The 60,948-nt window shown below is 37.2% G+C and overlaps 2 protein-coding genes and 2 long non-coding RNA genes across 4 annotated transcripts; 1 reads left to right on the top strand and 3 right to left on the bottom strand.

Moving 5' to 3' along the window:
• Positions 1 to 12,091: 12,091 nt before the first annotated feature.
• Positions 12,092 to 13,878, bottom strand: LOC141633958 (uncharacterized). Its single transcript, XR_012538723.1, has 2 exons — positions 13,604 to 13,878; positions 12,092 to 12,546 (listed from the first exon to the last, which is right to left on the bottom strand). It is a non-coding gene; the product is annotated as an uncharacterized LOC141633958 (long non-coding RNA).
• Positions 13,879 to 14,352: 474 nt separating this feature from the next.
• LOC141629472 (uncharacterized) lies at positions 14,353 to 15,306 on the bottom strand. The gene has a single exon (XM_074442467.1). It carries the CDS (start codon positions 15,304 to 15,306, stop codon positions 14,353 to 14,355), a length of 954 nt encoding a protein of 317 aa, XP_074298568.1.
• Positions 15,307 to 46,297: 30,991 nt separating this feature from the next.
• Positions 46,298 to 47,134, bottom strand: LOC141633208 (uncharacterized). Its single transcript, XR_012538017.1, has 2 exons — positions 46,700 to 47,134; positions 46,298 to 46,529 (listed from the first exon to the last, which is right to left on the bottom strand). It is a non-coding gene; the product is annotated as an uncharacterized LOC141633208 (long non-coding RNA).
• A 5,456-nt stretch (positions 47,135 to 52,590) lies between these two features.
• On the top strand, positions 52,591 to 53,598 carry LOC141629469 (protein FAR1-RELATED SEQUENCE 5-like). The gene has a single exon (XM_074442466.1). It carries the CDS (start codon positions 52,591 to 52,593, stop codon positions 53,596 to 53,598), a length of 1,008 nt encoding a protein of 335 aa, XP_074298567.1.
• Positions 53,599 to 60,948: the final 7,350 nt, after the last annotated feature.

Below are 60,948 nucleotides of genomic sequence, written 5' to 3'. Positions count from 1 at the left end.
GATAAGCAAGATATTACCAGATGAACAGTGGTTATTAGGTCAATTTGTGGATCCTTTCCTCAATGAAGGTTGAGGAGTATTTATAGGCTTTTACCTTTTGTCACGTAGTGGCCAAGTGGCTATCAGGTGAAAAGACTGTTATACCCTCGGCCGATGGACCTGTGGCAGACTCGCCGAGGGTCTTGGATATGAGTACGCGGATTTGTGTCCCGGGCTGGCCGCTTGTCCGGCCGAGACCCAGGTGACAGGCCGATGGGCTTCACCGGCTAGACTGTCTAAGTCGTTGACTTTGCTGTGAATACCCTTGACCTTGCTCAATGTGTTGACTTGGTCAGCGGTGCAGAATATGCCCCATCAAATTTATCTATCAAATACTTACAAAAAAAATAATATATGAGATTTTTCAAGATCTCCTGACCTTCCTCATATCTATTAATTATTTCTTGATGTTTTTCCAGCCAATGTTTACTTGTTTTTTACCCTATTGTTAGGAGTTGATCTCAGTTTATTTTTTAATTTTATAATCTCCATTATAGATATTGGTTCAAATAAATATTAACAATTAGGCATTGTAACACAAGGTACATATATACTCTAAAATCACGAGGAATATAATAAATAAGTAATTGGTTTAAAATAAATATTAGCTTTCCGCATAAGAATAAAATTATTGTTAGCTCCAAAATAAAATAAGCAAATTAATTTGATCAAAAAGGAAAATCTATCAGAAGTGTTCAACTATAGCGCATTTGTCTTGGATGTAGCGAATAATAACAAAATTTTGAGAAAGGTATAGAATAGACGAGTATATGACCTTTAAATGGAACGAAACTATTTTAAGATCTTCCCAAGTTGAAATGGTTATGGTTTTGAAAAATTGTACCTGCGACAAGTAGGAGCATGTCATTTTTCTATCATATACGGGTATGAGAAGGCCTACATCCGTCATGTCTTATCCCTCATATGGCATCCTTACTTTTAGGAGTCGTTTTTTGTTTTCATTATGCGAGATTATTTGGTAGAGTATTTTAGTTGGTGTAGACTTTTGGAGCAAGATTCATTATCTTTTAGGAATTTCACACTAAATGTATTTCATCCTCTTCGCAATGACCTTCCGCATTGCTTCTATACAATTGTCAATGCGGAAGTCTGACCATGATTTTCGACATATTAATGGTCAAGGTTATCAAAATTTGACCTCTAAGAAGTAAGGTGGAAGATGTTTAAGAAGGGAAAGGAGTATACATGATGAATTTTTTAATATAACCCATAATGGTATGCTCTACTAAGTGTGGTATGCCGGTTATGTTATTGAGGAACATTAATTCCGTAAGAGGATTATCTATCGGGATCTGTCTTATTATCAATCGCTATGGAAAATTCATAGTAGAAGGGAAGATACTTACGGTTTCCAAAGTCATCAAAAGATATTGAACCCGAGGATAATAATGACTTACTCGGATACAAAGATTCTTTTCGTTCTTAAGCAGAGACAATAACGTTGAGGCTATGCTATGTAGACGTGACAAACAGATCTAGTCGTGTCGGGTTCAGGTGTCACATTTAAATGGATCTTGAACTCTTCAACCCAAACCCTACCCAATTAAATCTCGTGCCGTGTTCGTGTCGATCCAGTTACATTAATAGGTAATCAAGCCTAAACTCTAACCCGTTAATTTCGTGTCATGTCAATAGTTAAAAAGTGTAAGTATATTTATGTGAGGATCAAGAAAAGTTGAGATTAATTTAGTAAATAAGTTATTCGTGTCAGGTTCGTGTATAGAGTGCTCGACCCAAACCTCGCCTGATTAAATCTCGTGCCATGTTTGTGTTGACTCACTTGCATAAATGGATCGTTAAATGTAAACCCAAACCCGTTATTTTCGTGTCGGAATCGTGTCGTGTTTTCGTGTCGTGTCATTGTTTGCTATTGTAACACCCCCATTTATTTAAGGACCTGATCTAGGACTCCTCAGATAAATGATGGTGTTACCATCTCGGAAACCCGAGGCAGTAGATAACAAAGGAAAGAAACACAGTACTTTATTATAATGTTAATAGTGAAATAACAACTGAAAGTAAAACAAAGTCTCCAAATACGATCAAAACATAAGTCTGATAAAACTACTAAAAGACTAAGGTGGGCTAGGCACTAAGTCAGTCATCCAAGCTCTCTTCCCGGCCAGCTCCCATCAGTCTCTGAATACTGTCAATCGCTCCCAATAATTGGATCATCACAGGCGTACACGAATACACGGGTCGCCACGAAGGCCGAGTAGGTAACACATTAATAAGTAACATAAAACACATACTCCTCCATCATCAACACCGCCATCACAACTCACAACCCGGACAACCCGACCATACCGATCCCGGTAGACTATAAATATCGACCGTAGCCGATCTGCCACTCGCTTGTGAGGACACCAGGGGCAAGTCCCCGAGAACCCGCCTGGGCCTTATCACAATGTCATCGTCACCACCTCCACCAACTCCAATGTAATAATAAAACAGCAGTTCAACAATAGTACTTAACGAAAAGAAATCAGGCAATCATATTATAACATGTAAATCACCGATTTAGTCAATCCAGTCACATAGTATTATATCAAGTCCAGTGTATTCCCCTACCTCAAATAGCGGTAAAAGCTAACTGAAGCTCAGAAGTACTCCACCCGAAACTCGCCACCTAAACATATACATAACATAATTAATTCAATTAACTATTCCCGTTCCCATACTCAAGAGCTACTATAAGTAGAAACTTTCCCAATTTAGAAGTTACTAAAAATATAAGTTACCCAAAATAGAAAGTTTCCTAAAATGGGAAGTTTCCCAAGTAGCAATTACCAAAAATAGCAAGTTACTAAAAATAGTAACCTTCCCGAAATAAAATTGATGGGGCATATTCTGCACCGCTGACCAAAGTCAACACACTGAGCAAGGTCAAAGATATCCACAGCAAGTCAACGACTTAGACTGTCTAGCTGATGCATCCCATCGGCCCTAGGCTTGCGTCTCGGCCGACAACTCGCCCGGGACACATACCCGCGTACTCATATCCAAGACCCTCTGCCGGCCTGCCATAGGTCCATCGGCCGAGGGTAGAACGGTCTTTCCACCTGATAAGCCACTTGGCCACTTGGCCACTACGTGACAAAAGGTGAAAGCCTATAAATACTCCTCAACCTTCTTTGAGGAAAGGATCTCACAACTAAACCTAGATACACTATTCATCTGGTAACATCTCTCTTATCTCTCTACAATACATTCCTAGCCAATTAGCATACAACTTATACCTCTAAGTTCACTGACTTGGGCGTCGGAGTGGGTACGCTTGGCACAAAGCCAAGCCCTCAGTTCGTTCATTGTTGCAGGGGAGGCCGAGGGAGACGATAGAAGCACGAAGGGTCTAACCCAAGACATTATTCTACAAGCCACGGGTGGTAACGATACTTGCTCTGGAATTATACCCGGAACAATTGGCGCCGTCTGTGGGGAAGAGACACTAGAAGCTAGTCACATTCATTCCCAAACAAAAAAAAAACACAAAACAAAAACCCACCCAAAAAGCTAAGAAAATGTCGAAACAACAAGATGCAGTCGTAACCGACGAAACCACATTTTACCAAGATGATACTTTCAACAATTCTGGAGTCGTACAGCCCTCCACCGGCGGTGTAATCCAACCGGAGTTCGGGATGCCATCAATACCCGACACGCATTGCCCGAGCCCAACCAGGTCACCATCATGGGACATGTGGTTGACGTAGCAAGGTCAAGATGCTCCTAGACCTAATTAGTAATACGCCCGCTCACACTGTCACGACGACAAGAGCGGCAGAATCGTCCGGGAGACCGGGGCCCAAAATATGACTCCGAGAAATTTGAACGGAGCACTAGGAGAAGCCGACCCAGTCAAGACGCCGGGGGAGCCCAAAGTGGGCGCGGTAGACCTAAGTCCTTCCCGCACTCGGGGGAGGACAGCGTCCCCGCCACACGAACGAGGCTCACCCCGAAGAAGCCAGAGGAGTCCGACTCAGCAGAGTTGGAGAAGAAGCCCGAGTCGAAGAAGGAGCCCCTCCCGTCACGGAGGAAGGAGCCAGGTTAGGGACGCAAGAAGCCGATCGCCGCGTGTCGTTCGACACATGGTTAGGCGACCCCTAAACGCCTACGTCTTAGAAGTCCGGTGCCGAACAAGCTCAAGCTACCACCTACGTCGTACAAGGGAGATGGTGATCCGTCGACCACGCCGAGGCTTTCGAGTCTTACATGTCGGTATGGGAGCAGCCCGATGAGGTCAGTGCCGAATTTTCCCAACAACTTTGCATGGGATGGCTCGAGTCGGTACAAAGGACTTCCGACGGCTCGGTGTATTATTACGCCGACTTGAAGGGCGCTTTCCTAGCCCAAGACTCGCAACAAGAGAAGGGCCGTAGAGACATCCGACCTCCCGACTATCGACGAGGGGGCGAGTCTCTCCGGAGCTACGTGAAGAGGTTCGATGGAAAAGTCCAGCAGATTCGAGAAATTAATCCCGAGCTGGCAGCCTTCGCACTGATGAAGGGCCTCCCACGGGGAGCCTTAAAGAACGAGCTCATCAAGAGCGGAGGCCAGGCCCGGACGCCGCGAGAAAGTTGGCCGACCAGGCCATCAAGGTGGAAGACTACCACAAAACCTGGGAAGATCCCCGCGAAGCCGAGCACTCCGAAAAGAAGAGTCACAGGCAGGACAGCCAGGACGAAGGACGCCGTGGCGACAACAGGTCACGGTCCGACGAAAGACGCCGTAAGAATGATAGGTCGCGGTCAGGCAAGCCTGCCTGGAAACAAAGCCCGGCGGATACGGGGAGCTCGGGAACGTACTACAAAAAACAAGACGAAAATCACACCCTCCGGTTATATCACCCGCCAAGTTTTCGCTTTAAGCAAGAACGAAGGCCTTTAAATGGGAAAGACCCCTAGGCCGAGGAGTGACGGTGACACGAGCCAGTACTGCAAGTACCACGGCCACACCGGACACCTTACCAACGATTGCCGACACCTGAAGGATGCCATTGAGGAACTAATCCGAAAGGGGAGCCTCGGCAAATATGTTGCCAAGGGCCGAAAACCAGATACCGGCGGACCGAACAGCAAGTCCACCGCTGAGCGTTTAGGAGTAGTCAATGTCGTCATCAGGGACAACAGAAGCAGTGGGTCCGCTCATGGGCACAAACGGCCCCAGGATGAGCCTCATCCGGCCATCAACTTTGTGCCCAACACAGCAACCCCCGCTCCCAAAGATCCCGGCACATGACCATTGGACAAGAAGACTACGATGGAGTCGTCGCTTTTCATAGCAGCCCACTTACGATCCGCCTGGACATAGCCAACCACTTGGTGAAGCGATGCCTGATTGACACGGGCGCCTACACAAACGTTATGTACAGAGAATGCTTTCTCGGCCTCGGACTGAAGATCGAAGATCTGAACCCCTGCACCGACCCATTGTACAGCTTTTCTGGGGACGGCCTGGTACCCCTGGGGTCGGTTAGATTGCCGGTGAAGTTTGGCGAGGGGAATACAGCCAAAAGCGTTATGTCTGAATTCATAGTCGTCGACGGCGTGTCCGCCCACAACGTTCTCGTAGGCCGGGTCACTTTGAGCGAGATCGACGCCGTGGTATCCATCAGGACCCTGACACTGATATATGTCTCGGACCGGGGGGAGGCGCAGAAGCTCACCTCGAAAGACGAAGACCCCGATTACCTCGGTCAAAACCGAGAGCGACGGGGAACACGACGGCCGATACGCTAAAAGAAAAACGTATACTCAGCGCAATTGAGACGCCAATCTAGCGGTCAATATGCCTACACGATTCGGACGCTATCGAAGCCGCAACCCCGATTACCTCGGTCAAAGCCGAGAGCGACGGGGAACACGACGGCCGATACGCTAAAAGAAAAACGTATACTCGGCCGCAATTGAGACGCCAATCTAGCGGTCAATATGCCTACACGATTCGGACGCTATCGAAGCCGCAACCCCGATTACCTCGGTCAAAGCCGAGAGCGACGGGGAACACGACGGCCGATACGCTAAAAGAAAAACGTATACTCAGCGCAATTGAGACGCCAATCTAGCGGTCAATATGCCTACACAGTTACGGACGCTTATCGAAGCCGCAACCCCGATTACCTCGGTCAAAGCCGAGAGCGACGGGGAACACGACGGCCGATACGCTAAAAGAAAAACGTATACTCAGCGCAATTGAGACGCCAATCTAGCGGTCAATATGCCTACACAGTTACGGACGCTATCGAAGCCGCAACCCCGATTACCTCGGTCAAAGCCGAGAGCGACGGGGAACACGACGGCCGATACGCTAAAAGAAAAACGTATACTCAGCGCAATTGAGACGCCAATCTAGCGGTCAATATGCCTACACGACGGGACGCTATCGGCCGCAACCCCGATTACCTCGGTCAAAGCCGAGAGCGACGGGGAACACGACGGCCGATACGCTAAAAGAAAAACGTATACTCAGTGCAATTGAGACGCCCATCTAGCGGTCAATATGCCTACACAGTTACGGACGCTAAAGACGTTGGACACAGTTGAGACGTACATTCAAACTGCCTCGGCCAGCGTCATGTTCCTTTTCCACATCGGATACCCTTTACGCATCCATGTGGAGGGGGGATATGGTATATGGTGCGGCCTAACAAGAGCCACGCCGGTACACAAGAAGACACCGATACAGGAAATTTGCGGAAGTTTGTGCAGAATATATGCTCAGCATACATCGGAGCCCATACCCACGGCATAGACTACGCGGGGCAAATTGATGGGGCATATTCGCACCGCCGACCAAAGTCAACACACCGAGCAAGGTCAAAGATATCCACAAAGAAGTCAACGACTTAGACTGTCTAGCCGATGCATCCCATCGGCCGGCTAGCGCCGTCTCGGCTCGACAACTGCCGGTAGGGACACATACCCGCGTACTCATATCCAAGACCCTCTGCCGGCCTGCCATAGGTCCATCGGCCGAGGGTAGAACGGTCTTTCCACCTGATAAGCCACTTGGCCACTTGGCCACTACGTGACAAAAGGTGAAAGCCTATAAATACTCCTCAACCTTCTTTGAGGAAAGGATCTCACAACTAAACCTAGATACACTATTCATCTGGTAACATCTCTCTTATCTCTCTACAATACATTCCTAGCCAATTAGCATACAACTTATACCTCTAAGTTCACTGACTTGGGCGTCGGAGTGGGTACGCTTGGCACAAAGCCAAGCCCTCAGTTCGTTCATTGTTGCAGGGGAGGCCGAGGGAGACGATAGAAGCACGAAGGGTCTAACCCAAGACATTATTCTACAAGCCACGGGTGGTAACGATACTTGCTCTGGAATTATACCCGGAACAAAAATCCCGACTCAAAACTTAAATACATTATTCCGTCACCGCAACTTAATATTAACTCAATAATTAAACTAATAATGTACATAATGGAAATATACATATTCCCGACTCATTAAAATAAAAAAATCGCAACAAAAGACCCAAAATACAAGAATCCAACCCGACTTCCAAACACCCCCTCTTCAACTCGCCTCAACTCTCCCCGTCAGCCACCAACCCTCACCGCCGACCACCAGGCCTGACACCAGGTCTGGCCTGGTCACCTCCCACCACCACCAACGTGGTCGACCCACGCCGGCGGTCAGAGCCACCACCACCAACACCCCCTGTTCACACCCAGCCGCAACCAAAACGCCCTGAACAGTCCCCTTTTTAACCCGACAGCCACCACGACACTCCCCTGCCACCTCACCAACCACCACCATTGCCACCACCGTCGCACGGCGACTCTGACACACGTGGCACCACCGATTCGACCTCCCCCGAGTCCACGGTGGTGCCACCCCTTTACCCTATGTCTGAAACACAAACAAAAACCCCCAACCAACCCCGACACCTAAACACCACCACTGCAACCACCACCAGCAACGACCACCACTCTAACCACCACCACCCGACTCGACTCCACACCAACAACACATCCCACAACCCCACGACAGCCACAACAGTCCCTAAAAGACACATAACACAATTCAAAACAGCGGGACAGAAATGAAAACGGGAAATCTTACCTATGACGGCCGTCGACCTGTGCTTTTCCGGCCAGCACAACCACCCTCGACCCCTAGCAAAGGCTCCCCTGGACTCTTGGCAGACCCTACTCCCTCCACACTCACCGGCGTGCTCTCTTTGGCCGTGTATAATGCTTGAACGTGAATGGAAAGAGGGGTTGATGTATGTGATGTCAAAATGACGGTAGGGAGGGGAATAGGGTTTTAAAGGTGTATTAGGGTTTGTTTTTAGGGTTTGGTGAGGTAAAAAGGTAGGTGGGTAAATGGGTAACAAGTGGGTAAATGGGTTATGACCCCTCGACCCAAAATGCCACTCAATTATAAACCCGACTCATCTCGCGATATAAATTAAACAATTATTTTTACGCTTTTATCATTACCTTTACGCCACCATTAAATAATAAAACTCGCCCAAACGATAATAAAATACGGGGTATTACAGTCTTCCCCCCTTAAAAAGAACTTCGTCCCGAAGTTCGCTCCCATACCAAACATGACATACGAAAATATAAAAGACATCTCGTATAACTAACACGGTCAAACACACTACTAGACTACATAAACACGAAATGTTACAGCTATCTCTAATGCTGCGCCATGACAATAAACAATAGTTAGTGACAATCACTAAATCACATTGAAATTTATCTACCGAAACCAGTTTTTGTTAATGGTCAGGTTTATGTAGAAGCGTCAAACAACGTCATCCGAGAAATTAAGGTTCTACATCGATGATAGAGACAAAATTTATCAAGGCCACAAAAAGGACATTGTTTACAATGAAGTTTTCACAATTTACCAAATTAAGATGTCGTATGATATATTTTGCATGAAGTTTTTAAGGAAAAGCAGTCAAAGACTATTTCGGTTAAAAACTGATAGTGTTGAGACAATAAGAACGGTAACTCTATAATCCAACTATATATCTGAATGTTAGTATACAACTGATATAGTTAAATGCCAAAACGCATTCGTTGAGACAATAATGTTTTCAGATGACATAAAATATATAAAATATATACTACCAACTGACATTATTATACTAACTTGGTAACCCAACTGTTTTAAAAAATGACATAAACTACTAACTGATGTTATCACATACTCCCTCCATACCAGACCAATTGTAACATGGTAAAAAATGGGTTTTAAAGAAAAAAAAAGGTAAAAGCAGGGGCAAATATGGAAAGTAAACTGAATATAATAAGGATTAATGTTAGGTTGGTGAGAGGTCCACTACTTGGTATTTGTGTAAATATAAGGATATAAGGATATTATTGGAAAAAAAATAGCCCATTTATAGTATGTTATTATTGGTGTGGTACGACCGTATTAGGTAAGTGTTACCATTGGTCTGGTATGGAGGGAGTATGATACTATTAGGTGCCCGTGCATTCCATGTAATAAAATGAGATATGTTTTATTTGATGTGTTTAAAGACTACTAATTCTATTGGTATTCAGTTTGGATTTGAATATACGAGATATTTATAAGGAGCAAATACTCTTAATTGTAAATAATCAGGGTAAAATTATGTTGTAAGAGATCTAACATTTTCTCTAAATGTACTAAATATATATAATTATGATACCTGCCCGTTTTTTCTGTAACATCATTCAGTTTTACGTAGTTGTAGGATAATTTGCAAAACTCATAAAGACATATCTCCGTTATTAGGGTTTATATTGGTGAGCTTCACCATGTTTATAGATAGAGCGTTTTGTATTTAATTAAAAATCGGTTGTGTGTAACAATGAAAAAGCTAGCTACATACTATAACTATGTCACTTCATCTTATACTAATCGTTGACTAAACTTTTATGCTAAAGGCACTAATAATTAATCGGTTATCATCTACACCAATCACAATTTTTTTATCAACTTAAGAATATTTTTTTGCAGATAATCCTAATAGGAGCCCCGTGCATCGCACGAGCTTTCCAACTAGTATATAATAATTTAGAAGCAAATAATGCGAATGACGACACTAACAATGTATGGATATGAGATAAAAACATATATAATTATGGGCTTATCACATTGATTAGCCATTTACATTATAACATGATATTGGTTAAGATGATTGGATGAATCGGTAATTGGCATATTGTGTAGTATCTGCATTTATTATACTTGTCATGTATATTGGATAGTGTGATGGTTGTGACTGTTGGTTGTTGAGGAGGAGACGGAAGGCAATTGGGAGACCGTCTTCCGCTTGGGTTGGCTCTTGGAGCTTTCTCACTCCAAGAAGGGTGTGCACATTAATTACTTGAGTTTGGAGGGATTCTTGTGGTTGAGACACGACGTCTGGCAGGGGATTCGGTTGGCTTTCGGACCCGGTATATTTGGGCGTGTCCCGGTACCTGTTTGTGGTTATCGGTATGTCTGGGCGTGTCCCAGTACCAGTGTGGTTGACGGTATGTCTGGGCGTGTCCCGGTACGAGTGAGGTTGTCGGGTCGGTATGCCTGGGCGTGTCCCGGTACCATGGTGGCGGTTGTTGGATATCATGTTATTCATATCATAGTCATGTTGTATGTTCACACACTCAAGTCGTGTCATACTTTATTTATCTGTTGAAACTGGCTGTTGTGTCTGTGTCTTTGTCACCTATCTCTTTTGGGGTGGCCAGTGTCGATCCATATGATATCCCTTTGGTCATATGGGGAGCAGGTTATATTCTGGTTCTTTGGATAGTACGCGGGAGACGGGACGAGCTTGATGATATCACGAGACGAGTCTAGTTGACTAGAAGAGTATAGATGTCACGAGTTGTATTTTATTTATTCATTTGTTTACGTTTATGTAATTCACTAAATATTTACATTAATAAAATGTTCTTTGATTGGAGTTTTGAAACCCTACCTCAGAAAACCGAGATGGTAACGCTCCAATTATCTTGGCCGGATAGTTGGGGTATTACAAAACGAGCCAGCCATAATGAAAAAGGAAAATCCTTCAAGTTCTGAAAACCTGACTATGTACAAGATATACCCATTTAAGATGATTATACATATTGATATAGGTACAAGAATCCAACATAAATGTGTGCATATAGGTAAGTACCTGTATAGTGTGTTAAACTTTGGCCCGTCTTCTTTTGACAAAGCTATATTATTCAAAAAACCACATCGACCAGCCTATACACCAGCCTATACACGGTAGAATTCCACTTAGTGATTCATCAACAGGTAAAAGCTACAGCAAGAAAATCATGGTTATTCTTGTGGGATTCATTTTTCTTTTGCTAGGTCTCATGATTAATCTATTACCGAAGATTAGCCATTACAGGTACCTGACAAAACCAAATAACATTAAACCCATGCAAACTGACTCCATTTGACTCCTTTGTTAGAGCTAAAAGGATAAAACAAAAGCTTACTAATTAGGGATCAAATCATACGTACAAATTACCTTTTTTGCCAAATTTAGCAATGGTAAATGCTCAATTTCTTCTCATTTGGTCTGAATCTCTTCGTCAACCTGCCCACATTATACATTTACACAACATAAACTCCACAATAACACAAATTGATTGTAATCTGTCATGAGTACTCTGCCAGTGTGACCATTTATTGTGACCATTTATTAAGCTGTAGAAATTACTTATCAACATAGGAAACTCGAGTTAGTAAACGAAGTATACGGCTTGGATTGAACTTAATTTGCCTTACAAGCCATGATTCTATCATATTGAAAACTGGCATTGCATATATCTACACAGTACACAAAAACAGAAATGGTTCTTTCTTTTTTCAAGCCCTTACTAACTGTATTATTTTTTAAAACTTTGTGGCGTCCTGTGACCCCAGTTGGTTGTACGTACGTCCGCAACAGGGTAACGCGTCACTTATGAGAATTTGAGAAGAGGAGCGTGCGTTTAAATTTGGGTCTAAGAGAGTTTGAAGATGCGACGTATACTGGAATTAGCTCACATGCAGCACAATATGTTTAATAGTCACTATTCTTTAACGCAAATGGTCAATTATACTTAATTTGAGTAGGCAACTCACTTTCTAGTTGGACCTTGGACGACGTAAGGGATTACAAGGTACGACCGACCAAAGTTGCATACTTATGACATACAGCATTGAAAGAATGCAATCAAAATGTAATCAAACTTGTACATGTAGTTGAGTTATTGTCGCCCATAGCATATGACCACTACTCCAATAGGCCACTTCCTACAGGTCCACACCCTGAAGCTAGGATTCCTGATTATTCATTCCATATGACTTGATTTCAGATGCTAATACATGGGTTTACAAGAGTTTAATGCAATAGCTCACAAGAGCGCCAAATGAGATGATAACCATGATATGCAAAGACACATGAGTAGCTCGATTTACGACAAACAAACGGACATGTTCAACGCCAGACAGTCAGTATTGACTTGGGACATTCTGAAATTTGAAATGAATAGAAATTCAATAAATGGTAACAATGTACCGCACTTAAATATGGGTTACATGGTCAGATGTTGAATGCTTAACTAATAGGGATGTAGCACAAAACACTTGCTTGCCAGCAAGCATATGATCCAAGGAATCCAAGTAATCAAATCATGAAAAGGTCAAAGCACATGTGTGATTCACATTCTATTAATAGTCAATCTTGTGATACAAAGACGACATTCACTTGTAAGTAACTTAGAAATGATGAATTAGTATATTGAGTGTATGAAGTATATCTGCACAAAATGTGGTCAGGGATCTCCCATTGTTGCTCAGCAATTATACCAAATAATAAACAAATTGCAAATTATCACAAGTCCCAAAGCAGAAAGGCAAATGAATCAAGATATGTAATAGTACCTTGAAAGAGTCAAAGAACAGAGTGGTGATAGTAGCAGCGAAGACCCGTGATACATTAAGATGATCAAAATGACGTTACAAGTACTCTCTAGGACGGAGACCATTGGCGTCAGTATAAATCATATATTTTGAATCACAGATTGTGAGATCAACAATTAGAACACAAAAGGACGATTGATAAAAGCCGAAACTTTCTAAGATTAATCTCCCGATTATTACAGGAAGTAATTAATCGGTTTCACCAGCTGAAATAAAAACCCAACCTTAAAATTATATACTGCTAAATTAACAAATATGGTGGGTAAATAGAAACAAGATGTACCCTTTCCGTCTCAATCACTTGATAGGTTTAATACAAATTTTGGGCTTGACGCACTCAACGAAAACACGGATCACAAAGACAACAAAAATATATCCGCTTACCATAATCAGCCTCTTCGTTGACGAAGAATGTGCGGTCTACTGTCATCCAAACCCTAACTCAAATCAAAGCTTACCCAATGTGATAAAATTAAGATCAAACAATAAACCCATCAAATTCAATACTTACCTTAATTAGATCGCGATCAAACAAGATAAATAAAACCCAAAGATCAAACAACAAACCCATAAATTAAATCATCAAACATGGGTGTTAAAAAATAACCTCGATTAGGTTGCAATCAGGTTGAGGAGCCAGAAGAAGTGAGACGGGGAGAAAAAAGGAGAATGAAACAGAAAAGGTATAAGTGAGCTTGAGATGAAAACAATGGAGGAGAATGATCCGTGAAGTTTGTGAGCTGGAGATGAAAACGAATGGAGGAGAATGATACGAGAAGTTTGTAAAAAGGAGTAGGTGTTAATCCTATTTATTAAACGAATAACCGAGCTGAAGAAGTGTCGCTCTGTGGTTGAAAGACAATTTTTCAAGGAGTAACTTGGTTGTCCGACTTGTCCCCACGTTCATGGTTTTATTTTGGGATATTTTCACTTTGGGTGCCTGAGGTTTCGCGAAATTCCAGTTTGGGTACCTCACATTTACATAATTCCACTTTGGGTGCCCAAGGTTTATAACCAAATGTATTTTGGGTGCCCAAAATTTGACTTACTCTATTTTAGGTGCCTAATTATCATGTTTGTGTTATTTTGCTAAGTTAACATGATTAATTACACTAATAATAGAAATTAACATTATAAAAATACTACTGAAGATGTCATTCATTTACAAAAAAATGGTCTAGCATACCATTTCGAAGCATTGTGGCCCACATACAAAGAGATCGATACTTATAGAAAATAATCACCGACCCATAAATAACATCACTACGAAAGTATCGAGTATTCGTTTACAAAAAAAGGTCTAACATACCATTTGACAAGACGATTAAGCACTCCAATATTACTACTACGAAAATATCAAGTAGCTCGTATAGTCTTCCTTGATTCTCCATTTTGCATTCTTGTTCCAGATGCCCTTTTACTTTTTCTCGTCTCCCCACCTTGACAACCTCTTTTGTTATGCCCAAGAGTCCCGCATACTGAACACTTAACAACTGTGCTTCTCTTCATTTTAGCTGATTCTCCCTTTTCTCTACGCCTTTGAGTCTTAGGTCTTCCGGGCCTCCTTGTTACCTCAGGAGGGTTTAATTTTGGCTCCTCATCTTCAAGCCACTTGGTAAAGTCAGGAATCGGAGGGATTGTACCTTGATAAACTTGGGCATACCTATGTGCGGAGTAATAAGAATGCACATATTGTTCCATCTTGCCTCTTGTATGCCTAACGACTGACGCTGCATGCTTACAGGGAATACCCAAATTTTGCCAACTTTGACAATCGCAAGTCCATTTCCTAAGATTCACATTGTAGTAATGATTACCATCTTTCACATCATACAATCCTTCCCCCGCTGATATTGGAATGCAATAGTAGCCGTCATCCCACGCCCGGTCACACATTTCCTTGACTCTGGGGCAAACAGACGAATTCCATTTTGTAACTGCATTTCTCTTCTTGTGCATATTTTTCATGCACTTTCTCCTTAACCCCTCAAGCATGGACAATATTGGTAAGCCCCTTAACTCTCTAATTGATGCATTGAATGACTCCACTAAATTATTAGTTACTTCGCCTACCTTTACAGATTGATCAAATTTGTGTCTCGCCCATAACTCCAAAGGCACGTCCATTAAATAATTGTACGCAGCTACACTATTCTTCTTAATTTGCTCCATTGCCTTTGTAAACACAAACCCATTGTGTGCTTTAGAAGCAATCCAAAAGTAATTCTTCAATAAGTCACCGGGCCATTCTTGCTTGAAATTTGCATACAAATGTCTAGCACATATTCTTCTACTTGCCTCGGGTAGCATAGAAGCTAAAGCGATTCAACTCTGCAAAAATTCAGCAAAGTGTAAAAATTTCAGAATAATAAAAACGACCTTAGTAAATGATGATGAATTATGTATTTATGTCTACCTTTTGTCTATCACTACAAATGATCCATTTAGTCCTTGATGCTTCAGGGACCATTCGTTTCAAATGATAAAAAAAGAACTCCCATGTGTCTGAAGTTTCCTTATCTACAACAGCATAAGCAAGTGGAAAAATTCCGTTGTCTCCGTCCAAAGCACAAGCTATTAATAAAGTTCCGCCGAACTTTCCTTTCATATGAGTCCCATCTACCCCTATAAATGGTCTACATCCATTGATGAAGCCTTGTTGCATCGCGTCAAAAGAGATGAAGATTTTTTTAAATAACGGGTTAGATTGCGGATTCTCGGGACGTGTCCACGATATTCCAGTGATCGATTTCGGGGTCCTCTCCATAATCATTTTGATATAAGTTGGCAGCCTCGCATATGAATCTTTGTGAGATCCCTCTATTGATTCTTTCAGGATCTCCCTAGCTCTATACAACATACTATTTCCTACTATGACCCCATATCTGACATTCATTAAATCCTTCATAGTTGTAATATCCATCGAAGGAGCAGCTTTAAAGTCGATGGTCAACATCTCAGCCACCCAAGGAGCTTTCACAGTCGGATTCTTATCTACCCTTATGCATGTATGCTTATCTAGCATAGTCTTAATCTGATAAGTTATACCATCGGATAAGAGTGAAGCATAAATTCTCCAAGGACATGGCTCATAAACCATCGTATTTGAACAACCAGCATTTTCTCCGGGTGGATAATCATAAGGCAAATCCTTACAAGTTGCCCAAAATTTCTTCTTCAAACTCCTTTTCTTGTCTAATGCAAATCCCTCTTGAATAGCATATGCTTGTAACACATCTAAAAATCTTTTCTTATTTTCAAAAAGATGCCCAATCTCCAGCCTAATCTCACCATTAGCCTGCTCACAGTACCATTTTCCATTTTTTATGTACTTAGGAACATCATCCGACTCATTCTTGGGTGACTCGTCTGAGGCATACGACATACCTTGTGAACTACATGACTCAATGTCGTCTTCACATTCAGGATCCCATACAACATCAACATCAGTTAACATAGACATATCCCCTCCAAAAGGTACAACATCGTCATACTGTGTTTCTATCAAAAGCATATAGAGCTCCTTGGCAGATTGTAAAAGTGGAGTTGGAGTATTCAATTCCTCTATAAATAAGTGTATCACCTCGGTTTTTTCATACAACTTAAACATAGCCATAATATCTTGATCAGAATCTAGGGTCAAATGTACAGAACTTCCAGGGATACTACACACAACCTTCATATTCCAAGGTTCCGATATGTTACGCTTAGCAATATGCTTCCATAAATCGACATGTAAAGCTATGACCGAGTACTCATTAGGATTGATATTTGTAATGTCAAATTCCTGGCCTCTAAAATTACAAAGAAGGCAGTGTTGCTGCAATAGTGAAACAAAGAAAGAAGCATTTAACATAAAGAGAGAATGTTTGGAAAAATTAAGAATTTCCAAACCCAATTGGTCAAGAAAACCAGGCACACATACTCAAATTTTTTGACAACTTAGACAGATGATAACATAAGAAGTTTAATAGCAACAAAATATTACGAATACTTGCTTGAATCGAAACGAATCAGACAAACAATAATTATATTCAACAAATCATCACCATTAATAAAAAAAAATCCCAATTTGTTCTACCAAAACCCTAGAAAATTAGTAATCATGAATCCATGAATTCCAAACAAAGATTTTCTTATGATATATGTGTTGCAGAATAGATCGAAATCGAAATAATACTTACTAACAAAACTATTTAGGAAAAAAATTGTACCTCCATTAATTGTTGTAGAATGATAATGCTCGATTCTTCAATTTTTGATAAGATACTAGAATTTGTGAAGTTAACCAACATGAAACAAATGAAAAGGGATAATTTTCTTCATACTTCTCTTCTCTAGTTGTATTTGAAAACTGGGATAAGCTATCAAAAATAGGATAGTGAGGAAGGTAGGTTTACATTTGGGGGAAAAACATAGAATACGTAAATAATGGTGTCCTTTTTTTTTTTTTTTTTTTTTTTTTTTTTTTTTTTTTTTAACTTGGGCACCTAAAATACATTTGGTTATAAATCTTGGGCACCTAAAGTGGAATTATGTAAATGTGAGGTACCCAAACCGGAATTTCGCGAAACCTCAGGCACCCAAAGTGAAAATATCCCTTTTATTTTTATCTCTCAGAATTCCTTCGGTATATGAAGATCCGATTCCTCATTAATTAAATTAATGACATAAGATGATGTTCATGTAACCAAATAAAATGATTAGTTACAATTTTTCTGCCTTTTCTGATTAAAATCAATAAAATTTGAAAAGCAAATCTTACTCATAAACTAATTATTCAAGTTGAATAAAACAAAAAAAAAAGACACAATTAAGAAAATTCTTATCACTTATAACTGAAAATCGAAAAAAATTACTGAACAAACTTAATATAGTTGAAATGGTCCTCCGAGCTACCTAAAGGCGAAAAAATTATTTTTAAGTATTTATTAAAAATGAAGGCAAAAAATTAATAGCCTAAACTTAGACAAATTTACAAAATTAGGATTATCATCATTTTAAAAAACTGTTTGAAATGTTTTACTAAAAAATATTGATTTAACCTTATTTTAGAAAATAAAATTATAAACCCAATACAATTTATCAGAAATTTGCAGCTAAAATCTGACATAAATCGGTAATTTCAAATTAAAAAAAATAACTGACAATTGAAAACTTCAATTAATTTTTTCGAAACTTCATTTTTTTTTTAAAAAAAAGAAAAAATCAGGTCAGAGCCCAATTTTATACATAAATACATGAGTTTTAGCACCGTAATGCGTCAGAGCCCAAATTTATAGAACACAAATTCTTGTTTGTGACGGCACATATCCGTCACTCTTGAGTGACGGATACCATTTTACCTCACAAAGTACCCAATTTTTCTCTTTCTGCAACACTATTCATGTGGTCCCCTTTCTCCACTAACCCATTTTGTTACCATTTTAACTCACAAAATATCCGCCACAAATGGTAACCCGTCACAAGGAAGACCAATTGTTTATAGAATAAGGTAGTGGATAATGATAATATTACAGCTCGAGTGAAATGGAGGAAATGGTGGAAGGAGTATGACGGCGATGTTGTTGTGGATGGAGAAGAGATGTAAACTAAACAGAAGGAGATATATTTATGGCATTGATGGGGAAAATTAGCAAGGCGGTGAAAATGTTTGATTAGGGTTTTAAAGTGGGTAATGGTAAATATTGAGTTAATGTACAAAAATTGGATTATGAATGATGGGCTTGATTACTCTTGGTCTGGAAATTCCATTAGCTTTAGTCAACTAAGTTTGTTGTAATACATGCCTATCGTGAGACTTTGAAACTAATATTCACAATAAATACACCTTTAACATATAACTAAAACAAATCTTCTGCATAACGGGTATATTCGTCCCAAACTTGCGACGGATCAAGTATTACTCATGTCACCATGTGAATAGATAAGAAACAACAGATTGTTACTCCTTATGCACTTTGCTTTTATCTTTACTACCCACATGGGTAATACTTGATTCGTCGTAAGTTTGAGACAGATACGTCCGTTACAAATGAGAATTTGCGCTAACTAAAAATAGTAATAGTGCAACCTTTCAAAAAAAAACAAAAAATAGCAACATTGCAATTCTTAATTTATTATTATTACTCTCTTTGTCTCGGTCATTTATTTACCTTTCTCACAAAGAATATAAAAAGGAAAACAATTAATTGGTACGGAATAGAGTACTAAATACACCCCAAATTTATTACGATTTACGAGCACACGATACAACCAGTTGATCAAAACTTAAAAATTGGATAATCTTATCTTTATAAAAGTAAAAGACAATACTCATCAGATAACGCGCCACGTCATTAATACATCTTTTTTTCTTTTTTTCAAAAATTGAGATTATAGTGGGACCCATGTGTGTGCAACGTATTTAATTTCTGAGATATCCGTCTTTCAAAGCATGCGCTTAAATCCGTCTCGCAACAAATTATATAAAGATTTTTTTTTAAATATCAATGAACTTATTATTCTTTTTTAATAAATACAGTGTACGAGAATTTAATGAAAACATGATTTTTTTTTAAATATCAATGAATTTTTTTGTACGTAAATAATTACCCTCTCTCAGTATTATGAATGAACTAAAGATTACACATTAAAATCCTCGAAATTAAAAATTATAGTACAAATAAATATCTAAAATTAAAAATTACACTCTAAAAATTAGAAAAATTTAAAAATTAATGATATGCTTAAATTTTCATTAAAGAATTAAAACAATAATAATAATAATAATAATAACAATAACAATAATAATATTAATATTAATATTAATAATAATAATAATAATATCTTTCAAAATAATAATAATAATAATATTAATAATAATAATAATAATAATAATAATATTAAAAAAACAAAAAAAATGGCAGCTCTACTTTACAAGTAAAAAAATAATGATAATAACAACCATCATATTTTTAAAAACATAACAACATATCAACTTTGAAAAATTGACAAGTTTAGATGTTAATAAAAAAAAATTTTAAAAAATAATAATCTTAAAACAAAAACAAAACTTGACCGGTCTATTAAAAAATAATAATAATAATAATAATAATAATAATAATAATAATAATAATAATAACCAAGAGAATTTACGGCAGCAGTGATGTAGCATATGGGCGAAAACGGCGGACGATGTTGGTCGGAGTAAGGCGGACGGTGAGGGTTAGAGTAAGTCGAATGAGTGAAATGAGAGAGAGGGGAAATGATAAAAATTTGAGAGGATGAGAGTGATTTTAGCCGAGTGAAAGTATGAGGATGAGGTAGGCGGCCAAAATTTGGTGTTAAGGTTAGGATTATAGGGAGTGTTGGGTGAGGATGAGTGCGTGGTTATATATACGACGAGTTTAGGGTTAGGACAAGTGTGTTTGGGTCGAAATGTATATGGGCTATTTTTTTTTTTTGGTTTATTCGGCCCATTTCACATAGTCCGACATGTTAAACATTATATCATGTTTGGTCCATTTATTTGTGGGGGATTTATGGTCAGATTGTTAACATTATTAGTTATTAATGTTGTCGGACCATATTAGCAAATTTGGTTTAGCAATATAATCGGTCCATTTTATCAATATTAGCATACTCGGGTTTGGTTTTTAATTTCATAAAATTTATCGTTTAATTTTAATGATTATTGTTTATTCGAGCCAACAAATAAGACGGGTGTTTGGTGACACAACTCAACAACCAATGTCAAATTCCCATCCTCCGCTCTCTACCATTTTGAACGATACTCCACTTTTTTAATGCTACTTATAATTTATTATGTCTATTAAATAATAATAATAATTTGTGGCAGTATACATTTTCTACTATGTGTACATTTTATTTGTTGGGAGGTATTTTTTTAGGATTTTAGAATTTACTAATTATTGTATTTTTATATAAATAACATGTATTTAATTCAATATAGCTAGAAAACATGGAAGAGGAAGTTCAAAATCGAAAAAATGCAATTAGGTAAATATATTTTCTTTCCGTAATAATTTTTTTTTGTATAATATTTTTTTTCGTAGGCAATAATTTTGTTTTTAATTGTAGTCCAAGGGATCCATCAAGGTTCAATGACGAGTTAATACGATTGTTGGAAAATATGATTGACTCGCACAATACAATTGCAAAGACATTTAGGAAGGTTAGGGATAGACTGACTGAAAATATAGACAGTGAAGTGAGTATCAAACTGATTTCAAGGAGATCAAATGATGGAAGAACTTACAATCTTCCAACAGTTTCAGAGGTAACGGCTTTAATTGAGGGTGATATTGGTCCACATATGGAGAAGCGAGATATTATTGTCAGAAGGTCGTGCGGTGGTTTACAGCGGATATCTGAGTTGCACCCTTTATACACCCCTTACAATATCCTTTGTTAATTCCATCCGGAGAAGATGGGTATAGGCCGGGTATCATAGAAATGCAAAAACAAATATACAATTAAAAAAAATTCATTCTGGCCCAAATACATACCCGTGCAATTTTGCACGGGTTTAAAACTAGTATTATAATATTTGACAATTTATACTATGGTTGTTCACGGGTACACCTGTCAAACGGGTCGGACGGGTCGGGTCATACGGCCATACAGATCAGGTCAGAATACGAGTAGGGTCATACGGGTCTCGAGTCTAGCCAGGATCCGAATACGGGTTAGACAAAAGCTTATGACATCTTTTATTTTATCATTTTTCAGCCGAAAAACACATACTTTTTAAAATTACATCATATTTAATAATAATAATAATAATAATAATAATAATAATAATAATAATATTATATTTGTTATTTTAATAACAAATTTATTATTTAATGATATAAAAGTTATATAAAATTGACTTTTAAATTATTTTCCATTAAATATACTAAAATAATATTTTTTATATTTATTATTTCAAATATAATATAAAATATTAATATTTTAATATTATTTTTAATTTATATTTGACCAATCGGGTCGAACGGGTCGAGTCGGTTTTTGACCCTAAAATAACGGGTCATTTTGGGTTCGAGTCATCTCGGGTTGCGAATCAAGATTTACGGGTCTTTGACCCTAAAAATCGGGTTGAATTTACAGGTCAGATCATGTTTTGATAGGTCTATTCACGGGTCTCTCACGTGACGACACACACCATTGGGCATGTCCCACTTTTTTAGGGGGTTTGGACAAATATTTTATTTTTTAAAAAATAAACAATTAAAACGGTCTGAGCTCGCCAAGTTATATTGGAGGCTGGGTGATGGGTATGGACACTTAGAAATGTCCACGGGACAACCGATTACTGAAAAAACGGTCTATATTTGAGATACATTTAAATAACAATAGTATTTAAGTGCCAGATGAATCCATGAAAAAAAAAACATGAGGTTCAGAGAATTTATACTTATCTAATATGGAGTATTTTTTTTGTAAAGATGAGCGGGATTAACCTATAATAAAAAAAAGTCCACCAAACAAAAGAAACTAAAAAGCATAAAACGATACATAACGAGGCCAAATAACGTCTCCCATATCCTTTTGAACTAGATTTTGAAAAGGCGATTCGGCATCGCCGACACTTCCATAATGTTGAGTTATCTAATATGAGAAAGGGAATTAAGAGAATGTTTCCAATTATGAGAATTTAGACTTTTCTAATTCTTTTTCTTTTAATCACTTTTGTTGAATATATTGTTAAATATAATGTATTTATTATGCTCATTATTTACATTCTTTAATTGTAAACAATTAAATCTAAAATCTAAGATATGATTTGAAGCAAAAGTTAACATGCTTTTGTACTTCTTTTCTGATTTAACAATGTTTGAAATAGCAAATCCGTGCAATTTGCATGGGTTTAAGACTAGTAAAAGTGGAATGGAGGACCTGTATTGTATGGAGGAGAAGGAACTGCGGAGATGTAGCAAGAGTTGGATTCAACTATTCATCACAAATTACTATTCATTACAAAATACTATTCATTACGGCCGTACCACATCAATGGTAACATTCCTTATTTGGCCCAAAACATTACCAAGTTATCCTTATACGCTTTTTTTTTTTTTTTTTTTTTTTTTGAAAGAACCCAAAAAGGGTTTATACTATTTCATTCACATCCTTCTCAGCTAAAGCCATAATGTCATAAGGTACATCGTCTGACCACACCCTTCGTCCTAAAGACCACGGAGAGTCATGAGCAACCGAGTGAGCTACCATATTGAAATTACGATGAGTAAAAGAAAAAACAACGGAATCAAAAAACGAACAAATAGAAAAAATATCCAAATAAACGAGATGAATGTCGCTTCGTCCTTCCTTTCCCATCTTTAAATCTTCAACCACTTCCAAGCAATCACTCTCAATAATAATATTTCTCGCACCCATACTCCGAGCCTCCTGCACACCATGGAAAACCGCCATTGCTTCCGCATATTTCGGGGACATCTCCTCCTTCTCTTGTATTGTTGTGCACCAAGTAATTTGACCATAACTATTCCGACACACAACACCCCATCCAACCCCTTTACCCCTCATCAAACCCGCATCCACATTCACCTTTAATACACCATCTATCGGCTTCTCCCATTGCTGCCTACGTCCACCTCCCTCACCCACCTCATCCACCCTATTCTCTATACCCACACCATACCTCCCCGTACCCCTTAAACTCCGTCCCTCAACTTTGTTCATCATTTCCGCCATCAACTCCCTCGCCCGGTTAACAACCCAGTCAGCACGCCATTCACCATCTTCAAATATTGCTTTATTTCTACGCTCCCATATAGCCCAACATCCTACCATCAACTCCATTCGTTCCCGACCACCCAACTCCCTGAACATGTGCTCTATCCACTCCCTCACACCCCGAAACTCCTCTCCCTCACCAACTTCCAACCCTAGCTCATCCCACACACCCCCAACCCAACCACATTCTGTAACCACATGAAGACAAGACTCCACGCAGTCCTTACACCGAGGACACATATTATCCGTCCAAGCTGAACGAACTGCAATGTTACCTTTCGTAGCTATGGCATCATTGCAAAGTTGCCAAAAGAAAACTTTTATACGGGGCAGTACCGGCACCTTCCATATAATTTTCCATAGCCACTGCTCCATTCCCATCTCTGACTGACCTACGCCATCACCACTCTTCCCATAAAGCAAATGATATGCCGACTTAACCGTATACTCACCACTCTTCTCTGGATCCTAAAACCACTCATCTGGTGGTCTAGTGCTACTAAGGCGAATACGCCTTATCCGATCAACTTCAAAGGGCAAAAAAACCGCCTGGAGCTTCTCCGTATCCCACCCTTCCCCAATCCCACTCACCAGGTCAGCCACCATCATCCCACTATTCTGTACTCTCGGCGAAATCACCCGTCGCGTTTGTGTTCCAAGTATCCACGGATCAGCCCAAACCCTTGTGCTAAGTCCATCCCCCAATCCTCCTACGAATACCCTTATTGAGGACGTCCCTTGCCTCCCAAATCCCCCTCCAGGTGTAGCTTGGATTCACTCCCAATTCTGACTCCATAAAGGCCGCATTCGGGAAGTACTTTCCTTTAAGCACTCTCACCATAAGACACTCAGAATTAGTCACTAGCCTCCATGCTTGCTTTCCAAGTAAAGCCTTATTGAAACTCATATAATCACGAAAACCCATCCCTCCTCTACACTTTGGACGACACATTTTCTCCCACGCGACCCAAGGGATTTTCCGCCTACCATTCTCACTGCCCCACCAAAACCTTGAAACAAGAGAGCGAAGCTCATCGCAAAAATTAGCCGGTAGCTTAAAAATGCTCATTGCATAGGTAAGAATGGATTGACCTATAGCCTTTATCATGATTTCCTTACCTGCCTTCGAGAGCAGCATACCCCGCCATCCCTGTAATTTCTTACTAATCTTGTCCCGAATGATCCTGGTTAGCGCCTGTTTCAACTGACCTATCACAGTTGGCAAGCCCAAGTATTTATCCTGCACATCTACCATACGAACATTAAAGACCCTTAACACCTCCTGCTTCCGAGTCCAAGCTGTTCCCTTACTAAATGAGACGGTCGTTTTCTCTAAACTCACCATTTGTCCAGAAGCACTTTCATATTGCTGTATAATACCCCGAACATAGCGAGCCTCCCTCTCTTTAGCCTTCACAAAAATGATACTATCATCAGCGAAAAAAAGATGGGACACCACGGGCGCCGAAGGAGCAATTCGTATCCCATGTATTGCATTATTTTCTACAGCTCTCCTAATCATACTAGAAAACACCTCAGCACACAAAATAAAGAGATACAGTGATAAAGGGTCTCCTTGCCGAAGGCCTCGACCAGGCCGAAACTCCTCAGACAGCAACCCATTAACACTGACAACATACGAGACAGATTCGACACACACCATAACTCTATCCACCCACCTTCTATCAAATCCCATAGCGTTCAGAACCGACCTTAGAAACCCCCATTCCACCCTATCATAAGCTTTTGCCATATCAAGCTTTAGAGCCATATGACCACCCCCACTTCGCGAATTCTTCATATAGTGAAACAGCTCAAAAGCAACGAGAACATTATCAGAAATTAATCGCCCTGGGGTAAAAGCACTCTGATTCTCCGATACAATATCTCCCAAGAACACCTTTAATCTATTAGCTAAGACCTTGGAAATCAATTTATATATAACAGTGCATAGGCTAATTGGTCTAAAGTCCGCCATCTTGTCTGGGGCTTTCTTTTTTGGTATAAGAACAATATTAGTTTTATTAATTCCGTCCGGAATAGGTCCCCCATTAAGCACTCCTAAAACCGTTCTCACCACAACCTTACCCACTATATGCCAATAAGTTTGATAAAAGAGACCATTCATACCGTCTAACCCTGGGGCCTTGAGTGGATGCATTTGGTTTAGTGCCACGAGCACCTCCTCTTCATCGTAATCACATCGAAGGCCCTCATTCATTTCTTGCGTAACACGGCCTTCCACCCCTATTAAAATATCATCAAAGTTCGACGGTCTCGAGCTTGCAAACAGATTAGAGAAATAGGACACAGCACATCGAGCCATAGCAGGGGTGTTTTCATAAACTCGACCTTCTTCATCAACAAGCTTTGAGATCTTGTTCTTCTCCTTTCTCTGAATTGCCCGCATGTGAAAGAACTTAGTATTACGGTCTCCGTCACATAGCCACAAAGCCCTGGACCGTTGTTTCCAGAATAGTTCCTCCTGCCGAAGCAATAGAGCTATTTCCTTAACAAGCTTACGTCGTTCCTTTACCAGCCGTTCAGTTCTCTCACCTTCATTCATACGTTTAAGTCGATCACTTTTCTTCTTAATATCCCACACTATCTTACCAATACTTACTCCTTTCCATGCCCGAATTTCTGCTGCACACTTATTAATGGTGTTCAATAACTTCCGGGACGCAGTGGATGAATGTGGATTCATACGCTTTTGATATTTACACAAAATGTCATTACATACCCCACCTATCAACCCACAATTAAACCCATAATTACATACCCACCTATTTTTTCCCCTCTTTACCCCTGCTTTTACCCTCTTTTCTTAAAAACTAGATTTTGTGCCCGTGCGTTGCACGGATATCTAAAATGTTCTATTTTTAAGTGAGCTTGTAGAAAACGTAAATAGATAATGCATTTAGGCGAACTTGTGAAAATCGTAAATAGATAATTATTTTTAACTGAAATGATAAAATATGTAGGTTCTTGAATGTGAGAAGGGTAAATTCATTTATTTATAGCTTAAGTTGTAAAATAAGTAAGTTTTTGAATGTGGGAAGGGTAAAATCGTTACCGTAAAGTAAATAATGACTTTGAAAATAAGTGTAGTATCCCGCATATACTTATATATAATCAATTGGATTGGAGGAAATATTTCGTATTGAATTCTGAAAACTGTTGTTTTGTGGGCAGGTTTGTGATGATTTAATTTGCACTCTGAACTAATAATGAGCTGGAATTTGAGTAACAAATGATTTAGCTGATCTCACAATTGGTTTTATATACCAAATTATATGATCTATGAAAAAATAAAAGATAACAATTGTTGAGAAAAAAAGTAAGTTATTATAGACTGGGTCGACAAAAATACATGCTCATCATCTGTGTCTGATCTACTGAGATCTAATGAAACGTCACAATAGAAATAAATGATAATAGTAATAATCAAACAGCACAAAATTATGCAGAACATTCATATAAATAGTTCACAACCAGTGCATGTGCATGTACGAAATTTGGTATTAGCATATTCAAGACAAACATGGGGATTTTGTCTTGAAATCCATTCCGTATCCTTCAATTTAAGACATCCAACAACTGCAATTTACAATTTTGTACATTAATTTAACATATTATTAAGCATTAACATGATGAAATAATGAGGTTAATGGAAAAGGGTGATTCAAAGTTTGTACCAGTAACTTCAAGAAGATGTCCTTGAATGCCAGAAATCGACATGGAATTTGATGCAACCAAGCAGTAACTTTCTTCACGTTTGATTTGCAGCTGACTATATTATAAGGGATGGTTTATTGTAATTCAAAGTTCAATTCTTTGAATGTTTGTTTAATAAAGTCATTAACTAATCATAAAAATTGCAGTTAATGAAGAAGTTATACAATCATATGGAGTACTGAAATTACTGTTAATTCCACTTTTAGTCTTGTGTCCTCTTCTAAATTGGTTCTTATCAATAATAAACTGATCCACTCCATCCTGTAATCAAATACGTACATAAAAATTGCAGTTAGTGAAGAAGTAATACAATTATATGGAGTACTGAAATTACTTTGATTCCACTTCTAGTCTTGTGTCCTCTTCTAAATTGGTTCTTATCATTAACAAACTGGCCCACCCCATCCTGTTATGAGATCAATAACAAAATCATTAGAATTATAAAGTGCAATAAAAAAACAAAACTCTTAAGCAAACAATGTATGTAGAAGAGGGTGCATGACAAAAACTATGAAACGTGTAAAAGCTTTACAAAGAGTTATTAATGGTGTTTTAATTTCTAAGATGTATATATACACAATAAGATTGTAGGGTTTGCATTATCATAGGTTTTGATTACTATAGGTAATACGGGTAATAGTGTTTTGAAAAAACAGGCTACATATATATTATCTTCTATATATTTGTTAAGATTGATTTTTTTTGTTTCCAGGATAAAATTTTATTTTTTGTGTTTTTAAAAACTTGGAGACTACCACATGTTCTGAAAAAAGCCTCTTTTATATATATACTAGATTTAATGCCCGTGCGATGCACGGGCCTAAAATAATGTCTTTTCGTACAATTTTTCTGTAAAGGCCTTCTCATAGGACAAATAAAAAACACTTAACTTGTAATAAAAATTGTTCAATAGTGAGCAGATCTGAATTTAAACTAAACTAAATCATGCATGATCACACTAAGAAATCAAGAAGTAAAGAATGAGGGATTTATAAGCACTAAGAAATCATAGACAAAGGATGAAAGGTAGGAATGAATGTGACACCCCGCGACAAAGCGGAAAATATAACTAATAAATTAAAGCGGAAATTTGTGATATTTTAAAAACTTTTAAAATATCACAAATTTCCGCTTTAATTTATTAGTTATATTTTCCGCTTTATCATGGGTGTCACGATTAATATCGAGCCTATGTTGCTCCCGACGCACACACGTGTACCCTGAATTTAGATTTGAACTTGACCTTGAATAACGAATGAGAGATGGGCAGACTTAAGGACCTAAGGTGGTAGTCTGTAGTGTGTTTGCTCTTTGTTAGGTTCTAACATGTTTGTTGATTGTCATTTAATAATTTTTGTGTCCTTGGATTAATAACCGTAAACCTACCGACGTGAAGATCAAGATTTGGTGCCTATTGCCGAGGATTGAAGATTTGTTCAACCTTGAAGAAAGCTTCTACTTCCTCGAAGATGTTTCTCATTCTTTGTGTAACTTGCCTTATTCTTTATCTCTTGGTGCTTATTCTCCTTCTAAACTCTCTTCTGTTTTACTTTGAAAGCTACTCTTGTACTCCTAACTTGTCCTTTGTTCCTTGCTTATCCTCCCTTAACGCTTTTTGATGGTACCCTTTCTTTTGAGAAATGTTGACCTTGGTTGGAAATTTGACTTGTGAGGAGATTGTTGTGTTTGACCCTTAATCCTGGTTTTGAGAAGATTTGATGTTGGAAAGACTTAGGTAGTGTGATGAGACATACTTGATGGTTCTTATACCTAGATCCTTGATAAAGTGAGTATATTTGATTGGTGGATATTGTGTGTCAAGTGTGAGTTGCATTGGTTACTAAGGTTATAGAACCTGGCTTTGTTGTTTATGTTTGGGATGCTAGTGCTTAGTACTTGACTTAAAATGGATGAAATAAAATGGTGGATTTGAGGATATAGGATTGACTAAGTAAGTCGAGTTTTTGATTGGCTTCCATAATCACTTTGGACATGAGAGTTTGAAAATGTGTATAACCATATGAGAAAAGCTAATGGTGGGATTGTTAGTTGGTTTAAGCGAGTGATATTGATTACTACTTGAGGTATGGTATGAGAGTGAGAGTAAGCTACGTTGTTGGGAAGACTTAGCACTTGTTTTAGTAACTAGAAAGGATAATGGTATGGTTGACACCAATTGTTAGGTTAAAGAACATAGTTTCAAGTTATGGTTTTAGAAACTTTGAGGTTGCATTGACTACTTGAGATGATAGGATGATGTTGTAGTTGAGTGTAGTTCCGCTTTTGGGAATCCTTAATAAGTAAAAGGTTAGAGAGACTCGAGATCTCTTTGGTTTTTCAGACTTTGGGTTGACATGTTGCTAGCTTGCCTTATAGAAGAACCTTGTGGAATATTTGAGGACCCTTTCTAGGAATTTAGAGTTGGAATGAGGATCCTTGATTGAGAGTTATACTATTTTGAGAAACCCATGGTTGACCCTAGTTAGATATGAATACAACCCTGATGGAAGCTTTGACCTTGATCTTGTGGAAGTTGTTTGTAGATGTTTGAGGATTTAGAGTGATGAGATCACACTTATTGTGGAGTACATTGTTTCATGGAATGACTTAGGATGAAGTAACATGAGTGTTTTGAGGAAATCCTTGGAAGTGTTGTGATTATGAGTTTTGTTGTTAGGAAGTTTTCGGAACTGTTTAGGATGATGTCGTATTTGAGGTTTGAGTATCTGAAGTTTCCTTGTTGACTAATTTCCCCTTTTCCTTGATAATAAGCGTTACTGTTCATACGCCTTTCTCCTTGCTTCATCATATCTCTTTTGATTAGTTAGGTTTGAATCCTTTTAGCATACGTGCATCTATGATGTCTAAGTTACTTTTCACTTCGTAAAATGTCTAAACTTTCAAGCTACCAGTTTTGATTCGTTGTTAAAAGTTTATGTTACTTTTGCAAAACCTTACCTATTTTAAAGATTTGGAAATGAAAATTTGATTTATTTCCCTATTTGTTCTTTGAGTATAGACTTCCCTATCATGATTTTAATTGCTAAACCTGTGATTTCTTTAAATTTTATCCAATTTCTGTTAACTTTGAACTATTTATGATGTTTTTGTCAAAGTTTGATGCTATTTTTCACAACTTGACTCCTTTTTGAGTTTAAAAGTGAAACTTTTATTTCTATTTCGGCTTTTGGCAAAAGAAAATTTGAGTAGATTACCTTTTCTTTTGATTTTAACGTTGATCGGATGTTAGAACTCGTTATTAGAGACGTTTAATAACTTGTTCTACGCTTGTCGGCGAATCGATTTTGTTTTAAGTCTGTCTTTGACTTGGAAAGTTAGCGTTCTTGTGTGCACGACAAGAGCAATTTCGTTCCATGAATGAGACTTACACTTTTGAAAACTCTCCGTTAATGTTTTTGAAAGTGTTTTGATTTTGATTTATACCAATGATTTGCCTTCCGACTTGGTTCTGACGGAAAATTTTAGTTGAAACTTTTGAAAGAATTTTAATTCTTACGATAAGTAACAATTTAAATGTTTTGGTTACCGATTCCAAATTCTAGTTTTATTTTATATAACCTTTCATTTCTACTTTCAAGTTTCGAGGACGAAACTTTTTAAAAGATTGGGTGATTGTAACACCCGCGAATTTCCCATTTTGACATTTAAAATTTATTAAACCGTTAGAATTACTTTATTAAATATTTTTGAATTATTCAATTTAATTAATTTTATGTCAAACACGATTTTTATAAAAGTTTTATATAAAAGCTCGTTTATATAAAAATACGTACGATTAAATTATATCTTTAAGGCATGATTTATATAATAATATATATATATATACGTGTTTTTGGTCGGATAATAATAGTTACAGTAATAATAATAATCTTCGTCTTAATTTCCGTCTAACATTAGACCGCCACATTTCATTTTGTACCCACTTTAATCCGGACCAACCAAAAAACCAACAACACATTCACCTACCCTTTTTCACTCTACTTTTATATTATCATTTTATATCATTATATATTATTATTATTATTATTATTATTATTATTATTATTATTATTATTATTATTATTATTATTATTATTATTATTATTATTATTATTATTATTATTATTATTATTATTATTATTATTATTATTTTATAGAAGGATGCTCGCAGCTTGCATTAAAAGAAAAATAAATGTTTACATGAAATTGGTGGGGAGCCGAGATACAATCTGGGCTCCCACACCCTTAGCAATAGCAAAGCTAAGTCTAGTAAAAATGTAAGCGGCCACCCGAGCCCCCGCATCCTGAGATACCGAGAATTTCTGAATCCGCTTGAGCAAAGCAACAACATCCAAACCCAGCTCCCCAAGTGAAGAGAAAGAGAAAGGAAGGAAACCATAACCCGCCACCGCGCACAAATCTTTATTATTATTATTATTATTATTATTATTATTATTATTATTATTATTATTATTATATACTATTATAGATATTATTTTTATTATTATTTATTGTTGTTGTTTGAGGACCGTGACCCCCACCCCCTCTTTATTCTTTCTTCTCCTTCTTCCTGAGAACAGCAAGAATGCAGCAACAACACAACTCTGCCTTTTTCTTCGACCTCAAAACCCAGATTTCCCCCTTATCTCTCAACCAAATTCCATTATTTTTGTACCATTAGCTTCCTCGTCCCTTCCTCGTTCTTTTAAGGTAAGAAAGCTCCTATTTTGTTGAATTTTCGAAATGAGCATCTTATGACAAACTCGATTTTATGACTCAAACAACTCGTTTTTCCTCCTTTCTAGTTGAAGACTGAAGATAGGCTCGTGTTTTGGACGTTCTTACTCTGAAATCCGCTAGGTTAAGGTAACGGTGATAGGTTACTCGACAAAGTGTCAATTTTTCGTTCTATAAACTCGTTTTTAGTCGTCCTGCGTGTTAAAGTTGTGTCCTTTATTATTGCTTCCATTCATGTGGTTAAATATGCTCTTTGATAGTCCTCTTGAGTGCCCATCCGAAGGATTTAGTGACTTGCTTTCATACGTAGCTTGTGCATATTATGGTGCGGTTTTGGGACCGTGAAAGACGGATACTTTGTGTCGAAATTTGGTATGGTTTTAATTGACTTTTGTGGACTGTTTTGAGCTTGTGTTATTCATGGGTATTCCTGTCTTAATTTCGTATCAGCTGTGTCCCAGTCTAGCTCTTCCTAGGACGGTGTCACTCTCTGTTTTTCCACCGTGGTCAGGTGGTGTGGTGGCCGTCACGGCCCGGTTGTGTTGCATTCTAGCAGCTCTTGCAGGTAGACCTGTCAAACGGGTCGGGCGGGTCGGGTCTCGGGTCGGGTCAGAATACGGGTCGGGTCAGAATACGGGTCAGGTCAAATACGGGTCGGGTCAGATACGGGTCGGGTCATACGGGTCACGGGTCGGGTTAGGGTCAGAATACGGGTCAAGAAATAATTTTTAACGTCTTTTTTAAACGATTTTTTTAATTTAAAAAATATTTTTTTAAAAATTAAATATATTTTAAATTATTATATTAGTCATATTCATCATATACAATAATTATATTGATATAATTATTAAAATAAAGTTTTTTAATAATTATTTTATTATTAAATATTATAAAAGTTATATAAAATTGACTTTTTAGTTGAATTTTTAATTTTAAATAATAAAAAAATAATTTTTTAACTATATTTTCAAATATAATATATAAATAATAATATTTTTAATAAAATTCATGATTTTCCCTTGACCCAACGGGTCGACCCGCTCGGGTCGGGTCTCGACCCTAAAATAACGGGTCATTTCGGGTTCGGGTCAAACGGGTCACGGGTCGAGAAAACCGGGTTTGTAACCCTAAGAAAACGGGTCGGGTCGGGTCGGGTTTACGGGTCGGGTCGAGTTTTGACAGGTCTACTTGCAGGTGCTGTCTCGGTATGGTCGTGTGCGGTACCGTTTTTGTGACTGTTTAACGGGTTGTGGGGATTGTTTTTGGCCAGTTAAGGACGATTTTATATGGGTCGTATGAGTTGTGATTGGCTCGGTTTCTGGACAGAAATTTTGAGGCTGCTCGACGCGGGTCTTGGGCTACTCATGGCCGCATTGTTGGGCGTTTTTAGGATGGCTGTTTGTGGACTGTTTTGATGCGAAATATGGAGTGGTGTGAAGGGTGGTTTGGGTCGTGTTTAATAAGGTCCCTTGGCGCAAAGTTTGAGTTTTTGAAATAATTAAATTCCATCTTGTTTTTACACGATAATCTCGTGTCAAATAGCTCTTTATGGACCGTGTTGGGTGCGATTTTTGGTGGCCTGATTGTGGCCTAGGCAGTGGCCTAGCTAGTTACGGGTTTGAGGCTATGTGTAGTTGGTTGTTAGGTCGAGTTTGAGGTTATCATAGTAGCTCTTGAGTCGTGTTTATAAATTGTTTTGGCGCTAGTTCGGTTTATTTAAAATATAATTAAATATATATCCATCTCGTATTTCATATAACGTAAATCGTTAATATTGCTCCTTCACATATTCTTTTGTTGGATTCCTTTTAATTCTTGGGCTCACTATCATTCAATTATTGGGCATACCATGTTTCTTTTGTTGGACTTTTATGATTGGATGGTTTGGGCCATGTCATGTTTTTGTAGTAGGCTCATGAAGAAATTACTTGTGCGATTTCCATTTTAATCCGTAAATTTCACGTAGCGTAAATTATTCATTATCACTTACGATATTTTACGTAACCGGCATGTTAAATTGTAAAGTTGAACATTTAGTAATATAATACAAGTACGAGATATTTATTATAAGCATTGGTAAGAGTCATATCCTTGATAATGTCTTGTATTGTTCGGTTGTGAGTGCCTTGGTCCTATCGGACACTAGGGGTGAGCCATAGGCCCTCTAGTTGCGATATGATCGTCGGGACTGATGTTCCCATCCGTACTTATGGTGAGATGTAAGCCATAAGTATGAGTGTGACATTAATAATCCCGTCCCATGTACTCGTTTATTCTATTTAATCGGCATGTATATTATGAAATGAAATGTTTATTTATATGTTACCATCACGAAAAGGTTATTATAAATACTTGTAAGAGTCGTATTCTTGTAGAAATGCCATATTACCATCGTATGTGCTTGACATACATTTTTGCCCTGCTTGTGCTGTTCTGGAAAGCACGGGTTTGACCTACTTATCTTGTTGCTCGGCAAGTACGGTTTTGGCCTACTGTCTTTGTTCCGCAAGTACGGCTTTTGGCCACTTGTGCTGTTCTGGCAAGTGAGTCTTATCTTAGACTTTCCGCCACTTTCGTGCTGTTCTGGCGATTGGGGTAATCGGTCTCCTTAGTAGTCGAGTCTTGGGTGCGTGATGTGCTGGCGTACGTCGAATCAGGATGTACACCCGAGAATCTGCAGATTTAGACTAGGACCGTATCATTATCGTAGTCCTACCCGAGAATCTGCAGATTTAGACTAAGACGCCTGGACAGTAGGGATTGGATGCGTCAGTACTATGTTGTTTGTTTGCCGTTGGTTGTTTTTATACAGGGGCTGTGGCCAGGTCTTGCAGGCCGTGGCTGGTGTGCGGCCAGGCCGTAGCTGGGCAGGTGCCGCTCATGGCTAGGCCGTAGCCCCGGTTGGGTTAATTTTTATCCATTTAATATTTTGTTCGGGTTTAATTAAATTGAATTTCCGCCGCATGGTTTATGTATCTTAAATTCATTATTTGCCATTTATTTATATATTTCTCACATGAATCGTAAATGTGGAACTTATTGTTTATTCATGTCATAATTATATGGTATGTCTTCATTTATCTATAATATGAGCTTTATTTCATTTATTCTCATTTATTTATCATATTCCATTATTCCACATGATTAACTGAAATGAGTCGTATTCTTCAGAGAAATGGCATAATGCCATCTTATATGCTTGACATTCTTTTTTGCCCTACGTGTCTTTGTTACGCAAGTACGGGGTTCACCTACTTGTCTTTGTCTTTGGCAAGTACGGTTTGGCCTGCTTGTCTTTGTTCGCAAGTACGGTTTTGGCCACTTGTCTTTGTTTCGGCAAGTGAGTCTTACCTTAGTCTTCGCCACTTTCGTGTCTTTGTTCGCGATGGGGTACTCGGTCTCCTTAGTAGTCTAGTCTTGGGTGCGTGCTGTGCTGGCGTACGTCGAATCAGGATGTACACCCGAGAATCTGCAGATTTAGACTAGGACCGTATTATTATCGTAGTCCTACCCGGGGAAATTATAGTCTAAGAGTGATAAATGTCTTGCACTATTTGGATGGTTACTTTGGTCATATCTCCTTGAAATACGTGCTCGTGGCTAAGTGGTCGTGTCTGTTTCCTTGTCTTTCTTCTCCATTTATTTATTGTTGCTTATACCTTACCTGTTTATTCCATCATTTCTGTATTCCTTGTTGGTTTATACACGAATGATCCCATGTTTAGTTATGATTCGATTCACTCATGTCTTATCTAATATGATTGTTTGTTTATGTTTTTTGTTATGTTCGTTTCGACATATTGTGGCTGGGAGAACCTTGAGTTACTCCCCACTGACTGTGGCGTTCATGTTTACATGAATGACAGGTGGTGAAGATGCTTACGTGGGGAAGACGTGTGGGCTAGCGATAACTAAACCCTTGGGCCTTAGTTGCTAGTTTAGAAACCCCTTATATGTTTATTCGTGGGATATCTTTTCCCCGTTTTCTAGACTTGGGTTGTAATAACCTAAATTTGTCTATTGTTATAGTTATTTCTTTTCGTTAGTGGCACCCGCGTGCTATTCTTTAACTTGTAATTTTAAAAGTTTTTAAAATATCACAAATTTCCGCTTTAATTTATTAGTTATATTTTCCGCTTTATCGCGGGGTGTCACAATGAAGACCGTAACTTTTTACTTATCACCAATTCTCATTGAAGAAGGACACTTTTCGTCACAAGCTGAATACGGGTTAAATGTCGTCATTTTAATGATAAAATGTGACAATTTTAATGACAAATTATTGTAGCTTAGAAATTGTTCTGGTAATTTTTTAGGTAAAATGGTTATATTTTTGTCTTAAATGGGTTATATTTTACCCCGTCTTCAGCTTGTGACGAAATGTACCCGTCACAAGCAAGACGCTTTGTTTACTTATATACATGTGTCAATTTCTTTTTTTGTTTCCAACACAAACTCTAAAATCATCAAAATAAACTTTTTTTCATATCTTTTAGCAATATTTTAGGGAAATTATCAAACCGGTATATCACATATATTGGGATTGATGGATAATTTTTAGTTAACGACTTCTATAAATAATCAAACTCTTGATATTTATCAATTTTATTTTAAGATTTTATTTATCCATTTACACGCGCCTAAATGTAGAATTCTGAGAGTTCCTATTCACACCACAAAAGCATTTAATGTGCAAGACCATGAACAACTACATTACATGTAAGACTAATATAAGAAAAACATAAAAAAACATCTTACACAAGCTGTTATTGCTCTTACTGAGTCTTTAGTAGGATTAAATTTAGTTGAATAATACCAGGTGAGTTTTCACTATGAACATGTCTAGAAATAATATCGTTTTATTTTAATTCTCTTTAATGCTGACAATACATTTTATTATGAAAAATAAAATAAAAAATAGCATTTGGTGAATTAAATTTAAGGAGTTTAATCTTGTGATTAGGCAATGTAAGAGCTCAAACACCACTTTTACACATTGTTCGTGTATCAAATTCTTTTAGGACTCTCCTTAGAACAGATCCATCTTAAACCGTACGTTGGTAATTTTATTCTTAGTTTTTTTTGTTATGTAATAAACTCCCAATAGAATTGATATCCTTTAGAATTTGATTTTTCATAAACTATTCGGAGCTAAGATGATTATCATAATACTGTCGTCTTTACCAAATTGAGTAAGTAAATATAGGAGTTTCAAGGACACTGATGTGCTCGGCTGGCATTCGTCTTCTAAAGCTAACAAAACTCGTGCGTTTAATAATTGATTCCAAAAACTGTCGACTTGTACAAATCATAGGTCATTGTAGTACTTATATATCTTTAATCCTTCTATTATAATACTTTCAATTGGTCTCCCTTGTGACGGGTTACCATTTGTGGCGGATATTTTGTGAGATAAAATGGTAACAAAATGGGTTAGTGGAGAAAGGGGACCACATGAATAGTGTTGCAGAGAGAGAAAAAGTGGGTACATTGTGAGGTAAAGTGGTATCCGTCACAAGCTTGTGACGGATATGTCATGTCTTCAATGAGAATTTGTGTAATACTTTTTAAATCATTTATATTCATTATAGGCAAATTAATATTCTCACTCATTTAGTAATGTAGGTGTGTTATCAATGTTGCGATTAATATCTCACATTATTTAGAGTACATATATAATGAAAATCATGTTACTTGTAATCAACAATAAAGTGAATCACTAAAACTCGAGAGAGACGGTTTTTCAATAAGTTATTAGGAGATCAGTCCTTCGTACCTGTTTATTTGTATTTCGTGACCCTTTTGTTTTTGATCGGGACATAGTAACTTCGTACATATTTACATAACTGTAACACCCCAATTTATTTAGGAGCCTTTAGCTAGACATTCCCAAATAAATAGGATTGTTACCATCTCGGTTTCCCGAGGTAGTGAATAACAAAGTCCAACTCACCAAAGTACTTTAAATTAAAACTTAGCGATTACATGTTAATTACAACTTAACCAACTAAGACGTAATATAAAGTAATTACAACTCGCAGCGGAAATAAATAAAGTGATTAAATATTCTATGTGGTCTAGACTTCTAGGTAGATTGGCCAAGTCCTCACGCATTCCCATAAGCTCCCAAGTCAGCTAATCTTTAGTACCTGTCAAATCTGCTCCCCATTATGGTTCACCACAGATGTTCACGAACACACTGTCAACCACGAGGTTGAGTAGGAATAGCCAAACAACCACAATAAATGGATACAAGAACAATATTTAAATGCAAATGCAATGTATGCTCATGATCAATCCTCCGGCGCTCCCGTTCATCCCGCCAATCCCTGGTCGGGGTAGTCTCATCATCCCAACCGAAGTTGAGCTATTCTCATCATCCGACAGGTCCCGAGAACCGTTCCCGAGGTATCCAATGCAAGTGCTCATGATATGAAAATGCAAACAATTGAGCAACACAATTTCTTGCCATCTCAGACACGACGCTGAGGAATCCAATAATCAATATAATCATCTCAGTCACGAGCTGAGGTAGTCAATAATTAAATCATCTCAGTCACGAGCTGAGGTAGTCAATAATCAAATCATCTCAAAGCAACCAACCAACAACCATATATCATCCATCACAATTCCAATTAATTCAACCAATACAATCAGCTAAGATCATTCAAGTAAACATTAAAGTGATTGAGTAGCTATCCTACCTGGCAAGCAAATCCAATAACGCAATCCGAATAATAGAATCCAATTAATAAAGCTTCTCACAACTCCGTCACCTAGACAAATAGTTATTATAATTACTAATTATAGACTTTATTTATAAATTAATACCAATTATACTTTAATTATTTATTATCAATCATAACATTACGATATTCTAAAATCCAATTAAATTACAAAACCCGAGTCAACACGCCCTAATAAACCCGCCTCCAAACACGTCAAACAATCCTAACAAACCACACACCCCCCATAACCCACGTTTAACATGAGTAATACAACCCGCAACACAACCCTTTTAGCCCCCCCTCCCCCCCCCCCCACACACACGACAACCACCACCATGCACAGCGTGAGCCACAGCCAGCCACCCTCCTCGACATCCACCACACGCAGCCCCACACGACCCTAAACCAGCAGCCCTAACACCACTAACACCCAACTCCACTAACAATACAAACAATTCAACAACAACTCCTCATCCACCCGCCAATACCCCCTATTCACGACCAACACCACCTTACAGACCACCACCGCACCACCAATGACACCTCCCTCATGGCCCACAAATGCCTGCACTCGCCACAAAAACAACGACTAACAAAAACCAACCCGACACACTCCCCTGTTTTTCTCCTGTTTTAATGAAACTCCGGTAAACCACCACGCTAACCACCACCCCAGAGCATACTATTGCCACCAATAGAACCAAATAACCCCCACGAACCCAACCAACCCAGGTTAGAGTCAAACAAGTCACGAGAAGGAGATAAATTACGGGTATAGCGTGCAAACACCCAATTTCGAAAACCCGACCAACCACCACAAAAACCACCGCGTTTAACATCCATGACAACCCCTGATGGTCGAATCACCACCAGACACCAACCTAACCAAACCCAGGTCAAGGCGAGTCCAAATAAAGGTCGAATTTCGTATAAACATATAGTAATACCCTTCAAACAACCCTAAAAAACACTCAAAAAACAACCCCTTCCCCTCGGTCAAAGGTGGTCAACGGTGGTTCCGGTAAATCCCTGGTGTCCCACGGTCACGGCTTGTCTTACGGTGGCCTAGTATACAAGTTATAGCAGAGCAAAGTATATACATGAGACGGTCTTAAAGTATTACCTCGAGGCGATAAATAAAAGTTAATTCTTTTGCTTTTTTCTTCCTTAATTCTTTTCTTCTTTCCTTTAGATTTCTTCCTTCTTCTTTTATGAATTATTTTTCAGATTATTGTGTATTTATAGTCTAGAATTAGAGAGCATATGACGTTGATTAGGAAACTGAGAACTATTTCCTTATTCTAATTACTAGATTTTGTGCCTGTGCGATGCACGGTAACTAAATAGCGTTATATTTTTAAAGTGAGCCTGTACAAAATGTTAATTTTTAGGGAGTAGGCTCTCCATTTCTTTAGGAAATAGAAAGGATCATATCTCATAATAATATCCTTAATTTTAGGAGAAACATAGTCATTTTTTATCTCCTCAATTGAAAGAAAAATAAAAAAAAAAGTTTCTGTAACATGATTAATAAATATTCTCTTAAGAAGTTAAAGATTTATAGTCACCTTAACGTACATTAGTTTTTCCGCGAAATCTAAGTATATACAACTAAAATTGACTTTTCCTATAATTTGTGTATATAGAAGTTATAATCACCTTGCATGACTATAGGAAATTATGTGCATGCAGTCTATGATTTTAGTACTCTGATCTAATATTATTATCAAGAAAGGATTTGTATCACATGGGTCAAATCTTTAGTTTAACTTTCATCGCATTTTTTGGTTTGTCCTACCCATAAAGATGTTCTTATATGAAATAGTTACACTTTATTATAAAACATAACAATCAATTATGTAAACATGCTTGATTGTAGTCACTACGCCCATTGTTACCTGTTCTGAGTAACAATACAACTAAGTAGAAATGTATAGGAATTATTCATAAAGTTTAATGGAAATAAAAGACCTAATCATGATCAAATGTAATTGCACTAATATTGTAGAAAATAACTTGGTTAGTACGTAGGGGTAGAACTCTACTTGACTTTAATAAATTAATTGATTAATATGGAGTATAATACAGTTAAGAGTTCTTCATGTATGTAGACTCCTAATAGATTTCCGTGATATTGTAAAGGATCCTGATAATCAACGCCCCCGGATGTTGATAATGGGTATTACTACATCAAAACGACAAAAATGAGTTGTAATAATATTGATTCCCTTCCCTCCTAATGAGGCCTGATATGAATGAACCACCCCAACCCCAACCACCACCACCCTCCATCCCAATCATCACCTATCACCACCAAAATCTCACCGCCTTTATCACCGCTTTCTGACGACCACCAATATCTCCTTCCTCTGCACCGCCACTCGTCCTTGAGCACCCAAAACATCTCGGAAAACTACTTTTAGTCGCCGCATAGACCACAAATCACCGATCAATAATTATCAAACCACCAGTAAAATCGAGTTCCCTACTTGCATATTCGATAATTTTCCTAAAAGGGATTAGGTTCGATTCAGAGCGGTACCGAAAAATCAAACCTAATCACTTTTCCAGATGACTTCGCGCCAGATACCGAACCAATAGACACCAAGGAGGGGATGGTGAACCCGTTTCCGGGAATGGGTTAAAAGAGGGTTGTGGTGGTAGTTAGGGAAGGCGGTTGTCGTAGGGATGACCTTAAAATATTGGTGGAGATTGACGGAGGAATTGGTGGTTGGGCTATATACTCAATTATGGTTGCTGTATATTCAGGAGGAATAAATCTCATTTATTAATCTTTATTAATATTTTAATGATTTTATTTTTATTTATTTTTATCTTAACCAATGCCCCTGGGCTGTTTGTAACATTTGCCTATTGTAAATAGACCAAGATTATAATTAGTTCTAATCAATTACAAACTCCAAGTAGGCGTAATATATTATTAAGTAGGGTTTGTTTAATACTCTTACAATTTATGTAGTAAATTCACGTACAAAATTCAACATACTTGGACTTAGCTTGCACATCAAACATAATTTTCCTCTATTTAGTCTCTTAATGTGTGCCCTAAGGACACATGTTAGAAAAACCCAAATAGGTTATATTAAAAGAGTGAACTCAAGAAGTCAAGTAGAAAGATTATCGTGAAAATAAGACAATGTTATTAGGGGACATAGAGATGCACCAAAGAAACTTAAAAATTACACCCAAACTACTATATAGCACACTTGTCGACTACACAAAGGATCCTTAGCTTGTTCTTATAGATGCCAATTTACGTAGCTTTCTTGTTGGCATTGAAAACAAAACGTGAAACATTAGATATGTATAATTATCTCTCATTTGATAAAAATTATCTAGACAAATTAACTACCTGTCAACAAAAATATAAAGGTGATTAGTACGTATGATTTAACATACAAATACAAATTATTGAAACTTCTAAATTTAATCTACAAATTCATGGGTCAGAGACTCGGAGTAGTGTACCCATGAAAAATTCGATAGCAAACTTATAACATGAATTCATAAAAATGAAAAAATTCAATGTCAAAATTATATTACAAAATCATAAAAGTAAGCTTGTTAAAAAAATATTACCTACCAGATTTCAAGCCTGAAACCAAAATAATTTATAATTGGATCTTTGTATAATTTACTCCTGTTTGATTAAAATTATCAATAACAATTAAGAACCTGCCATAAAAAAAAACAAACGGATTAAAAGGCTGCCATCAAACAAAGAGAAGTGATTAATAAGCAAGCATGTATCCCAAACACATGAATTCTATACGTAAAAAAATATAGCAAAATTAGTATAGGATTAAATCATCAAAATAGGAATCATTAATAAAGTTTGTTCACAAATGTATTTATATCAAGTATTATAATCACAGTTTCATTCATCTTCAACTACATTTAACATATGATAATATTATTTTTTCTAGTAACAACTTTATCAACTTAATTAGTTGTTATTTTATTTATTATTGTTTATTTTTAGGAGTTTTACAAAACTTGGAGACTACCACGTGCTTTGAAAAAAGCCTCTTTTATATTGATACTAGATTTAATGCCCGTGCGATGCACGGGCCTTGAATAATATCATTTCATAATTTTCTCCAGTTAGGGCTTACAATAGGATGACATACAAATAACACTCGAATTCTAAAACGCCTTATTTAATAAGGAATTTAACTCAACATAATTGAACTTAATACTCCGTAGTATTAATGAAAGTGAATTTGACGAAAGTAATAACTCTAGTAAACTGGAATTAAGTCCAATAAGAACATGCTTTATAGTTTATAACTCTAACAAATCATTATCATCTTTACAAATCCTAAACAGCAGAAGATAGATCGAATTTTCAAGAATAGTATATAAACCCACAAATAACACTACACGAACTTAACTTGACCATAAATCCTTTCAAATTGAAAACAAAAATAGACATGGCAAAATAAACTACCTACGAAGCATGATATAATCAAATTAGAAAAACCTACACGTGATATACACAAAAATATAGACCAATTACTTTATATAATGGTGTTGCATTTTCCGAAACTTAGTTAATAAACTTGCCTCACTCGATCAAATCGGCCTGATGTAATCAACCCATTTAACTAAGGTCATCGATCAAATAAGTAATATCCATATTGAGTTGAAATTTTAAAGATTATAGTGTCAAATAAGATGTAAGGTCTTCACCAAAAAAAAATAAAAAAAAATAAAAGATGTAAGGTCTGAGTACAATATAGAAGAGGGTGATTCGAACCCATGATTTATTCTGAAGTTGACATGTTCCCTAACTAATTAATAAGTCTGCATACAATTTAATGCTCTGTGGAAGTTCGAGTTTTGGAGACTTGTTGGCAAATAAAAGCCACATATATGTATAGATTAGCGATGTCAAATCTTGCGCATGTATGAAGACATGAAGAAGTTGGGGGCAATTATACACGACACTACTCCGTAAGAATTAAAACGATAATTGTAATATATATGAATTGAATATATACACTAATACGAGAATAAAAACTATTATATGTATAATAGCTTTTCCCTTGCATCAACAATATTATTTCTATATGTTCATTCTCGTATTTATATCGACAATTGACTTAGCTCAAATAAATTAAATTTGTATTTAAGTAAAGAAAGGGAGAATTGGGTTGTCACTTTGTCTTCATTTAATTTAATTTCTCAACTCTCTTTGTCCCCTTTGTTATTTCTCACCTCGTCTCTCCCTCTCGTTAATGGCGATCGAGAGCGAGATTTAGGAAAATATCATACATATAAAAATAGAGGGGATATTTATTTATGTCTTCATACCGAATCTTCTTCTAATAGATTAAGTTTTTTTTTCTCAATCAATCTTATATTCCGTATATTTTAAATGCATAGATTGTTGAAATTTCTCTAGTAGATTATAAAAACCTTAGATCTAAAATATACGAAATTACCTATAATTACTTTGTAAGAAATTATCAAATTTCCAAACAAACTATTATTGTTGATGACTTCATTAATGAGTATGTGACTCCGTGAGTAATCTTTTGTTCTTCGACGCCTGGAAATATTCTTTAAATAAAAAGTTAGCAATCTCTCTAGCAAATTATAAAAAAACTTAGATCTAAAATATTGGAGTAATAAATTACCTTATAACCTTTACACGAAATATATTATGAAATATTCAATCCAAACAAACTATTATTGCTGATGTTTTCATTAATGAGTCAGTGAATAATCTTTCGTTCTTCAAATGCCTGAAAATACCATTTAAATAGAAAAATTAGGGATTAAAACTTATATAAAGCAAATAAATTGCATGATTAATTACAAAATTACAAACAATTAATAAACTCATTATAAGGAAAAAAACGTGTATGCATGAAAACAACGATAAGCAAATAGCAATAGTATAGCAACAAATATCAAAAGAGAAATACGGAAGAGGAATAATAAACATGTCTTTTATACATAGAAGATAAACTTGAGTTATTCCTCTTCCTTATTCCAATACAATACAAACTCTATCACAAGATTAGATTCGGATGAAATTATCGTTATCTTTTAGTAATACTTTATTATATTATTTATTATTGTAGAAATCATACAATTGTTTTAATAAGCTATGCATATATGGTTATGGTAGAAGTGGAAAACCATTAGAGTTCTTATCATATAATGTCTTCTAATTAATATCGTTCAAAAGAGTTTCACGAAAGCTGGACTCTCTATAATCGCTCGAAAAAAGCTTCCTTTATTAATATAGATAGATAGATAGATATATATAGATGTTTCACGTAGTATAGTGGTTAGGAGTACTGAAAATGTCTCGACACCCAGGGTTCAACTCTGCTAGGGTCATTTTCTTGTTTTTTTTTTGTTTGTAAAAATACCATAGTTGGGTCAAGCCGCTGGCCCACTGAGCGACTTGGGCCTCAACTCGCTGGCCCCAGAGTGACTTGAGCTGAAATTACCCATTTTGTTAATTTCTTTATTGTTAAGCCCTATTTTAGAAAAAAAATTCTATTAAGAGCATGGTAATTACGGGCACTCAAATCTAATTTTTGGGTTTGCGATCACGTGAATTGAGCGATTATGCGATACAAAAAATTCTTGTGTTCTCTGGGAGGACGGTACTCCTTACACCTAAGCTATTAGGTCCTCCATTCTCATATGATGTACCCATTTTATTAAAATACTCCACTCATATATTCAACAAATGGGTACATCATATAAAAACGGAGGAAATATAATATTCTATTTGATAGATTGCCTTTGAGTGTAAGGAGTGCCGTCCTCCCGAAAGACACAAGAATTAATCATGCGATACATACTTACATGGGAACATTAGTGGTTCACATAAAATGGTAAATTGGTAATCTTCTTCTACTAATATCTTTTATTCATATAATAAACAACATAAAAATTTAAGGAGCAATTCAGTAGTAAGACAATCTTTTCGTATAAGACAATTTAAGTAACTATTTTATATTCGAAAAGAAAGTAACTTAAAAGTACGGAATATATAATTAGAGTGGGTTTATATGAGAGACAATCTTACCGTAAAATTTGTGAAAATCGAGATAGAACAAACTCTAAAAAATTGTAAACAATGTACAGTATGTATATTATTATTTTGTATGAAAACACATTGTATACTCTCTTGTCGAATATAAATATTGACACAAATAATATCTTCACAATTCAAAAAAAAAAAAAAAAAGACAAACAAATGATTGGACGGAGGGAATATCATACATCATATGATTTTCATTAGTATAAAAATTAGAAGCAAGGTGAATAAGAGGCTATGGCTGACTATATACCAAGGAGAACATTGATATATAAAGACTTTCTAAGTATGAAAAAGCTTAACATGGTTTGCAAATTTTAAGAGAGACACATACAAAAAAGTAGTATTTGTTCGACGCAACTAATTCAAACACAATAATTAATCGCATCAGCAACATAGTTATCACACACACGTAAAGCGGAGCGAATTTGTAAAACAATAAACGCTACATGTGAAGTTTCCAGTTGAACAAACAATGCCTCCTGCAAAATGGAAACTAAAATCATCAATTTATCACAAACTCACAAAGTAAGATCATTATTACTTCCATCACTAAATCTCGTCGTTACCGTCTAACACAAACAAAAAGTAAGCGTTTCGTTAACAATATAACATCAAATAATTAAAGCCGCGACGTATATATTAATTACACCTTGGTAAACCATAGTTATTGACATGCTCACCCTGTCAACAAAACAAAAGAAATTTGTTAGTAAAGACTATATACGACGTCTTGTATCATATTGTGAAACTAATCAACAATTGACAAACAAATTAACATTAACAATTAACGATATAACAATAATAAGCCAATATCGAGAGAAGGGAAATATATCATAGCTTAGAAAGTAATTAGCGGTTATATATACAGATAGTCTTTGTATCCTACTCGAATAGATATTGTGTAGTTGTGTATACTTCTATCAGAAATACAACATATTCTACTTGAAAGTTGTTTTTTCCCACGCAAAGAGGCAGTTATTGTTTTCCGTCGAAATACAAATTCCATGAGAGATATATGGTGGCATTGTCAATTGACAACCTTAAACGGCTTTTATTATGATAAACATAGTTTAGACAAAGGAAGCTAAATTCTTACTAACTATTATCTTAATGTTAAATATTAACTAATTATATTAATTAATTGAAGTAAAATAGAATTAGGTAATTTAAAAGAGTTGGACACTCTCTAATCGCTCGAAAAAAGCTTCCTTTATTAATATAGATAGACTAGATACTAGATTTAATGCCCGTGCGATGCACGGGCCAATTTGTAATATCCTGTGGCTAATCATTTAATAATAAACTATGTACTTATAAACTTCTAAAATATCAATTTTTTTGGTCATATTATTTTTTCTAAATTTTTCAATAAAATAATAGATACTAAATGAATTTGATTTGTCATTTGATTTTCACCATTTTATTGAATGCTAGTGATTTTTAAAACGAAGAAAATATTTTGATTATATTCTAACATGAGAAAATCACCATATATTCGGGTAATCCATAACACCATAGGCAAAGATCATAGCATATTCTGTCGTAGATACTAACTTTGTATTTGAGACCCTTTCCTAATCGGTTTTGGTGCTGTTTGCTACCAAAATATGTCGATCGTATTCATTTAACACTATCTATTATCGTAAATCTGTTTCTGTTGTTTGTCAAACATGACCTTTTTATGTTCACAAAAAAGTTACGTATAATGTTATTTTATAGGCTTAGTTAAATTTGAGTCGATTATAATATCTTTGAGGTATAAATTTTCCCTTTTCTAAGGGATAAAGCGGGTCATAACTCATATGTAATCTTTTGAGGTATAAATGTTTCCCTTTTCTAAGGAATAAAGCTGGTCATAACTCATTCACAAAAATTCCGGAGAGACAGTCTCCTAATAACGTTACTGAGAAACTTCTCACATAATGAGGTGAGGGACCCATTGTGCTTCTTTTTTCCCTATTATATCTCCCACTAAATTAATGGGAGACGGTCTTTCATGAGATCTACTTCTCCAAAAAAAATACCATTTCAAATTCTAATTCTCAAGCACGAAACTCTTCGGATCCAACTTGCAACTTTAGGATGGTTGAACTACACGTCCTTGTACATTTTATTGAAAGTGATCACATAATTAAAGGTTAATTCCATTCAGTAATAAATAGTATAATAATTCCAATTTCAATAGTACTACTCGTAATTCGTATGTTTAAATTTTCTATATGATAAAATTTAAATGTGTGTAGAACTCGTAGAAATTCATGTTGTCGATCCCATTAAATCGAGTACTGACCCATTGCGAGTTTCCTGTGGGAAGCATTTATATACAGATATAGAAATTGTGTTCTACTCGAAATATATTATGTAGCTATTGAGAATATTTCTAGTATTTATTTATTTTTATTAAATAAAACCTATTCTATTATAGCCAAACTCTTGCAATCTTCTGTTATACAAACTCGATATGTGTTAGTGATACCGAGAATATTATAGTTCAAGTAAAATACATATATTATTCCTAAATTACAAATAAAAAAACATAATAGATTTTTTATAGGTAGTTCAACATCGATAAATAAAACAAATAACTTGCCAGAATATCGTTTTTTTATACCTTTTTAGCTTTACACTCACCAAATCCACCAGAAAACATGTATGCATCCTGCCTAATGAAAGCTCCTTCCCGCCTTTCATCATAAACTTCGCTGCGGATCGAAATTCACTTATGAAAGCCAAAATGAAAATTTAACTCGAGAATAAATAAATATTAAATAATTTAATTATAAAAAAAATCAAAATAATGTATAATATGCATTCATATATGTTATACGGAACGTTACTAATTTTTTACCGGAATGACGAAGATCAACTATCATTATTTATATGGCGAATGTAACATATTGTACCTGCAAAACAATAAACTATGTAAGACTTTGTGAAGGAATTAATTTTTGCTATTGAACATTGAGATCAATAATAAGCAAACATTAAAGAAAGAATACGAACACAAACATTAGTTAAATTAAAACTAATAAAGAAGGACAACAACACGGAACAACAAAGAAAAAACGAAGTATCACGAAGCAAGCAATTCATAGACAAATCTGAATTTATTGTGTGGATCTCTTTAAATAAGGTGTCATTAAATAGTTAAATACTAAATACAGTGTAGGTTTTAAAAGGAAACGTAACTAATTGTGTACATTAATAGTTTTTGATGTGGACCGGGATTATTTGACAATTTAGTTTACTAATCAAACACATATGACATATGCACTACTATTATACTACTCCGTATTAAATTATTAATTTCACTATTTATATTTTAGGTATTTCATTAAATTATTAATTTTATTATTAATAACTTTCCTTTTATATAACAAATAAATCACTAATTCTTTTATACTTCTATTTTCTAATTAATTTAGCTTATGTAAGATAATATAGAGTATAGTTTTATCAGCATTACACTTGTTTCACGGTTGGGTTATGGTTATTATGTGATAAAATATTATCTTCTCCAATATGTAATCAATTTTACATCTTGATTATTATCTCTAAAAATATATGCATTAAAATATATTTTAGGTAGTTTCAAAAAGTTGGATTCTCTATAATCGCTCGAAAAAAGCTTCCTTTATTAATATAGATAGATATTGATTATAGGAATTACTAATATAATTATTATTATTACATATTATGTTATTCTTACCATAAGTAGGACTTCCACTTACTATTTTACTAATTCTATTATTATTATTACTACATATTATTACTGATATAATTATTATTACCTTTTACCTTTATTTATATTTTATTATTCCCTTATTATTATTTATTAAATCCCGATACAAAAATCCCGTATCATACTCATACTAAATTAATAAGTTTCGGTCCAATTAACAATGGCACACGGCCCAATGCTCAATTATTAGCTAAGCCCAATTCCCGACTTGGATACTTAATTTATTATTTAATTAACGTCTTACTTGTAATTATTATTAGAAATGCCTTTAATTAATTATTAAATTACATAAATTATTCTCATAAATCATTATCAAAATACGGGGTATTACAATAACAAATGTATTATTTTATTACATTTAGTACCACCTTTTCTTAAAATTGTAAAATAATCTCTCAATAAACTTATTGAGAGACAAAGTGAATTTCATTATGAATAATGTTGCGTGAATTATTAGATGCTAATTTGCGAAATCATATGAAGTGGTCATACGAAATTCCTATGGAGTGGTGACGGTCCGTTTATGTAAAATGTAAACCATATCTCACGCCTTATCATTATTGACCAAAATAAAACAATATCACGAAATTCTTCAATGACCATGATTTGCATGTAAAGCCGAACTCTACTTTGTCGTAAAAATTATTATTTTTAATAAATAACTCAATTTATTTTCCATAATCGTATGCTATGGGTGAGTGAAAAAACCTTGAGAAAAACATAATGGGGTAAGATTAATGAGAAAATCATAAGAAATTTCGACTATTTACATAAGTAATCTTATGTAAGCTTCCTTCTATATGATTAAACTGATAATAACAACTACCCTATTTAACGCAAAATTCTTGACATAATTTTGAGTTGCTCATCAAATAATGCATGTCGTTTCTATTTCAGCTAAAAATCCCGTTATAATAAAGAAAGGGAAGCATGGAGAAAAATTCAATGATCCAAACGACAATAATAATCTCGCAAGTTAATACGTATTGAAATTGTAGTACATGTCAATAAATAACTAAATAGATGTGTGAATAGTAAAATTTAGAAATACCTCTTGAATCATATTTGATCATCAAGTTAAAAAGTCATTACCTTTGCAACGATTAGATCCAAGTAATAATAATAAGTACTCCGTATATGAAACAATCATCAAACCTGCAAATAATTTGCCACAATTAGACCAAATAATGTTAAAAATTCCTCCGTGTATGAAAAAACACTCAACCAAGTCGGGAAATAATGCATGCATTGCTACTACTATATTGTAATACACATTCATTTATTAGTTAAAAGAATACTAAATAATAAAATCATAGGAAAACATAACATGAGTAAATAAAATCATACTAAAACGCATGCAATATTGGTGATTATTCGCAGGGTATATATACATACAAAAATATGGTATGTTAATTTGATATAGCTGTTATTTTATGCAAATAGGATTTTCTCTTACGTTGGGGATATGGTTTTATTTTAGGTAAAGCCATATTTTATCTTTTACTACCATACTATACATAATAACAATAATATAATGGCATATTATGTATCTAATCACATGTTAAATTGTATTATTTTAATTAAAGTCTTTCAGAAACGTTGGACTCTCTATAATCGCTCGAAAAAAGCTTCTTTAATAATATAGATAGATATTGATTGATTCCATTTTTTACCATGTTACCATTGGGTCTGGTATGGAGGGAGTATACAAAGGCCGACAGGTTTAGGTGGCGTCTTGAAAGTTGAAACCCACTGTCATCCCTACCTATGAAGGCCGTGACGTACAAATTTGGGAAAAGAAGGCGGACAATCTCAGGATTGAGAGTTATTTAGCCGTGGCCCGTAAAAAAAAGGAAGATTGAAAAAAAACCGAGAGTTGAAGTACAAGTCTACAAGTGTGGCAGAGGTGGTAGCATTGTAGCAATAGCAGCGTGGTTTGTGAAGGCAAATTATATCCTGCTCCCAGGAGGAGGGAGCAGGATACTCCCATTCAGTTATTTGTATTAATTTTTTTTTTAAAAAAAAAAAAAAAAAAAAACTCCCCACTACAACGTCAGTTATGCATACTCCTTTCCAGTTTTCCCAAATTTTCCAAGTTCATAGTTTCCAATTATTTGTATTAAAAGTTAATATCTCTACGCTGATTTCTTCGGTGATTTTCATATGGAGCAAATATTTCATGATCATCATTCAATTGATTTGAATAAATCTGCGAACGAAGATATTGACATTGAATTCAATGTCACAAACCAAGGTATGTTTGCATTTACTAAAATTGATTTCATTTGATGATGACGACATATTATCTTTATCCTATGAATGTTGAATGATTCAGAAGTTATATACATAATCTTTTATATGTATAATCTTATTTACAACACAATTTGCAGTATTTGATTTTTTGTTTTTTTTGTTTTGTTTATTGAACAAATTTTCTGATAATTTCGATATGCATAACTTTGTATCTCATTATTCAACTGATACTTTGCTAATATGTTGTATATTCATTACTTAATATCTCCATATTCATCGAGTTTTCTGTGAATAAATCGTATATTCACTTCTTAATTTCTTCAGATTCATCATTTTGTGCTAATAAGTCGTATATTCACTGCAGTCTGTGAGCATATTCATAAATATGCCGTCAATGTATATATTCACTACTCAGTAGCTGTGTATTTATTTGTCTGAGGATACTACATTAAACATATAAAAGAGCCAGTATCATGAAATAGAGCTTTTTTTTTATCCTAATATTATAATGATTTGTTTCATAAAATAGCACTTACGTATTAATTATGGGAACATATTTACAACTAGTACAAATTATTATTGCAGCATATGAGGAGTTCGTAGTCATCGAAGCCGATGAATATGAGTTTCTACATAAAGAGGTAAAGAATGAGCAAGAAGCCTATGATCTTTACAATGACTATGCGTTTTTGAAGGGGTTTAGCATAAGGCGAAACAAGCAAAGGAAAAGATCAGATGGATGTGGCATATCAATGAAACAATATTGTTGTTCGAAAGAAGGTAATAAGAAATCAGATGCTAAATGTTACATAAAGCAAGATATAAGAACAGATTGCAAAGCAATGATTTGTTGTTATGTTGATGAAAAGGGAACTTACATCGTCACAAAACATCACATGATCCATAATCACAAGCTATGCCTAGAGAACAAGCGCCACCTTCTCCATTCCCATAGAAATGTAAGCAAAGAAGACATTGACTGGCTTATGAATTTGGTGGGCAGTGGCATCAAATTGTCTGATGCTGTAAGACTAATCACGAAAGAAAAAGGTGGACCAGAAATGGTTGGATATACACCGAGAGATGCTTACAATGTGATTTCAAGGGAAAAGAAAAAGTGTATTGAAGGTACAGATGCACATGCCCTTATTCAAATATTCATGAGACGTCAACAGCATGAAGAAGACTTCTTCTTTGACTTTGAGCTAGATGAAGAAGGGAGATTATGTAATTTCTTTTGGCGTGATGGTCAGATGAAGAAGGACTACGATTTATTTAGTGATCCAACAATTACCGACACAACTTATAGAACTAATCGATACGACATGATTTGTGCTCCTTTTGTTGGAATGAATCACCATGGGAGAAATATAATGTTTGGTTGCGGCTTCGTGTTGAATGAGAGAACCGAGTCCTTCATTTGGTTATTCAAAACATTCTTAAAATCAATGGGTGACAAGCAGCCATCAACAATAATGACTGATCAATCAGCCGCAATGGCAGGAGGTATTAAAGAAGTGTTCAAAAAGTCATGCCACCGACTATGTGTATGACATCTAATGGAGAACTCAAAAAAGCACATAAGACATCTAAGAGCGCGAAAAGGATTTGTTGAGCTTTTTGATCAAGTTTTGAAATATGTTGATAGCGTTGCGGAATTCAATTTGTACTGGAACAAGTAAGTAACTTGTATTTTCCTTCTGCATACATATATTACATTCATGCCACATTTGACGACGAATATGATTGTTAGCATTTGGATATGGTCTTTTGTGCATAATTCATTATATATCTTAAATGTACTTTCACCATAATGAAAATAGTCACCAATGCAATTAAGAAAACTACTGAAATATTTTAAATGACTTATCAACTTGGCATATGTCACACCATTCTTCTGACGTATTCATAACATGTGCTGCCATATTCTCATTTATTTTGTTATACGGACATATTCATCAATATGTATTGTCATATTCTTCATAAGTTCTAAATACGTAGCAATGTAATGAATGTAGTTCACTAATCATTAGTTCATTACTATGAATGTAGGATGGTCACTACCTATCTGTAATACTCCGTATTTATAAGTCTTGGGGTACTCTATCGAGTAGGCCTTACTCTGTCGAGTAAGGGTAAGTTGCGAAATAGAATAGTTTCTGACCTGTTGGGTACTCGATCGAGTAGCTGGAGTACTCGATCGAGTAAGGGGGTACTCGATCGAGTACCTTGGGTACTCGATCGAGTGTCCGGTTTTACGGGGAGTTTTCTCGGGTTTTGTTAATTATGCGATTAAGGTATTTAAGTTTCGTCGTCATTGTTTTAAATCACTTTTACAAAACCTAAAACCCTGTTTAAGAGAGAAAGCAACAAGTTCATCTTCCTAATCGCATTCTTAGCAATTCCCGGAGTTCAGACGGTCAGTTCTTGTCGTTATTCGTATCGTTGAGTTCCTTGCGTCGAGGGTAAGATCTACGTACCCTTTTTATTGTTTTTCCCTTGTTTTGGTTAAACCCTAATTTAGAGATTGGGGGTTTTTGTGTGTAGTATGTGATGTGTAGCCTCTATGTGTTATATGATAGGAGGAGGGTTCGTAGAAGAGGCTTTTTGATACAGCTGTTGATACCGTCTGACTGTTGTGCTTTCCATGTAGGATTTCCTACTCAGTATTAGTCCCATAATGGGATATTGGTGATGTGTTGTATTTGGTTGTTTGATATAATGATTGTACTGTGTTTGTGGTTGTGATTCTTTGTTGATGGTTCTCGAGATGCGTTCTCGGTGAGTGGGGTCACTTGCGGGAGTGACTTCACGCCCTAGTTTCGCCCTTCGTGGAACCCGCCACGGAAGGGGATGTGCACATTAATGGACGGGGTTATCGCTCACTATGTGGAGCGGGGATTTGGTGGGTACGGCTGCGGTCCTCCATCGGTGGTGGTCCAGTGGACGATCGGGATTGAGATGATGGGAGTTGGTTGGTTGTGTGTGTGTGTGTGTGTGTGTGTGTGTGTGTGTGTGTGAGTTAAGGTTCTGTTTATCTTATTATTGTTATACATTTTGATTGTGTGATTAGTATCGACCCGGTGTTGTTTTGTAAACTGCGGTGATCCATTCGGGGATGGTGAGCAGATATTGAGCAGGTATTGAGATGAGTACTTGGGATAGCTGGGATTGCCACGACATGATGATAGGAGTCTTCCGCTGTAGCCTTTAGTTTATTTACATTTCAGTTAGACAGTCAGTTTGAAATCATGTAACGTACTTTTGGTTTGGTTTTGAGGATTGTATCTGTTCACTAAATTATTTATAATAAACATTGTTTCTTTATTGTTGTTTGATTATCATTGCCTCGGGTAACCGAGATGGTAATGTCTTCATACCTGAGTGGTCCTGGTAAGGCACTTGGAGTATGGGGGTGTTACAAATGGTATCAGAGCGACGATCCTGAAACCTGTAACCAATGAAGTTAATGAACATAGGGAGTCAATTAAAATGAACCGGGGTAAAAGTTGTAGGAGCTAGTGCAAAGGCTTGGGAGACGTCCTAAAGTCGCAGGGTCGCCCTACAACTTTGAACCGGTCACATGGGGGAAATGTTTGTCGAGTCGTATGTGTGTTTGGTTAACTTGTTTACGAATGTGATGGAATGTGTTAATTGTTGGATGTTGAAGTAGAAAGTTGAGCATGTGAAAGAAAATGGTGATATGAGGAAACTTGTTGATGAGATGATAACATGTTGGATGATTTACAATGTGGCATTTAATAACATGATGAAATGGTTTCGTAGATAGTAGAAAAGATGCGTAGTATGCTTATTATGATATAATGTGGTTTATAAAGTTTAGCATGTTAGCATATGACGTAACATGCGGGTAGCTTCTATGAATTAGTGTTACTCGATCGAGTGAGACTGGCTCGATCGGGTGGGTTTTTGGCGATTTTGAGTCCAGAATCGAGTTTTGGGGCACTCGATCGAGTAACTAGGGGTACTCGATCGAGTAGGGGGTCACTCGATCGAGTAGCCTAGATACTCGATCGAGTAGGTAAGAGATCAGAAGGTCTGTTTGGGTTCTGGAGTTTGGGTACTCGATCGAGTACGTGGGGCACTCGATCGAGTATCCCGTTACTCGATCGAGTGTGTTTGGGAACTCGATCGAGTGGGTTCTGGGCAGCGTGTTTTCGTGTTTTGAGGTTTAGTACGTGTGTTTATGTTTACTCTTTCTTATATAGCTTCAAGATGCCGCCCAAGAGAAACGCTTTGTATGCGAGAGCTGAGCTTATGACCGTGGATGACATCGTTAAGATGTTAGAGCACCAGGATGCTCTCACTGAGACCCTGAAGAGAGTGAATGAGGACAAGGATAAGAATAAGGAGAAGGAGGTTGATCATTCTAAAATCAGCCTCTATATTGCGAGGTTTAACCCGAAAGAGTACAAGGGAGTGGGGAACCTAATCGCTTGATAGTTGGTCGAGAGAGATGGAGAACATCTTAGACTTGGTTCATTGTCCGGATGAGATGAGAGTGGAACAGTGCGTTCTATCTCGAGGGAGGCGGAGGCAAGTGGTGGGATTCGGTGAAGGTGAGTGCTAAGGAAATATATACCAACCAAGGCTTACCTGCTATACCTTGGGAAGAGTTTCGTAGAAATTTGTGAGAAAGGAGTTTGTACCGGAACATGTGAGGAGTAAGTTGAGAGAAGAGTTTGATGGTTTTAAGATGACTCTTTGAGATGTCCGTGGTGAGTACTACAGCTGTTCAATGAGAAGTCTAGGTATCTTGAGGACATGGGTTTGAGTGAGGAGAATTTGGCATTGAGGTTTGAGAGGGGGTTGACCACCAAGATTATGGATAAGTTACCCGTGGGGATCCTTACTGATGTTAAGGAAGCTTATGAGAGGGCTGGGAGAGCGGAGAGGTTGGTGGAGATGGCTCAGGAGAGGTCAGGTGGTGAGAAGAGGAAGTCCGAGAGCGAGGGTGGTGGCCAATCGAATCACAAGAAAGGCAACCACAATCAGTCTAAAGGATTTTCTTCGGGTCCGGGTTTAGTCTTTGGGGCTTCCTTTGGGCGTGGCCGTGGAAGTGTGAGTAATAGTTGGGGAGTGACTTGCTATGGTTGTGGTGGTGTAGGCCACAAGATACATGAGTGCACGAGTGCAGGATCTTCGGAGACGCACAGAGCTTCGCGAGCAACAGACCGGCTGGATCATGGCCAAACCGGGGAAGTCAGAGTTACCAGAGTGGAGGCAACCGCAACGGCGGTAATTCTTATCAGAAAACACCGACGAACAACAACAACAATCAAGGGTCGGGTGCTAAGCCGACCGCATCAGCCAGTACTATCCAGGGAGGTGGACAGAATACCAGTGGCAAGTTATTCATGATGGAGAAGAAGGCAGCTGAGGAAGATGCGCACGTTATCACCGGTACATTCCTTGTTAATGGTATTCCTACCTTTGTTTTGTTCGATTCGGGGGCTTCTCAGTCGTTTGTGTCTTCGAGTCATGTTAAACAGTTGGGTTTGAGAGTATATGAATCTGTTAGTGAGCAAGTTTTCATACCTTCGGGTGAGTCTGTATCGTGTGGGAGATTGTTTAGAGATGTATCTTTGATAGTTGGGCAAGTTGATTTCCCTGTAGACTTGCTAGAGTTTCCTCTTAACGGTTTTGAGATGATAGTTGGGATGGATTGGTTAGGAAAGTATAAAGCTAAGATAGACTGTCATCAAAAGAAAGTGTCCTTAAGAGGTCCAAAGGGTGTTAGTGTGTCTTATCGTGGGTTTCTAGTCAAACCCAAAGTTAAGTTGATTGCAGCTGTTACCTTGAAGTCTTATCTGAGGAAGGGATGTCCTTTGATCCTGTGCCATGTGAGAGATGACCGGATAAAGATTCCGACAGTTGATGAGATACCAGTGGTGGGAGAGTTTGCGGATGTTTTTCCGGAGGAGATTAGGGGTTGCCACCGAAGAGGGAGATAGATTTCACCGTTGAGTTGAAGCCAGGGACGGGGCCAATCTCTAAGGCACCGTACCGTATGGGTCCTAAGGAGATGGAGGAGCTTAGGAAACAGTTAGATGATTTGATAGAGAAGGGATACATTAGACCAAGTGTATCGCCTTGGGGAGCACCAGTTCTTTTCGTGAAGAAGAAAGATGGGAGTTTGAGGTTATGCATAGATTACAAGGAGCTGAACCGTGTGACGATAAATAACAAGTATCCTTTGCCAAGGATAGATGACCTGTTTGATCGGTTGAGTGGTGCAAATGATCTTTTCTAAGATTGATTTGAGGTCGGGGTACCATCGGTGAAGATTAGAGAGGTGGACATACCAAAGACACTTTCACGTCAAGGTATGGCCATTATGAGTATGTGGTGATGCCGTTTGGGTTGTCTAATGCGCGGCGGTGTTTATGGATTTGATGAATAGAATCTTCGACAGTTCTTGGACCAGTTTGTCGTGGTGTTTATCGATGATATCTTAGTCTACTCTAAGACTAAGGAGGAGCATGAGGAGCATCTGAGGATCGTGTTGCAGACTTTGAGGGATCATGAGTTGTATGCTAAGCTGTCCAAGTGTGAGTTCTGGTTAGAGAAAGTTGCTTTTCCGGGGCATGTGATCTCTAAAGATGGGGTAGTGTGGATCCGCGAAGATTGAGGCGGTGACAAAGTGGGAAGCACCAAAGAATGTCGTCGAGGTTAGGAGTTTCTTGGGTTTAGCTGGATACTACGGACGGTTCGTGAAAGATTTCTCCAAGATAGCTAGACCGATGACAAAGATTGATGAGGAAAGAGAACAGGTTTCGTTGGGATGAGAGTTGTGAGACGGCGTTCTAGACATTAAAGGAGCGTTTGACCACGGCTCTGTCCTAGCATTACTGAAGGGAGCGAGAATTTTGAGGTTTATACAGATGCCTCGAAGAATGGGCTGGGATGTGTGTTAATGCAGAATGGTAAAGTGATTGCCTATGCTTCCAGGCAGTTGAAGCCTTATGAGGAGAATTACCCTACTCATGATCTGGAGTTGGGTGCAGTGGTGTTTGCTCTCAAGATTTGGAGACATTACCTTTATGGAGCAATCTTTAAGGTATTTTCTGATCACAAGAGTCTTAAGTACATCTTCACGCAGAAGGAGTTGAACATGAGACAGAGGAGGTGGATGGAGTTGATTGGCGACTACGACATGGAAATCATCTACCATGAAGGGAAGGCCAATGTTGTTCTTTGATGCTTTGAGTAGGAAGAGTGTACATTCCTTGTGTACGACTTTATCTTTGATGAGGCTGAGAGATGAGGTAGCGAGCTTTGGGATACATATGATGCAGAAAGGAGATGCCATGGGTGATATGACAAAGACATCCGGAGTTTTATGATGATATTCGGGATAAGCGGGCTTTGGATCCTAAGATAGTGGAGTGGAGAGCTGGAGTAGAGAAAGGGACAGTGTCCGCTTTTCTATTCATACGAGATGGTAGTTTGAGGTTTGATGGTAGGTGGTGTGTTCCTAATGATGAGGAGTTGAAAAAGACGATCATGACAGAGGCGCATTGCACACCATATTCGGTTCATCCAGGTGGAGACAAGCTATACAAGGATTTGAAGAAAACGTTTTGGTGGCCTGGGATGAAGAAAGAGACAGTGAGTTTGTGTCCGTTGTTTGACATACCAGAGAGTTAAAGGGGAACAGAGACGACCACAAGGTAAGATTCAGTCTTTAGAGGTGCCCGAGTGGAAGTGGGAATCCATTTCCATGGATTTCATTGTGGGTTTGCCTAAGAGTCCACAAGGTAACAACATGATTTGGGTAATAGTGGATCGTCGACCAAGTCACTCACTTTGTTCCAATGAAAGATACATGGACTAAGGCACAATTGGCTATGGCCTATCGAAAGAACGTGCTTAAGTTACATGGAGTCCCTAAGGACATAGTGTCCGGAGAGATGCGAGGTTTATATCGAGGTTTTGGAAAGAGTTGCGGGAATCGTTGGGAACAACTTTGAAGATGAGTACTGACATTTCATCCTGCGACAGGATGGGCGGATCGAGAGAACAATCAAGACTCTTGAGGATATGTTGCGAGCTTGTGTGATGGATTTTGGTGGTAGTGGGAGAGAGGTTGGACTTGATAGAGTTTTCTTACAACAACAAATGACTATCACACGGTATTGGTATGGCACCGTTTGAGGCTTTGTATGGGAAGAGATGTAGGAGTCCAATCTGTTGGGACGACAAAGTCTTTGAGGCAGTGGTTTTAGGACCAGAGATGGTGCATGAGATGGTGGACCAGATTAAGATGATCAGGGAAAGGATGAGAGCGACTCGGGACAGCAAAAGAGTTATGCAGATCTACATCGCAGGGATATAGAGTTTCAAGTTGGGGACAAGGTTCTTTTGAAAGTTTCTCCTATGCGTGGAGTTATGAGATTTGGGAAGAAAGGCAAGCTAAGTCAGAAGTTTATAGGGCCTTATGAGATCTTAGAGCGAGTTGGGGAAGTTGCTTATCGTCTGGCTTTACCAGCTGCGTTAGAGAGAGTGCATAATGTGTTTCATGTATCGCAGCTGCGGAAGTATGTGAGTGACCCGTCACATGTGTTAGAGGCAGAGAGCTTAGAGCTAGATGAGTCCTTATCATATCTTGAGGTGCCTAAACAGATTCTAGACCGAAAGGTTAGAAAGACTAGGGGTGGTGAGACAGTTTTGCTCAAAATCCTTTGGTCTAACCACGAGACCGAGGAAGCTACATGGGAGCTAGAGGAAGCTATGAAAGAGCGTTACCCTTTCCTCTTTGATCAGGTATGTATGGTTACGGGGACGTAACCTTGTTTCTTTTAGGGGGGTAGGAGATGATCGCGAGCAGTTTTAAGAGTTTTATACACCTTTTATATGTAGTGTCGGTATGTTTGTCGGGA

This window comes from Silene latifolia, chromosome Y (genome assembly GCF_048544455.1).
Source record: "Silene latifolia isolate original U9 population chromosome Y, ASM4854445v1, whole genome shotgun sequence".
NCBI classification, from domain to species: Eukaryota; Viridiplantae; Streptophyta; class Magnoliopsida; order Caryophyllales; family Caryophyllaceae; genus Silene; species Silene latifolia.
This window is presented reverse-complemented; position numbering and strand designations above follow the sequence as displayed.

Bases quoted from the DNA above. Each gene is read 5' to 3' on its own strand.
- LOC141629472 (XM_074442467.1), bottom strand. From the start codon at position 15,306: ATGCTACCCGAGGCAAGTAGAAGAATATGTGCTAGACATTTGTATGCA.
- LOC141629469 (XM_074442466.1), top strand. From the start codon at position 52,591: ATGGGAACATATTTACAACTAGTACAAATTATTATTGCAGCATATGAG.